The sequence below is a fragment of the Eleutherodactylus coqui genome, chromosome 13 (genome assembly GCF_035609145.1).
Source record: "Eleutherodactylus coqui strain aEleCoq1 chromosome 13, aEleCoq1.hap1, whole genome shotgun sequence".
Taxonomy (NCBI): Eukaryota; Metazoa; Chordata; class Amphibia; order Anura; family Eleutherodactylidae; genus Eleutherodactylus; species Eleutherodactylus coqui.
Window position 1 is genome coordinate 74,047,500 of NC_089849.1, and position 72,089 is coordinate 74,119,588.

At 44.5% G+C, this 72,089-nt stretch overlaps 3 protein-coding genes across 4 annotated transcripts in view; 2 read left to right on the top strand and 1 right to left on the bottom strand.

Annotated features, from left to right (window-relative positions):
• Window positions 1-11,764: 11,764 nt before the first annotated feature.
• On the top strand, window positions 11,765-29,294 carry LOC136588036 (interleukin-27 subunit beta-like). 2 transcript variants are annotated; one of them, XM_066586934.1, is made up of 6 exons: window positions 11,765-12,010; window positions 20,136-20,375; window positions 21,649-21,766; window positions 22,917-23,095; window positions 25,668-25,831; window positions 27,405-29,294. In XM_066586934.1, exons 1-6 carry the CDS (start codon window positions 11,944-11,946, stop codon window positions 27,597-27,599), a joined length of 963 nt encoding a protein of 320 aa, XP_066443031.1. In that variant the 5' UTR covers window positions 11,765-11,943; the 3' UTR covers window positions 27,600-29,294. The 2 variants fall into 2 exon arrangements, with proteins under 2 accessions (XP_066443031.1, XP_066443032.1); XM_066586935.1 differs by lacking the exon at window positions 11,765-12,010 and adding an exon at window positions 17,080-17,285.
• Window positions 29,295-30,685: 1,391 nt separating this feature from the next.
• On the bottom strand, window positions 30,686-50,057 carry DGKE (diacylglycerol kinase epsilon). Its single transcript, XM_066588206.1, has 11 exons — window positions 49,568-50,057; window positions 46,975-47,134; window positions 46,040-46,159; window positions 44,968-45,111; window positions 43,059-43,216; window positions 39,661-39,709; window positions 39,394-39,507; window positions 38,078-38,149; window positions 36,823-36,950; window positions 35,646-35,757; window positions 30,686-34,017 (listed from the first exon to the last, which is right to left on the bottom strand). The coding sequence occupies exons 1-11, from the start codon at window positions 49,975-49,977 to the stop codon at window positions 33,829-33,831; spliced, it is 1,656 nt and encodes a 551-aa protein (XP_066444303.1). The 5' UTR covers window positions 49,978-50,057; the 3' UTR covers window positions 30,686-33,828.
• A 9,646-nt stretch (window positions 50,058-59,703) lies between these two features.
• The window catches only part of C13H17orf67 (chromosome 13 C17orf67 homolog), a 22,861-nt gene continuing 10,475 nt past the window's right edge, over window positions 59,704-72,089 (top strand). The window contains exon 1 of the mRNA XM_066586027.1: window positions 59,704-59,929. Coding sequence (XP_066442124.1) covers window positions 59,875-59,929 — 55 coding nt within the window. The 5' untranslated portion in view covers window positions 59,704-59,874. The remainder of the gene's footprint in view (window positions 59,930-72,089) is intronic.

The following is a 72,089-nucleotide window of genomic DNA, read 5'->3' on the forward strand; positions in this document are numbered from 1 at the left end:
AACTACAGGCAGTTTGGCAGGTTCTACAGCAGTTGGGCAACTCGCTACAGAACCAACACATAAAAATACTGTCAGACAATGTCACCGCGGTCGCTCACATACGACACCAAGGGGGCACAAGATCTCCCCCACTGCAAAGCATCGCACAGAAAATCTTTCACTGGGCGGAGGGCCGGATCCTCTCGATCACGGCAACCCACTTGAAGGGGACACTAAACGAAAAAGCAGACTTCCTCAGCAGGAAGCAAATAGACCCAGGAGAGTGGTCCCTCTCCCCAGAGGCATTCAGAATCCTAACCAACCGGTGGGGGACCCCACAGTTGGACCTCTTCGCAACCAGGGAGAACACAAAAGTAGGCAACTTTTTCTCCCTCCGGCCAGGAGATCGCCCGATAGCGGTAGACGCCCTAGGCCAGGACTGGGGACAAGGACTGGCTTACGCCTTTCCTCCCATACCACTAATTCCCAGGGTCTTACAGCACTTCAGAACCCAGGGATGCACGCTAATCCTGGTGACCCCCTTCTGGCCGAAAAGAAGCTGGTTCGGTCTTCTGACAACACTGAGCGTCCAGGACCCAGTCACCTTCCCTACCTGGACAGATCTTCTATCGCAGGGGCCACTGAACCACCCCGGCCTAGACAAACTCCATTTAACGGCATGGCTCTTGAAGAATCCTCGCTAAGAAAGAAAGGATTCTCAGAGAAAGTAGTAGAAACCCTAATGTCCAGTAGGAAAAAGACGACCCACCTGATCTACCAGAAGGTCTGGAGAAGGTTTTCCTCATGGAGACAGGGAAGGGATCGCGGGGATTCTATCCCTGACACTCCGCTAATCTTAGAATTCCTGCAGGAGGGCTTAGAGATGGGCCTCTCCCCGAGCACCCTAAAAGTCCAAGTTTCAGCCCTTAGCGCCATCTGCGACACAAAATTCGCAGACGACAGATGGGTCCACAGGTTCCTAACAGCAGCAGCTAGACTACGCCCTAGGCCCATAAACCTGTTCCCAGACTGGAACCTTAATTGGGTTCTAGGGGCCATGACAGCGGTACCATTCGAACCGATCGAGGCGCTACCTATAAGAATGCTTACAATCAAGACCATCTTCCTAGTAGCCATCACCTCCGCAAGACGGGTTAGCGAACTACAGGCCTTGTCCATCCGCCACCCGTTCATGAAAATCGCAGACACCAAACTAATATTTAAAACAGACCCGGCCTTTATGCCAAAAGTAGTGTCAGATTTTCATAGGTCCCAGGATATAATAATCCCCTCATTCTTCAGTAACCCAAAAAACGAGGAGGAAAGAACCCTAAGCTGCCTGGACGTTAGGAGAGCAGTCCTAACCTACATAGATACAACGAGCCACTGAAGGCGAGACGACAACTTGTTCGTCCAGTTCAGTGGCCCAAATAAGGGTAACAAAGCAGCAAAAAGGTCCATAGCCAGGTGGATCCGTCTGGCCATCATAGAATCCTATAAGGCCCTCGGGAAGGAGATCCCTTTAGCTCTTAAAGCCCATTCCACAAGGGCAGTAGCGTCCTCATGGGCCGAACACAGTTCAGCCTCGGTCGAGCAAATTTGCAAGGCCGCAGTCTGGAAAAAACCCCACACGTTTACTAAACACTATAGGGTAAAAGTGCAGCAGGACGAGGACATGGCCTTCGGCCGTAAAGTCCTCTCGGCAGCGATCCCACCCTAATAAACTTTAGTTGATACGTCTCAGTTGGTGCTGTCGTGGAGACGACTGGGGGAAAAAGTGGATTATACCCACCTGATAATCAGGTTTCCAGTAGTCTCCACGACAGCACCCGTACCTTTCCTGCCCTATAAAAGTAAAATAATAAATTTAAAAATAAAAAAACCCCGGTTAGGGGAAGAAATTTAAGTTTAGCTCCTGCCCCGGCAATTCGTTAGAATCCACTGAGGAAAGTGGGGAAGGGGGGGAGCTTTTAACCTCTCAGTATGTTCCTGTCCTACCAGGAGGAGGCAATCTCAGTTGGTGCTGTCGTGGAGACTACTGGAAACCTGATTATCAGGTGGGTATAATCCACTTTTTCTTGCAATCATTTGATCTCTCCAGCAGTATAATGTCATTCCACATTATTACACCATACCACAATTTAACAAGGAGTCTATTAAGCCACAGGCATGGCTTGGTAGGTGTAAAAGTATTGAATTATATTTTATGCAGCATGTCATGTGCATAGCAAGACATACATGTACAAAAGACATGTATTGTAGTTTTACTATTAGGGTCTCAGATGTTAACCCCTTAGTGACAGCCCTATCGTAAAACTACGTCCTGCTCTTGCAGGACGTGTATGGAGGGAGGTAGCGGCGCGATCTCCCTCCATACAGCGCGGGCATCAGCTGTTTATTACAGCTGACACCCGCGGGCAATAGCTGCACTCGGCCGTTCGGCCGATCGCGGCTATTAACCCTTTAAATGCCGCTGTCAATTCTGACAGCGGCATTTAAATCCCCCGAAAGCTGTTCAAGGGTCCCGCACGCCCCCCCCCCCCCTGCGGTGAGATCGGGGGAGCCGTGCAGGTGTCTTGGCAGCCAGGGGCCTAATGAATGGCCCCAGGGCTGCCTTAGCAGACTGCCTATCAAGCCATCCACACAGGGTGGCTTGAAAGACTGCCTGTAAAAAACAGTATGACGTAATGCTATAGCATTACCTCATACTGGAGGAGCGATCAAAGCATCGCATGTTAAAGTCCCCCAGGGGGACTTCAAAGTAATGTAAAAAAAATAACCAATAAAGTTTTTCTAATTGTTAAAAAAAAAAAAGGTTATAAAAGTGTAAATCATCCCCCTTTTGCCATATCCATTATTAAAAAATCAAAATCATAAAATAAAAATATGTATTTGGTATCGCCGCGTCCGTAAAAGTCCGATCTATCAAAGTAGTGCATTATTTTTCCCGCACGGTGAACGTCGTCTGAAAAAAAGAAAATGAATGCCAGAAATACACTTTTTTAGTTACCCTGTCTCCCAGAAAAAACGCAATAAAAAGCGATCAAAAAGTCGTATGTATTCCAAACTGATACTATCGGAAACTACAGGACATCCCGCAAAAAATGAGCCCTTGCTCAACTACGTCGACAAAAAGTTATTGCGCGCACAAAATGACCGCAGAAAATAATTGAAAAAAATTAAATATCTTAAAAAAAAAAAAGAAAGTACTACAGCAAAAGAAATACTATACAAGTTTGGTATCATAGCAATTGTACTGACCCATAGAATAAAAATATCAGGTCGCTTTTGTTGCAATTTGTGTGCTGTAGAAACAGGACGCACCGAAAGATGGTGGAATGTCGGTTTTTTTCCATTTCTCTCCGCTAAGAATTTTTAAAAAGTTTTTCAGTAAATTATATGGTACAATAAATAGTGCCATTGAAAAATACAACTCATCCCGCAAAAAACAAGCCCTCATACAGCGACGTCGATGGATAAATTAAGGAACTACGATTTTTTAAAAGGGAGTAGGAAAAAACAAAAATGGAAAAAAGCAAAAAAGCTCCGTCACTAAGGGGTTAAGCATGCAGCTTTGTCATAATTAACCTTTGTAATGTTTTAGGCCCAATGTCCACGGGCGAATTTGAGTTGTGGAGTCCGTGCGGATGTTCCGCAGTTCAAGCCTCCCATGGGGAACCATAGGCGTTTGCACTTCAATTTACACATGCAGATTTGCTTTCCGGATTCTGCATGCAGAAAATAAATCACACCATGCTCCATTTTAGTGCAATTCCTGCATGGACGGCTTCCACTGAAGTCAATGGAAGCCTTCTGATCTGCGTCCCTAACTCTGTGCGCTGGCAGGCACTTCCGCACACATCTGCAGTTCAGAAAAAAGAAAAACGATAAGCAGGGTCCTTGGCCACAGCCAGGGTCGACTACCGCTGCAGGCTCCCACGCACGAAATCTGACCGGCCCGTGAACATGAGGGCTTACTAAGATAAAAGTATCACACATGCTGTAGACTTTGAATGGTTTAACCTTGTGGTGGATGTGGAAGGTGAGTTGTTATGCTATAAAGCCTCTTGCACTGCAGCAATAAAATAGAAAAGCATGGAAACATCATTTTAGTGTTTCTTATTGTCTCTTCCCTGAATAATAATTAGGCATACCTGATTGATAAGGCTATGATACTCCTTGATTAGAGATGAGCGAGCAGGCTCGGATAAGGCAGTTACTCGAGCGAGCATTGCTCTTCTCCAGTAACTGCATACTCGTTTGAGCAGGCTCGGGGGGCGGCAGGGGGGAAAAGTGAGAGAGATCTCTCTCTCTACTCCCTGCTCACCCACGCTGCCCCCCCCCTCCCCGAGCCTGCTCGGACAAGAATACAGTTACTCAAGAAGAGCGATGCTCGCACGAGTAACTGCCTTACCCGAGCCTGCTCGCTCATCTCTATCCTTGAGTATCACCTAAATTTAAGTGATCATTTTAACATATGCAACCCTGAGGGCTTTCAGAAGGACTTCGGTTGCCATGGCAACCGAACAGCACCCCGTGATCTCATTGGGTGATGCCATCCGGGACCCCTGAACTCCAATTAGCGAAAGGAAATGCCGCTGTCAGAATTGACTGTCAGATTTAAAGTGTCAACAGCCGCGATCAGTGATTGCATCGTTTGGAATGTTGAAAAATGTTATGGCTTTGCTTTCTTGGAAATGAATGTTGTCTCCCTCTATGACGGAGCATTACATAACAACTGAGCACCAGACTGGAAAGTTATGGAAATAACCTATTTGCACAGTATTGTATTTCCTATAAGTAAAGGGTGGTTTTGGGGGTAATTCTGTACACTGTTTGAAAAAGTTTGTAATAAAATGTCCTGCTTATGAACGATCTCTATCTTTTCCAGTGCCATTTAATTAACATAAAACTATATCTTCATAAACAGGTAAGTCATTTTGTAAATACACTGCTAAAAGGGGTTATGCCGAAACTTAGTTATTAGAGATGAGCGAACGTACTCGTCCGAGCTTGATATTCGTGCGAATATTAGGGTGTTCGGGATGCTCGTTACTCGTAACGAGTACCACGCGGTGTTCCGGTTACTTTCAGTTTCCTCTCTGAGACGTTAGCACGCTTTTCTGGCCAATTGAAAGACAGGGAAGGCATTACAACTTCCCCCTGTGACGTTCAAGCCCTATACCACCCCCCTGCTGTGAGTGGCTGGGAAGATCAGGTGTCACCCGAGTATATAAATCGGCCCCTCCCGCGGCTCGCCTCAGATGCCTTGTGAGTTAGCTGAGGGACAGTGGTATCGTGCTGGAGCTGCTGTAGGGAGAGCGTTAGGAGTTAGTGTAGGCTTCAAGAACCCCAACGGTCCTTCTCAGGGCCACATCTAATAGTGTGCAGTACTGTGTTAGCACTGTATTTTATTTTTTTTTTTCAAAATTGGATCTGCAGAGCATTGCGCCCTGCAATAGGGACAGAAGTGGTGGTTAGGCAGGGAGAGTGTTAGCAGTGAGTGTAGGCTTCAAGAACCCCAACGGTCCTTTCTAGGGCCACTTCTATCCGTGTGCAGTACTGTCCAGGCTGCTGTTAGCAGTGTTGCATATTTTTTTTTTTCTCAAAACCGGCTGTGCAGACCATTGCACCCGGCATTAATACTACAGGGATAGAATTGTGTAGGCAGGGCCAGAAGACATACATTATTCATTGAATAGACGCAGTGTGGCTTGTCCTTTGAAAAACAAGGGAAAAAATTCTATTTCGCCTGCCTCTGACAGTCCTCAGGGCTCTGGGTACGTGTGTGCTGCGTGCAGAACGTTAAAAAAATCAGACGCAGCCAGCTACGTTTTACTGCAGGCTTGCGCCAATTTTTTTCCTGCATGGGAAATCCCTGATCTGCTGGAGCGAATAACTTTGCATCACTGCACTTCTCTGACACATTTGCAGGGCCACAACACAGTTATTAAACTTAGTAGTATTCATTGAATACACGCAGTGTGGCTTGTCCTTTGAAAAACAAGGGAAAAAAATTCTATTTTGGCTGCAGGCTTGCGCCACTTTCTTTCCTGCCTGGGAAATCAAATCACTGGTAATACACCATGCTGAGGGGTAGGGGTAGGCCTATAGGACGTGGACACAGGCGAGGACGCGGAGGCCCAAGTCAGGGTGTGGGCACAGGCCGAGCCAGTGCGGTGGCCAGGGGTAGAGGCAGGGCCAGACCGAATAATCCACCAACTGTTTCCCAAAGCGCCCCCTCGCGCCATGCCACCCTGCACAGGTCAAGGTGCTCTACGGTGTGGCAGTTTTTCACAGAGACGCCTGACGACCGGCGAACAGTGGTGTGCAACCTTTGTCGCGCCAAGATCAGCTGGGGAGGCACCACCAACAGCATGCGCAGGCATATGATGGCCAAGCACCCCACAAGGTGGGACGATGCCCGTTCACCGCCTCCGGTTTGCACCACTGCCTCTCCCCCTGTGCCCCAACCTGCCACTGAGATCCAACCCCCCTCTGAGGACACAGGCACTACCGTCTCCTGGCCTGCACCCACACCCTCACCTCCGCTGTCCTCGGCCCCATCCAGCAATGTCTCTCAGTGTAGCGTCCAGACGTCGCTAGTGCCACAGTTTGAGCGCAAGCGCAAGTACGACGCCACGCACCCGCACGCTCAAGCGTTAAACGTGCACATTGCAAAATTGATCAGCCTAGAGATGCTGCCGTATAGGCTTGTGGAAACGGAGGCTTTCAAAAGCATGATGGCGGCGGCTGCCCCGCGCTACTCGGTTCCCAGTCGCCACTACTTTTCCGGATGTGCCGTCCCAGCCCTGCACAACCACGTCTCCTGCAACATTGTACGCGCCCTCACCAACGCGGTTACTGCCAAGGTCCACTTAACAACAGACACGTGGAGAAGCACAGGCGGGCAGGGCCACTATATCTTCCTGACGGCACATTGGGTGAATTTAGTGGAGGCTGGGACAGAGTCACAGCCTGGGACCGCTCACGTCCTACCCACCCCCAGAATTGCGGGCCACAGCTCGCTGGTGGTATCTGCGGCGGTGTATGCTTCCTCCACTAAAGCACCCTCCTCCTCCTCCTCCTCCTCCAACGCAACCTCTGTCTCGCAATCAAGATGTGTCAGCAGCACGTCGCCAGCAGTCGGTGTCACGCGGCGTGGCAGCACAGCGGTGGGCAAGCGTCAGCAGGCCGTTCTGAAACTACTCAGCTTAGGAGATAGGAGGCACACGGCCCACGAACTGCTGCAGGGTCTGACAGAGCAGACCGACCGCTGGCTTGCGCCGCTGAGCCTCCAATCGGGCATGGTCGTGTGTGACAACGGCCGTAACCTGGTGGCGGCTCTGCAGCTCGGCAGCCTCACGCACGTGCCATGCCTGGCCCATGTCTTTAATTTGGTGGTTCAGCGCTTTCTGAAAAGCTACCCCCACTTGTCATACCTGCTCGGAAAGGTGCGCCAGCTCTGCGCACATTTCCGCAAATCCCACACGCACGCTGCCACCCTGCGGACACTGCAACATCGGTTTAATCTGCCAGTGCACCGACTGCTGTGCGACGTGCCCACACAGTGGAACTCTGCGCTCCACATGTTGGCCAGACTCTATGAGCAGCGTAGAGCTATAGTGGAATACCAACTCCAACATGGGCGGCGCAGTGGGAGTCAGCCTCCTCAATTATTTACAGAAGAGTGGGCCTGGTTGGCAGACATCTGCCAGGTCCTTGGAAAATTTGAGGAGTCTACCCAGGTGGTGAGCGGCGATGCTACAATCATTAGCGTCACCATTCCTCTGCTATGCATCTTGAGAAGTTCCCTGCAAAGCATAAAGGCAGACGCTTTGCGCTCGGAAACAGAGCCGGGGGAAGACAGTATGTCGCTGGATAGTCAGAGCACCCCCAGACTTCTCTTCTGCACCAGCGGACAGCAGCGATACCTAAGCAATACGTAGGCTGCACCCGCGGATGGAAGCTACGTTCTCTCTCACCATCCAAAACGGGGACATTTCTGCTTCATCAATCTGTGTATAATATTCCTCCTCCTCCTCCTGCTCCTCCTCCTGAAACCTCACGTAATCACGCTGAACGGGCAATTTTTCTTAGGGCCACCAGGCTCACTCATCTAATTTTTCTAAACAATTTTTATATGTTTCAATGCTCTTAAAAGCGTTGAAACTTTAACTTGAACCAATTTTTAGTTAAACTGGGCTGCTTCCAGGCCTAGTTACCACTTAAGCCACATTAACCAAAGCGATTAATGGGTTTCACCTGCCCTCTTGGTTGGGCATGGCCAATTTTTACTGAGGTACATTAGTATTGTTGGTACACCAATGTTTTGGGGCCCTCACCTACAGTGTAATCATAGCAATTTCTATGTTCTTCGCCTGCACTCATGGTACAGAAGTGTGTGTGGGGTTGGCCTACACTTTAGCTACATAAATGTAACTTGGGCCTTGGCTATAATGCAGCTACTGAAATGGAACTAAGACTGCGCTCCCACTATACTGCTGCTTCGGAATTGTTCCTGGGGCCTGTGTAGGCTGCTACAATGACTTAAATGGAACTAAGACTATGCTCCTCCTATACTGCTGCTTCGGAATTGTTCCTGGGGCCTGTGTAGGCTGCTACTATTACTGAAATGGAACTAAGACTGTGCTCCCCCTATAATGCTGCTAGTGATATGTTAGTGGGGCCTGTCGCTAATGCTACGGCTGAAATGTTACTAATTCTGGGCTCTGCTAATGGTATGTCTCTGGGGTGTGGAAACAGAGGCTTCCCAAAGACATGATGGCGGCGAGGCCATTTCCCACCAACGCTGTTACTGTTAAGGTGCATATAACCACGGACACGTGGAGAGGACACGTAGTGCCTCCAAAACATCCCCCGCCACGGCCCACTTAATCCTGGCCACATTCCGAAAACCAACAAAATAAAACCGTGCTACTAGGTCCGCAGTCACCACCACATTACCACCAACGCGGTTACTGTTAAGGTACATATTACCAGTCTGACTGGGGCATGCAGTGTGGGCCGAAGCCCACCTGCATTAAGCACGACATTACTACCTCAGCTGTGTTGGGCAATGCAATGGGATATTTTTGTGTATCGCCGGTGGGTTCCCGGGAGCCACCCATGCTGTCGGTCGACAGGGACTTCACAATAGGGAGTTGTACCTGCCTATGTCTATGAATTAAAAAGCCCGGTCTGACTGAGGCATGCAGAGACACCTTGACAGAATGAATAGTGTGTGGCACATAGGTTCCCCATTGCTATGCCCATGTGTGCAGCTCCTGATGGCGGTGGCACAGGATTCTATTTCTCATTGCTTCTGTACAGCATTGTGGGCTATCGCCCCGCCCCTTTTAAAGAGGGTCGCTGCCTAGCCGTGCCAACCCTCTGCAGTGTGTGCCTGCGGTTCCTCCTTATGGCAGACGCACTTCTAAATAGACATGAGTGTGGCGTGGCATGAGGGCAGCTGAAGGCTGCGCAGGGACACTTTGGTGTGCGCTGTGGGGGGGAGGGGGGGCGGTTGGGCAGCATGTAACCCAGGAGAAGTGGCAGTGGAGTGTCATGCAGGCAGTGATTGTGCTTTGTTGGAGGTAGTGTGGTGCTTAGCAGAGGTATGCCATGCTAATGAGGGCTTTTCAGAAGTAAAAGTTTTTGGGAGGGGGGGGGGCCCACTCTTGACGCTATTGTGGCTTAATAGTGGGACCTGGGAACTTGAGATGCAGCCCAACATGTAGCCCCTCGCCTGCCCTATCCGTTGCTGTGTCGTTCCCATCACTTTCTTGAATTGCCCAGATTTTCACACAAGGAAACCTTAGCGAGCATCGGCGAAATACAAAAATGCTCGGGGCGCCCATTGACTTCAATGGGGTTCGTTACTCGAAACGAACCCTCGAGCATCGCGAAAAGTTCGTCCCGAGTAACGAGCACCCGAGCATTTTGGTGCTCGCTCATCTCTATTAGTTATACCATTTCCACAGTATAACTTTATGATCAGTGTTGTTCTCACCGCTGGGACCTTCACTGATCCTGAGATTGGGGGTCCTGTTCCTCCCCCCTTCGTCTCACTGCAGGATTACTTCACCATCTACAGTATGGAGTAGATTGAATGAAGTGATGGCAGCGCATGTGCGGTGCCACTCCTTAGGGCTCATGTCCACGGGAAAAAGAAGAATTAAAATCCGCAGTGGATTTTAACTCTTCTCCCGCGCGCGGATCCGCACCCCATAGGGATGCATTGACCACCCGCGGGTAGATAAATACCCGCGGATCGTCAATAAAAGTGATTTAAAAAAAAATGGAGCATGAAAAAATCTGGACCATGCTCCATTTTCATGCGGGTCTCCCGCGGGGACGGCTCCCGCGGGCTTCTATTGAAGCCTATGGAAGCCGTCCGGATCCGCGGGACACAAAAATCATATTTTACTCACCCGCTCCGGTTCTTCTCTTCTCCGCGGCGCCATCTTCTCTCAGCCGCGGCCGGATCATTTTGCTTCGGCCCGGCGCATGCGCGGGGCACGTCACCGACGTCATCGTGCACATCCGCCGAGCCGAAGAATGAAGATCCGGCCGCGACGAGAGAAGATGACGCCGCCGCGAAGAGAAGAAACGGAGCGGATCGGAGGTAAGTTTATTCTCATTTATTTGCATTTTCAGCCCTCATGTCCGCGGGGCAGGAGGGACCCGCTGCAGATTCTACATGTAGAATCTGCAGCGGATCTGATTTTCCCCGTGGACATGAGGCCTTACACTTTCCAAGGGATTGCTGGAGATAGCCGAGCTCAAGTGCTTAGCAATTTCCATCAGCCACATTGAAATGAATAGGGTGCATGTTTGGCCATCGCGCCATTCAATGTGACATCACTATGGGTGAGAGAAGCATTCCCGCAGCGATGAGAAGAGGGGGACATGGCAACCCCGTTCTCAGGATTGGTGTGCGTCTCAGTGGTGAGACCGCCACTGATCATAGGGTTATCCCCTATTCAGTGGATAGGGGATAATTTAATATTTTAGGATTATCCCTTTAACTGATTTGCCAATTCTTTTGTGTTACTAATTCTGCATTAGTCCAGGCCTGCATTCACAATTTTGCAAGTTTCAAACTTAAAACCTCTCAGCTCTCCTCCTGTATTTAGTACTTGCATTATAGTGAAATTTTACTAATAGGGTCTCAGACGTTGACTATGCAGCTTTGTCATAATTAACCTTTGTAATGTTTTACTAAGAGAGAAGTATTATACATGCTGTAGACTTTGTTGACTTGTTGATTTTTGTGGGGGATATAACACTCTATAAGGGTGGTTTTACATCTGTGCTCGGGGTTCTGCTTTCCTGCTTCATTCCAGGAGCAGGGCTGGGAGAATTGGTGCTTTTTTTTTTTTTTGGCCTTGCATGTGCAAAAAATACAGTAAAGTATGCTGATGTACGCACAAAAAAGGTTTGTTCCACAAAAACGCGGCGCTCGTGCATGAGCAAATACTCACACGCCCACGTGAAACCGGTCTTAATCAAATATTACAAGCCCTCCCCAAAATACATTTTAATTACAGATTGTAATGCAACAACACAGAAAAACCACTAAGGGCGGTGAATACTTTTGCAACACACTTGTAAATGCCACAGGCTTTCTAATGCTTTGGGATTTCCAATTGCTAAAGCACATGACTACAACTGGAAATCTTAGTATGAGGATGTTTCACTTTTGATTTCGTAATGCTAAAGGTTCTTCCCCATTTGCTCTTTCTTTCGGAATCCAAATAGTGTTTCTGACCAGAAGGAGGATCTCCTGTCGCAAACCTCCAGCTTCACATATACAACATCGCTCTCCAACAAGAATGCTCTAAATGAGGCAAGACGGACCTAAAAAAAAAAAACGACGTTCCATTTTTAGGCATTCTTCGGAATCTCATTTTCTGGGTATTTTCACTATCGTTGAATAGATTGTTGCTGTTTTCTTCAAGAATGGTTTGGACAATGACTCTTGCAGCAGTACTTCTGCTTCCTCCTTATCAATTCTTAGAGAGCAAAGGTAAGACAAAGGAACGAACGGGTATAAAATGTGTATATTGGGTTAAAGCAAAAGCATAACTATAGATCAGATTACAGACGGTGGGTCTTAAAAGCTTTTGTGCCAGAGACTTCAAACTTAATCCTATTTCCCCCCAGGTAACTTTATGGTGTTTGTTTGATGATATACAGTTTCACCATCATATCATTATATCATCAGGTCCCTGTTTAAGCTATACAGATGCAGAATAGAAAAAGGGGTGGCGCAAAACCCGTGTGGTACAAGTAGCGCCAAGAAGCAAGGGCCGTATGGATTAAGAGTGTACAAGATATTATGGAGGTGCCGCCGGCCTAAGTGGGCGTGGGTGAATGGAGAGATTAAGAAGACAACTGGTGGCTTGGCACAACGCTCAGGAGTAATCACAGAATTAGAGCATGCCGCGGTTTGTTTCCTGCACGTGATTTCTCACAGACAAACCGCGGCCGTCTGCATAGGATTGCGTGCTGTAATGCAATCCTATGCAGGTGTCCAGGGGCGGAAATTCCGTGGGAAATCCTGCCGCGGAATTTCCGCCCGTCTGCAGGCGGCCTTAGAAAGGAACTAGTGGTTTATGTTACCCTGACATATTTGTCCACCCTGAGTTGATGTGGTGCAAATATGGTAAAAGCTGACCAATATATTCCATTGTCATACAGTGTATTTGTGGATTTTTTCCAGTTACAAGGGAATTGGTGCATGGGTAGTCCATTGGGGAGTGTCAAACCCATCTACAAGACCCTCATCTACAAGACCCTCATCTACAATACCCTGGTCAAGAATCCATCTGCATAAATAGTATAGTGATTCTGTAAATATACTGTATTATCTAGACATTGAAGTATCCTTTTCCTTGGAAGCCAACTGTACAAGTATATTTTTATAGGTAGCTCAGTGGACCAATAGCTTATGCATCTGTTGACACAGTGGGTAAGAGTTTTGTTATGGTAAGTTAAAAGGGTCACAGAAAATAGGCTCAAAATTGCTTCAGATCACGAACATTCACATTCATAACCAGTGATATTGTACAGGGTCAAGTATTTTCAGTATTTTCTCCAAGGAACCCATTAGTAATTTGTCTTTGGAGACTTATTTGCAATATCAAAAGTTTTTGAGGTTAAATGACTAAGATCCGTGCAAAAGAAACATATTGTTATAAAATGCCAGCCATACAGCTCTAAGTTAACCCCTTAGTGACGAAGCCTGTTTGCGCCTAAGTGACGGAGCCAAATTTTGGAAATCTGACATGCGTCGTTCAACGTAGCATAACTCCATAAAGGCTTTACATATCCAAGTGATTCTGACATTGTTTTTTCGCCACATGTTGTACTTCATTTAGGTTGTAAAAAGAGACCGATATAATTTGTGTATATTTATTAAAAGTACCAATATTGGAAAAATTTTGAAAAAATTGTCATTTTTTCACATTTTCAACCGTAATCGCTCAAATATGTCCAAACATACTGTACAAATTTTTGATAAGATATATATTTCCATCTGTTTACTTTATTCTGAATGCACACTTGAAAAACTTTTGTGTTTTTTTTTAACCATTTAGAGGACATACAAATTTAACATTACTTTTCAGCATTTTGAGGAACACTTTGCTTTCCTGCACCAAACCAAGTTTGCAAAGGCTCATAAGTGCCAGAATAATAGATACCCCCTCAAATGACCCCATTTTAAAAACTACACCCCTTAATGTATTCACTGAGGGGTGTCATGAGTATTTTGACCCCACCAGTTTTTTTCAGGAATTAATTCAATTTAGAGGAGAAAAAATAAAATTTAATATTTTTGCAAATATGTCATTTTAAAGACATATTTTTTTCCTATAGAGCCCATGAAAATGAGGATTTACACACCAAAATGGATACCCCCGTTTCTCCCGTGTTCAGAAACATACCCATTGTGGCCCTAATCTTATGTCTGGATGCACAACAGGACCCAAAATGAAAGGAGTAGTCGGTGTCTTTCAGAACATAAATTTTGCTTGAAGGCGTTTTAGGCCCCATAGCACTTTTGTAGAGCTCTTGAGCGGCCAAAACCAAAGAGAGCCCCCACCAGTGACCCCATTTTGAAAACTAGACCCCTTAACGAATTTATGTAGGGGTGTACTGCCCATTTTGACCCCACAGTTTTTGAAAGAATTGAAGCAAAGCAAAAGGAAAAAATTGTGATTTTCGTTTTTTTGTCAATTCTGTCATTTTAAAAACAGCTTTTTTTGTACAGCACACACATAAATGAAGACTTGCACCCCAAAATAGATACCCCAGTTTGTCCCGTGTTCAGAAACATACCTATTGTGGCCCTAATCTTTTGTCTGGATGCACAACGGGGCCCAAAATGAAAGGAGTAATCGGTGGCTTTCAGAACAGAAATTTAGCATGAAGGTGATTTAGGCCCCATTGCCTACTTGTAGAGCCCTTGAGCGGCCAAAACGACAGAGAGCCCCCACAAATGACCCCATTTTGAAAACTAGACCCCCTAACGAATTTATCTAGGGGTGTACTGTGTATTTTTACACTACAATTTTTGAATAAATCTAAGCAAAGCAGTAGGAGAAAAATTACAATTTTCATTATTTCGGCAGTTGCATCAATTTAAAAACAGTTTTTTTTGTACAGCACACATAGGAATGAAGACTTTCACCCCAAAATGGATACCCCCGTTTGTCCCGTGTTCAGAACCATAACCCTTGTAACCCTAATCTACTTAAAGGACACATGGCTAGGCCTATAATGGATGGAGCACCCGTTGGATTTCAGGGTACAACGGTATAAATTCCAGGCCCCATTGCCCACTTATAGAGCCATTGAGCATCCAAAACGATAAAACCTCCCCACAAATGACCCCATTTTAAAAACTAGACCCCTTAATGAATTCATCTAGGGGTGTATTACGTATTTTGACCCCACAGTATTTGAATAAATCTAAGCAAAGCAGAAGGAAAAAATTACGATTTTCATTTTTTTGGCAATTTTGTCAATTTAAAAACAGTTTTTTTTGTACAGTGTACATAGGAATGAAGACGTTCACCCCAAAATGGATCCCCCCATTTATCTCGTGTTCAGAAACATACCCATTGTGGCCCTAATCTACTTACAGGAAACATGGCAAGGCCTATAATGGAGGGAACACCCGTTGGATTTCAGGGCACAACTGAATACATTCCAGGCCCTATTGCCCACTTGTACGGAATAAAAATTGACACCTTAAAAAAATTTCCCCCCCACGCCCCACACACACTCCGCACCCTTTTCGGCGTTCCCCAAATCTTAGATAAAAGTAATAATGTGAACTGTGTAATATTTCCAAAGACAAGGGTAATTACGGAGGCTGGTTGGGATGGGTACATGGGGCTATAAAACCGTGTATCCCCCCTCCTCTCATGCTTTTTGGGGGTATTTCTTGCCCTCAGTGGTGGGTATGGGGTGTAAAAAGTGGCGTTCCGTGAGTCTCCGTAAGCTTAATGAGATGCGGCGGTCTCACACAGAAGACGCTAAACAAGCTGCTCCTGGAACTGCAGGAAGGCGAGCGTTCCCGGGGCTTCTTGTAAAATACGTATCACAGGTAGCGGTCTGAATAACACCGGGGTCACGCAGCCATAGGTGGAATCTGCTTGCGGAGGTCCACAGCGGATCCCATCTGTGAGCCCGGCTGTGACCCTGCGTACGGCCGCGTAATGTACTGCGCATAACTGCGTACTTACACGGGCGGTCATACGCAGTATATATATATTTTTTTGTTTGTATTTTCCGCACCGTCGCTTAGCGATGACGCGGGTACCCGCAGCCCGTATACAAGGTAGTTGCGTATGGGCTGCGGCTATATCCGCGACCATGGAGCACAATGGGCTCTATGTTGCGGATATCCGCGGTAAAATAGAACCTGCTGCGTTCTCTTTTCTGTGAGTGGATTATACAATTCCGACCCACTAATGTGAGCGGAATTGGGTAATCCAATGCGATTGATCTGCGCATTAGCGCGGATCAGACGCATGCGGAATCCGTAATTCCTATCCGGTCATGTGAGACCAGGCTAAGGTAGATCGCTACCTTTTTAACACGTGACCGGGGACCGCTCAACGAGGCCACCCGTCACTGCTCCAGGCTCTCGGCGACCGTTGGTCGCTGGGAGCAAGGAGATTTTAAATTTCCTGGGCTCCCCGACTCCTGCGCATGTGTCCGATGTTTTGCAGGCGGTCGCATGCGCAGAATCCGGGAACGTTCACGGAAGAAGATTGTGTCGGGGCGCAAATACGGAGGCCTCCGGCAAAAAGTTTCATCTCCTCTCACCGATCGCATCAGTGAGGGGAGATGAACCTTCACCTTTTTTTTACTTTTACGTGACCGCCATTATCCATTGGATAACGGAGAACACGTGATCAGGAACCGCTCACCGCGGCCCCCCGTGAAATCTCCAGGCTCTCGGCTAAGTTTTGTAGCCAGGAGCAGGGAGATTTTAAATTACCACGGCTTTTGCGCATGCGCCTGCCATATTGGCGACGGGCGCGTGCGCAGAAGCTGGGGTAAGGTCCGCGGATAAATCCGCGGGCCTTAGGTACGTCATTTCATCCTCCCTCACGGATATGATCCGTGGGGGGAGATGAAACGCAAGTTTTTTAAACTTTTTTAATTTAACTTTTTGCACTTTTTTTTTTTACTTTTTACCCCTTTTTTATTTTTATTTTTTAACTTTTTGCACTTTTTTTTTTACTTTACATGATCACTGTCATCCATTGGATGACAGTGATCATGTCCCCAGTGACATCCCTCTGCTCTTGGCTACACATGGCAGCCAAGAGCAGAGGGATTTTGAATTTCCCGGGGCTCGAGCCCCTCTGTGCACGCGCCCGATGTCAATCATCGGGCGCGCATGCGCAGACCGGGATTTCGGGTCCCGGGACATCGGGACATCGCAGAGGACCGGGGGTGAGTATTTTCACCTTCCCTCATGGATCCGATCCATGAGGGGAGGTGAAACCTTACTTTTTTTTAACTTTTTCAACTTTTTCGCGATCGCCGCTATCTAATCGATAGCGGCGATCGTGGGCCCGGGGACCGCTCACAGCGGTCCCCGGTAACACCTCCTGGCTCCCGGCTACCTTCAGGAGCCGGGAGCCAGGAGATTTTAAATTTGCCGGGGGCTCCTGGGCTTCTGCGCATGCGCGTGACGTCATCGCCTGGCGCGCATGCGCAGAAGGCCGCCGGCGGGTCCGGGAGGACGAGATCTCCGTGGGACACCGCCGACAAGCCGGGTAAGTAATTTCAGCTGCCCTGGTGGAGCCGATCCAGCAGGGCAGCTGAAGAACTAACTTTTTTGACAGTTTTCTTTACTTTTTTGCGATCGGCGCTAGCCATTGGCTAGCGCCGATCGCAATGCCGGGGGGGACTGCCCGCATCCTGGGATGACAGCTCCATGCTGTCGGCTACCTGCGGGCACCGACACCATGGAGCTGTCACGTCCTCAGGCAAGTGGGCATCAATCCAAAGAGGATGCATAAAACTACGTCCTCTAGGATTAAGGCCCACTTTCTGAGGACGTAGTTTCCCGATGGGGCAGTCGTTAAGGGGTTAAAGGGACTGTCCAGGACTTGAGGGGTTTCTTTTATTCATGACCCATCTGTAGAATAGGTCATCATTAGATGATCGTCTGCGATCTGCCACTCAAGATCGCTGCTGATCTGCTGATTCCCAGTGACGCTGTCAGCATTTACAATGCAGGAAGCAGACGGCGTTGTCTGTAGTGTGGTGGCCTGGGTTGGTATTGCAGGCTCAACTTCCAATGAATTCAATGAGAGCTATGCCTGCAATGCCAAACCAGGCTGCTGCAATATTGCCAGTACTATCTGCTTCCTGAGCTGACCATACAGACAGCGGCGTCGGGAATCAGCTGATCAGCAGGGATCCCGATTGGCTGACCCCCTGCCTATCATCTGTTGATGACCTATCCTAAGTATAGGTCATCAATAAAAGAAATGCCCAAATTCCTGGACAACCATAACAGAAGTGTTGAGCCCCATTTACACTGATAGATGATCGCTTAAAAGTCGCTCAAATGATAGTTTGAGTGACAGTTTTGAGCGATCATCTTTGCATACATTATAGTAGCTAAGTAGCTACTATAGAATATGCAAGTGGAGCGGGACACAGCCGTGGCCGCTAATAGAAGAATACAGCTGCTTTACATAAACAAACAGCTGTATTCTTCTCTGCTCTGACTGCCAGGGTCCCCGCTGTGAGTTCACAGCAGGACACAGGAACAGAGAATCTTATCAGTGCAGCCGGCTGATAACAGCTGATCGCTCAATTCTAGCAAGCTAGAATTCAGCGGTCAGCGTCTCGTGCATGAAAACTGAAAACGGCATGATGTCCGTGCATTTAGACAGAACGAGAATCACTCAAAAGACGGCTTTGAGTGATTTTTGAGTGATTCGCGTTGTGTCTAAAAGAAAAATATCATGGTCTGCCTTTTCTATTCTGGAGCAGTACAACCTCATGCTAAAAAAATAATTTCATAAAGACACAAAGCATCTAAATAAAATAGTCTAATTCAGTATTTCTGAATCTGGGTTTTTGACTTTGGATTGCAACTGGACAGTAAGAGCTTCGTCATCTCAGGAATTAATGTAAAGTAAGGGCCATAACAGAGGCCTAGGGGCCATGGGTGGAGGCTCACATGACAGGGTTAACAGGGAGGGGAAGGAAAGGTTTAACAGGAGTTAGGAGAAAGGGATGGGAAGGAGGGGAAATAGGAGGAGTCAGAAAAGTGCAGTAATCCACAGTCTAGGAGAAGAACTCATGGAAAACTCACCCTCTGACACTTTAAAATTGTTTATTAAATGGGGAAAATGTTAAGTTTGAATGGTCGAGAAACAATGTGTGAGGGAGGGTGGTTGTTGGGAATTTATCAAAATGTCATGGCAGCGGTTGGCGGGTGGGGAAGTCCTTGGAGTTGGTTATAAAATTGGTTGGGGGGAGGCAGGGAGTGGATAGCCACCTTCCCCCTTTTTAGGGAGTGTAGGTGTTTGGTGCTTCTTGGCTTTGACAAGAGGGAGGCCTTGCATAGATGTTGGACTTTATATTTTTATAAAGCCATTGGGTCTCCAAGTCATTTGGAGCGCGGTTGGAGGCAATTGGGATATTTCCCTTTAAATGGTGAAGCATCAGATTTGTGGGCTCCAAGGATCTCCCCTCTCTGGTGGATGGTGAAATTAATTAATGAGCTTGGTTAAAGGATTAATTTATGTTAAATTGTTTGTACTAAAGTGGCGGAAAGTAATGTGTGTGTCGTTATTTTGAGAAGTTGGAGAGTTGGAAGGTTTTGAGGTCATGGGGCTACAGCAGATAACCACTCTGGCATACCCGAGTCATGTGTTACACCTTCAATTCGTGTTACATTTACACATTGAAATGTAATAGAACTTTTTTCTAAAGTCATTTGTTTTGTTCCATGTAATTTATTATTACGAGGATTAAAATAGTATCTAATCATTACTGCTCTTTGGTGAGGCTCCCAGCAGCAGCAGGATAAGCAGGTTTGGCCTTTTTGTTCCTCCAGCAATACCCTCCCATGGGAGATTCCAGGCATTTTTAAGCTGCATGGTTTCTAGATCTTCTCTGATGTCGCCTTTAATATGAGTTATGCAGAAAAAAAATTGAAATTGGAACCACCTAGTTATAATAACTGAAATAGCCGCTATTTGTTAGCCTTGGCTATCATGGCTAACCATGAAATAAAACCTACATATAGAAACCTTTTAGTTGAGTGCTGATTAGAGATGAGCGAGTATACTCGCTAAGGCACATTACTCGAGCGAGTAGTGCCTTAGCCGAGTATCTCCCCGCTCGTCTCTAAAGATTCGGGGGTCGGCGCGGATGACAGGTGAGTAGCGGAGGGTAGAGGGGGAGAGAGAGATCTCCCCTCCGTTCCTCCCTGATCTCCCCCGCCGCTCCCCGCCCCCTGCCTGCCCGCGAATCTTTAGAGACGAGCGGGGAGATACTCGGCTAAGACACTACTCGCTCGAGTAATGTGCCTTAGCGAGTATACTCGCTCATCTCTAGTGCTGATCAATAAAATAAATTCTATTTGCCTCCCTTATTTACAGTGTCTATTCCAATTACTCATCAGCTGGGACAACTAGGAAAAGAGATAGTACTGCACTGTGATACTTCTTTTCCTTATGTTGCATGGAAGTTTAATGGGAAGACGATTGGGAATGGTGAGGATATATTTTCGAATGGAAGCCGCTATCTCACTCTAACAAATGCCAAGAAACACCAGAGTGGTAATTACAGTTGTCATCACAGCAACAAGACTTTATCCCTAATAGAACTACAACTTGGACGTAAGTTTAATCCTATTTTTTCGAATGCTATTAAATACAGTTGAGGCCAAATGTAAAAAAAAATGTAAAAAAAATTACTTGACATCTGCAATATATAGAAATATTGTAATGAGTAGGACCATCACAGCTGAGGTTCTTCAAAAACAAGTAATCCACAATACGCTACCAAAGTCACAGTATCAAATGGGACATAAATAACTGCACTCACACCGCAGTTCCTTGTATGTCAATCCTACCGTAATATAGATTGTTGTTAGCCCCTTCTCTGTCCGAACACATCTGTTCTCACATAGACTGTTGTGTTTGACCTGGATGCATTTGTTGCGTCTTAAGAGAACAAGTAAATATACACACACAACATAGACACAGAGAACACAAAAATGTCAAAGGGAAACACAAAACGGGGAGGACGGAGGATTCGTGCCGAAACCCTAAGATATGGAAATACTCTACTTACTAACAGATCACTTACCCTGATGAGGGTGACCCCATATCAGGAACCTGGGGCAACCCTGACTTTCCCTAGACGATGACAGAGAACAGTGTAGAGATTAAGATGACAAATAAATCTTAAATAGAGATGAGCGAGTATACTCGCTAAGGCACATTACTCGACTGAGTAGTGCTTTAGCCGAGTATCTCCCCGCTCGTCTCTAAAGATTCGGGGACCAGCGGGGGGAGCGGTGGGGGAGAGCGGGGAGGAACGGAGGGGAGATCTCTCTCTCCCTCTCTCCCCCCGCTCCCCGCCGCAACTCACCTGTCACCAGCGCCGGCCCTTGAATCTTTAGAGACGAGCGGGAGATACTCGCTAAGGCACTACTCGCTCGAGTAATGTGCCTTAGGGAGTATACTCGCTCATCTCTAATCTTAAACCAAAACAATTCAGGGAGTAAGATGTTCAACATCCTAAATAAATCTCCAGCCCACTTACCTTAACAGGAAATACAGGTCAGGACAAGAAGTCGCCCACAAGACCAAAAGCACCTTCAGACTCAGAGTATACCTGTGGGGAGGAGCCAGAATGAATATACACAAATATAAGCTGATTGGCTGACTGGCATACATACCTCCCAGCCAACCAATCTATCCTCATACTAGCAAAGAAGTGTCCCCGTTGGTGCTATAAGGACAATGGGCATGTGCCAAGGCTGATGTTGTGATGTCGCCCCAGTCCTGATTCAGCATGACAACACAGCCAGTATCCTTATAATCCTATTTAGAATGTAAATAGTTTATTACACTGACTTTATGGATAATGTTATGGTCTACCTAGTTCCTCCAGAAAAGCTCCACATCCAATGTTGGTCCTCAAGTTACCCAGAGAAAATAAAATGTACCTGGGAACTCCAGCCCGATACCAACTTACCCACCACTTTCCTCACAACATACAGGTAATGTCTTCTTTTTGCCAAATTAATGAATTAGAAGTACCGTATTTTGTAACGCCAACTATTTATTGAACAGCAACTCAATTTTTCTACATAACAATGCATGTTTTTCAGTTTTCGCATCTCCACATCTCAGAAAGACCTCAGGGTCGAAACGTTGCTCATTTGAGTATGTGATGGGGCATAAAGATTGCTTTTGCTTAGCACCCATGCTAACCTCAGTATAGGTCATCAATAGTTGATCGGCTGGTGTCTGTCGCTTGGGACCCTGACCTATCAGAGGTCGGAGCGGAAGTCACGGCCATGTGAATACTACATAGACTTACATGAGTTCGCAAAATACGAACCGAATACAGAGCTAAAATACAGTCACCTAAAAGTGGCCTTAGTCTATCCTAACCTGCCTGGGATCCTTTCTTGGTATGTGACCACAGAGGCCACTGATTGATTGCAATGCTAACCTACTGCCTGCTTGTAAACAGAACAGAGGGTCTGCTGGAGCACAGGAGGGTTAATAGTTAGAGATGAGCGAACGTGCTCGGCCCCGCCCCTTTTTTGCCCGAGTACCGCGATTTTCGAGTACTTCACTACTCGGGCGAAAAAATTCGGGAGGCGCCGTGGCGGCGCGGGGGGTTGCAGCGGGGAGTGGAGGGGAGAGGTAGAGAGAGAGGGCTCCCCCCTGTTCCCCGCTGCTACCCCCCATGCCGCCACGCCTCTCCCCGCCCCCCGGCGCACCCGAGTACTTTTCACCCGAGTAGTGAAGTACTCGAAAATCGCGGTATTCGGGCGAAAAAGGGGCGGGGCCGAGCACGTTCGCTCATCTCTATTAATAGTATTTTTTTTTAGTATTTTGTAACATTTGCTGCATCTTTTATTTTTATTGTAGAAACCCGACTGCTTTTTTAACCCCTCAGATGCCACCATCAGTAGCTCTTTCCACCACCCTATCAGTGCACCACTGTGTCATCTATTGGTTTAGACAGATTCTAAAGCTACTTGTGCTTATACTAAAGCTTCAAACATGGAACCAAATTTCCAACTGAATCGTTTGAGATAAGATATTTGATTTTAATTGTATTTAGGATCAATTCACATTTGTATTAGGTCTGAGTAAAAATATTAATTCATCTAATACATGGGAATTTATTTCTAGGTTGGGCTTGATCGGTCCAGAGGCACCTCAAAAATGTACTCAGCTTGAAATGAATCCAAAGAGCTGCCTGATAAGTAACTTTAAGATGTTTGAGGAGTTTCCTTACGTTCTTAATGTAACCGCTCTCAACCAGCTAGGATCAATTACCCAGCTTGACTATTTCTTTGTGGAGAACATCAGTGAGTTTCATAGAATAACTGGGGGGATATAGTCATGTATATGTGATTGTATGTATACATTTTTCAGCATATCAAAATATCCACGCAGGACAGTAATGTGGGATTTTAGTTTTGTTTTTTTTTAAATTCAGATTGTGACTAAAAAATAAAATCACAAAAAAATTCTTAAAAAAATAAACTTAAAAGAAAAATGTTACTTTCTGATGACACGTTCCCTTTAAATTCATTTACTGTTCATTTTTTAACTACATCTGCTGGTATTTGTTTCAAGAATCCACTACTCTTTTATTAAAATAAAGGAACAGTATTAGAACTTATTGGTTAAACAGAAGATTTACCTTTCATTTTTTGAACATGACAGTAAGGGTGCATTCCCACGAACGTATATCGGCTCGGTTTTCACACCGAGCCGATATACGTTGTCCTCGTGTGCAGGGGGGGGGGGAGGATGGGAGAGCCAGGAGCAGGAACTGAGCTCCCGCCCCCTCTCTGCCTCCTCTCCGCCCCTCTGCACTATTTGCAATGGGGAGAGGTGGGGCGGGGCTAATTCACGGAACTTAGCCCCACCCCCGCCTCCTTTCATTGCAAATAGTGCAGAGGGGCGGAGAGGAGGCAGAGAGGGGGCGGGAGCTCAGTTCCTGGCCCTGGCTCTTCCATCCCCCCCCCCCCCCCCTGCACACGAGGACAACGTATATCGGCTCGGCGTAAAAACTGAGCCGATATACGTTCATGTGAATGCAGCCTAACACAAATACACTTGATGGTTGCAGGTCTCCTATAAGCCACATAATCTTAGTGGTTGCAGTGCACTCTAGGTGGTGCTAATACACTTGTCAGTTATCCTGATGTAGAATATTTGAAGGTTGAAGATAATTAGATTATAACTTCAAACAGGTCGATGCTGACTCCCTAGACCTGAAAACAGTGTCGTCCTCATATCATTCTCTGTCACTGTTAAATGTTAATTTGCAGTTTACGATTATATCACAGATTGTTTTGGACTCAAACAAGAGTAGGGTAACCGCTATGCCTGGCCCTTTTACTGAAAGCCCTTTTTCAACCGAACACACATAAACTCCTGTTCAGTCCACTACACCATAGGACCAAACCAACCAGGCCACACTGCAGGCCCCAGGAAAGCCAATCTCCCTCAACATGCTTGCCACTAATCCTTCCAGGACTGTCACCCTACATAGCTCCTTCTAAACCCAGCTGCAGCCTCCTCCAGGATTGAGTCTATCATACGGTATCTCCCAACCCACATTGGCTTCCATACAGGCTGACATCTTTCACAGCCCCAGTAGACTGCCCAAAACTGGCTCCTCCCAAGGTTGACAGCACACTTAGCCCATGTCACTTCAGAAGCAGTCTGCAGATAGCCTTGCAAGCTGTCCTTCCTGTAGCTAGACTTTAGCAACCAATTACTTTAAATTGGCTGTTGGATTACTGGACCGCCCCTTTTTAATAGGACCCCACGTGTGAAAATAATACACAGATATGCTTACTCCTCCACAGCTGCTGGGATCCAGTGCTGCAACCCAATGCAGTCCCAGGGTTTGTTGTGACAGATGATGTCACAGGAAATATCTTTACGTTCTTGAACTCTCATTGGCTGCGGCAATCACTTGATTTTCTGCAACTTCCTATTAGCTCCTCTCTGTCCACTGAGAAATCAGTAATTCTCACTTCCAGCTACCATGAAGGGGCATGGCAGCACAATCAAGTACCTCAGCTTACTAGTCTGGGCAACCCAGGACCTAAAGACGGTTAGTGCATGGCACCATACATGACAGCGTAATACAGTTCAACATAAAAAAACATATATACATTATAGCTGCATATCCAAGCAATAATAGGAAAAAATTGTCTCTTAAAGTGAAACATACTGTCTTTTCACTGTACCGTATAATTTTTAACTCCTCTTTAAGACCACGCTGTATATATGTTTATTAAGCCTCATTTAGACACAACGATTATCGCTCAAAATTCGTTCAAAAGCCGTCTTTTGAGGGATAATCTTTGTGTCTAAATGTGCCCATCTTTCAGTTTTCTGATGACTAGACAGTTTTCAGTTCTGCTTGAAAACTGTGGTCCAGCAGAACAGCTGATAAGCAGGACACATGCTGTGCTCTGCCAGCGAAGATCTGATAACATTGTTACAGCTGTTCTCAGTTCTCTCACCCTAGCTCACAAAACAGCTGATTAGCAGGACCACAGGCTGTGTCTGCTGTCCATGGTGCTGAATTCTCCAAGGGGAGCCCGCGGCTGAACAATGGAGCTAATTACAGAGCTCAGACCTCTTGCTGAGTTCTGTAACAACTCCCAGAAGCTCATTTGCATGCAAATGAAGCTGATAAGTACTAATAGCAATCAGTACTTACTTTTATGCAAAACGACCGCTTATCTTTCAATCTTTTGAAAGATATCTGTGTGTAAATGGACCTTTAGGCATATTATCTGTGGTCAGTAATATTGGTTGTTGTAGTAATTCCACTCATAGCACTAGTAATGGTATTAGTAGACTTATTAAAGGTTACAAACTATTGTATGATTAATATGTTTTATTTAATAGTACGCCCAGATCCTCCTGTGAATCTCAGCATATCTCCTATATGCCATGAAAGCAAGAAATTATATATACAGTGGCAGCCTCCACATTCTTGGCCATACCCAGATATCTTTCCACTGAAGTACCAGGTCCGTTACACAAAAACTGGTTCTACATCCTACAGAACGGTAAGAAGCAGAACCATTTTAGAATGTCTTCATATTATGCTGCATAATAATCTTTAGGTATTACTATCTCTGTAGCCCCATAAACAACAACAAAGTATAACAAAAATTACCAGCACTCCAGTGCTAGAATAGTGAGGATAAGATGATATAGGAGTATAGCAGGAGGGAAAAGTTGACCACTTACTTTACAGGGTTGCCTTGTAATCGGCACCCCTGAATCCTAGAAGGCAGGCAAAATCGTTAGGTAGAACAAGGAAATGATCTTTTATTAGGATGCAACGCGTTTCAGCTTGATCACAGGCCTTTCTCAAGCATAAAAAATATATAAAAAGCCATAGTATTTATGTAAAACACATACCTCCTATTGGTGTGTTCACTCAATTGCCCATCCGTCCATGGGATGCTATTTGGCCTTTTTTGATGAAGTCATCATCTTAGCATGGTCCGTGGAACGCAGCGCTGCGTTCCATGGGGCTGTCACATGACCGCACCCCCCCCTGTCAGTGGTGACGTGGTGTGGAAGAGCTGTTGGTTCTAGAGGAGGAGGGGTATAAGCGATTTCTACATTTCCAACACTGAAAGACAGTCTGGATGTAATAAAATGACTATTATAAGCAGACATTTAGCGCAAAGAGCTCATATAAAAACTAAACTAAACAGAACTTTCCTACTCTGCTCTACTTGAGTCTTGACTCGTTGCCTATATCTGGGGCTAGTATCCATAATAGCCCCTGATGAACTTACCAAAGTGAAATTCGAGACAAGCAGAATAGAGTTATAAGCTGCTGCTATTTTGCCTCCTATTTACTTTGTATTACTTTTCTTAGTATATTGGGTGCCCAAAATAAATGCAGTCTTGGCATTTTCGATTTCCTTTTTCTTATGATGCTCACCATGTGGTAGAACTAATGCAGTATTTTAATACTTTAGACTTTTTTTAGACACCGATTATGTTTATTTTTATATGAAAAATGTTACGATTTTATTCCTAACTTTTAATTTTTTTTTTTTTGCGGAAATTCTTTATTTATTTACCCCATTGGGTATGAACTTGCAATTACTTAATTGCCTGTACAAAATTCTGCATTATGTCAGTAGTGCAGTATATTGTATTTAGAATATTAGTCCATTAAACCCTAGGTGCTCTCCTTATGAAGAAATAAAACCCTTCCTGACCCACGTATATTAAACCCTGACACGGGCAGAGCTTAATAGAAGGTGAGACATGGCAGCCCTGGGAGCCTTCATTAGGCTTCAAGCTGCCTTGTAAACCCATCGGCTTTTTTCTCTCTCCCTACCTAACGTGTGGTTGGCCAAGTGAAACATGCATGCTTATGGAGAGTCAGGGGAGAAAGCGGTTAGCTCTCCACAATGTGTACATTCAGCCAACTTCTGTGAATGGCCATCTTTAATCTATAATGTAGCAGAAGGCTTTATGCGTCAACTGCTCCTTCTACTGTATAGCTGCATCCATGGCCCAGCCAAAATAGAAAACTACTAAGATTTATATATATATTTTTAGCACAAATATGTTATTTGTATTAATTTGCATTTTTATTCTACAACCTCGCAGGTTGGACCTTATGAGCAAAACTCTTTAGTTCTCACTGGAATTCGGCGGGGGTCCATTGTTTATGTTCAAGTGGCTGCCAAAGATATTACGGACTTGGGACACAACAGTGATTGGAGTGAAGTGGTCACTAGTCGGCCGTGGCAACCATATGATTTGAAATGTCTTCCACGTCATTTAAGCAAAGTTACACATTGATTGTTCCTGCTTTCAAACATTGTAAATAAGACTTACTGTATGCAACGTACAGAAGTTATTGACAGGGCAAGGGGACAGAGGAAACAGCTGTACAGACTCTACTGATGACCAAGCTCTACTTCACCATGACTTTCATTACTTTCCAAGCAAACCAGGAAACTTGCATTTCAGAGATTTATAGGAGCAGATCCCTTCATACTCTACATTTGTGTAACTTTTACAAAAAACTGGAAGAGATGCCCTATAAAATGGGCCACACCTAATAATATTACAAACCTTTTCATGTCAAACCTAAAAGCATCAAGCTTTTCATATATTAACGTTTTATTTATGCCTAATCACCTCTAGGATACAAAGCATGAAAGGTCCACAATTCTGGGCTACATAAATTATTATGGCCAATAACACTCATATTCTATATACTATGTAATGTTAAGTACCCCAAGCCAGTAGAACCCTGTTTCGGGTCAATCCTTGTTAAACGTTTGGTTCAGTATGAACCCAAACTGAGCTTTTAGCAAAGTTTTACACGAACCAGGGTTCTACTGGTTTGGTTCGTTCATCACCAGTCCTGAGCACTGGTGTATAACACTGTCTGAGGGTGCGTTCACACGAGCGCATAAACGGCGCGTTTTGTGCGCCCAATCGTATAAACGTGACCATCTGAGGAGTTGGTTTCCAATGTATTCGTTCGCACGGGCGATTTTACGGCGCGTAAAAACGGCAACCCGAAAAAAACCCGGAACATATGCGACCGAAATACACGCCAACGCATATTCGATGGCCGAAAAGACCGTTTGAAAAGTAGGACCAAACGAAAATACGCTTTCTAGCTCTGGTCGTGATCGTCGAAAAACGCTTTTTCTGGCGATTATACGCTGCACTCGTGCGAACGTAAATACGCCTACGCTCGTGTAAACGCACCCTAAGAGACATAAAAGCCCTGTATAACATTGGGTGTGTTATTCAGGGCTTTATGGGTCTTCGTGTTATATACCAGTTTTAGCGAACTTCTAGTTCTGCTCAAACTAATTTGTACCAAAAACTTTGTGCAAAGGTTCAGCAAACCGGCTGAAGCGTACTTTTCAACATTTTGCTCATTATTAATGCTCTGCTTATTTTTTTCCCTTTCGCTACAACAATTGCTATCTTAATCTATAGTGTATATGGTATGCCTTTTTTATGCCACTATGTTTGTTTCTCCTGCATGGAGTAGTAATTTAACCCTTTCCAATCCACTGTCTGACGTCTGACGACATTATGATTTAAGGCTGTACAGCTCTGATGTTGGAAGACGTCCGTCGGGGTTCTATTACTGTATATTTCCAGCCTCTCTGCTGTCGGAGTCTATCCAACGTGTCACCTCATGCAGTACTGGCTTTAGCCAGCAGATAGCGCCATTGTATAACGGCAGAAAAAGAGTAAGCCCCCTAGGAAAACCAGGATACAAATTGGATTGGAAAGGGTTAAGCGGTATGTTTTTTTTATTTCCATAGAGAAAGTTACAACTCGTAACTTACAATAATTAATAAGGTTACATACGCACCCTATATAATGTTGTTTGATTAAGTTTCTTCTATTTTTCCTTTATTTGTGTTTAGCCCTCCATTTGGGAACACGTATTTGCTATATATGAACAGAGATAGTTTTCATCTCTTGTATGTGTTAATTTTTCTTTTGCTTCAAATAAACCAATTTCTGATACATTCGGCATGATCTTTTACTTTCAGTCATCCAGTGTTGGAAATCTTGAAAACATCCAATATTCTGGCACCCATGATCATCTTTGAAAGGTTCAAACTTTGACACTTTGGCTATATCTATCTACAGAATTTGTATTATCTAAAATACCGATGGCTGGATCTGCAGGTATATCAATCTGATAGAGTGGTTTGAGAGGAGAGGCAACCCCTTGCCAGTATCTGTAAAGTTTTGAGAGTCGCTAGTATAGAACGATCAAATAGGCTCTGTCCTGAAGACGCTTGGAATTGTTCTTTATTTTCATCTAATTAATAAAGCAAGATGATAATGTAATCTATTAACAAGGAGCTAACGAGAGGTTTCATAGGAAGCATTAAACCCAACTTTGAGAATAAGCTGTCATGTGTGAACATGAGAAATAATACTATCTCTGACTTGTATCCTGTATGTATCTCCATTTACCCCCACCCCCTCTGCAAGCTGGATATCTGATTCTCAGTTGTCTTAGAGTTGGGGGAGGAATCTTAGCGGTTTTGTATAGAAGGTCGTATGAGCACAGAGAACTGCAGATTTTGCTGTCTGTCTGTAGCATCAGCATGTTAGACAATATATTGCAATACTGAGCAGTGGAGATGTAAACAAACAGCAAAGAATAACTCACCCTTAGATCTATCAGCACATCCAAGTTGCAAAGAAAAAACCTCACTGGGGTCTGTCGGGTCCCCTAACAGCAGTATAACTTAGTTTGTGTTACTGTGGGGATGTGACAGGTTCCCTTTAACCCTTTCCAATCCAATTTGTATCCTGCTTTTCCTAGGGGGCTTACTCTTTTTCTGCCATTATACAACACCTCTATCTGCTGGCTAAAGCCAGTACTGCAGGAGGTGACACGTTGGATAGTCTCCAACAGCAGATAGGCTGGCAATATACAGTAAGAGAACCCCGACGGACGTCTTCCAACATTGGAGCTGTGCAGCCTTAAATCATAATGTCTTCACAGGTCAGACAGTGGATTGGAAAGGGTTAATGTCATTAGTTTTTGCAGATTTTAAAAGTTCTTCTCAGGCCAGGCTTGGATGGCCATAATTCCCAGCGTGTTGCCCACAAGAAGCACGCGGCATATACGCAATGCCATTGCCTTCTTGCTGTGTGCTGCCCATGGCCATGTACTATCCTGGCATGTATGTGCGCAAAGACACAACATGCTGTGATTTTTCCTGTGCACGTTTTTCGTGCAATTCGTGCGAGTAGCAACATGGCCGCTTATGGGAGATCGGTACAGGGTATTCCGTGCACAATATACACTATAACAACACGGTCGTATGAGCCCGGCCTTACTTTGTTTGGAAGTACGAAAGCATGTGAAGACAAAAACCACAGAAGTCGTTGTGTTTCAGCTTTTATTTGCAGCACATCCGAATGATCTTAAATAAAACGTAATCGTTGCAATTACATGTTTATCATACTCTAATTCAGAATTAAAAATGGAAACCCTCGCTTCAGTCCTAAAACAGAAGTTCAGATTTTGTATTTAACTCGAGAGATCCATACTGTAAATGACTACAACAGCTTCTATATACAGTTGATGTTTACACCCCACCCCAAACATACATAGAAAAACTTGCATGTACTTGGGAATTTGCCTTTTCCCCTAACCTGAAAGTGATTTTACTTTTTGATAAGCTGCTTGAGCTAAACCGGAGACAAGGAGTTGTAGCAATTTTTGCAAGCAATGCAGAATGATCTTAGGTGACCCGGCCACAAAAACTCTATGCAGACACTTCTCTCCTCCTTTCCCTTCTCCTAATGATGTATGCTACACCCCAGTAACATTTCAGTGCCTTCTATGCAGACTTTCATTATACTGTATAACGCAAGGGGAAGTCACTCCTAAAAAATGATCATGCTAGGCCACATTCACTATAGGGGTTGGCCATCAAACCCAACTTTTAGGGGTTTTTCATTTATGTCAATGAGGGGGTCTTTGGCAGGCACAGCCTGGGAAATGGCAGATATAAAATATAATAAGACATGGAATGTTTGTATATAAAATATAGCTTTTATATAGTACACCCTGAGGGACAGCAATAGAAGGAAATCTCAACCAGCATCCACAGGTTGTACTAGGATTTGTTAAAATATTCGTCTTTTCTGCTAAAATGTGGAGACTGTAGATTAGGACGGCTGAGGAACAGCATGCGCTTCTGACTTAGAGTTCAACTATTCCTTTCCAGCTAACCCTACTCTTGCTAGATTTTGGAATATGGCTTTGGGCATTCTTCAAAATGATTTGTACAATCACATTTTTGGTCAGTAAGGGCCCTTTTACAGGGAACAGTTATCATTCAGTTCATTGCTGGATCGTGCAAAACTGAGTAATCGTTCAGTGTAAACGCTGCCAGCAACTGAATGACAGACGATAATTGGTTGATTTATCTTGTGGTTCAGTTCATGCAGGCATACAAATCATGTGAACAGGCAAACGTTCATCTATGAATGTTTTGACTCTTTAATCTGAATGGAGGTGGGTAGCCGGCAGTGCTCTCCGATGCACTCTGCCTCCATTCAGTCACTTCTGTATGAAAGTACAGGACCGATCAATGGGACAACTGTAGGATGCTTAAGCCTCATGTCCAGGGGCGGGTGGCATTCCACATGCGGGAGCCTGCAGCCAAGGACAGTGCTTACCTGTCCTGGTCTTTTTTTTGTACTGCGGAAGCGCCAACTGGGGCACATGCTCAGCAGAGATTTTTGTCTTGGCAGAATCATTGCCCCGAACGGCTTCCATTGACTTCACTGGAAGCCGTCCTAGTGACAACTGCAGCAAAATAGAGCATGCTCCGATTTTTTTTTTTTATCCGCAAACAGAAACCGCAATTGGTTTCCGCTCATGGATATGAGAGATCGTTTTACCATAGCATGCTATGGAGGCGTATTGCTGCAGAATCTGGCACAGAATGCCCGCTCCGGATTTCGCAGCAAAAATCTGCCCGTGGACGTTGGGCCTTAAGTGGACAAAAAACTGTCCCGCATAAAGGTTCGGTTTGTGAAGCAATCAACAGGGATGAAGGGAACTAGATGGGTTTCTCCACACCAAACTTTGCAGATCACTTTCTTATAGACATGGCTGAAAACCTGCTGACACCAATTTGGAAACTTTCATTTTTCTAGTATGTTGTAGAAGTTTCTTTCCTGGACCAACGCTCTCAGTCCATGCCACTACACCAACATACCCCAACCAAAGTTTACGCCTAAGTATTTGGGCACCTTTCAAGGCAGTTGCCAAAACTGGTCTGTCAGTGATCCATTAGTTCAGAGGAATCATCACTGGGTCAAGTTGCAGGCACTACAGAAAAACCGTGGCTTTACATGGTAGCATTTCAAATGGATGAGCTAGGTAAGCAAGAGAAACCGTTGCTGATACTTAGTAGCTTTTCGCTCTGAGGACCTCTTAAAGACATTCATATGTCCAAGTAGGGCATAAGGAAAGGGGGATGTCTTGGTCAGTCAACCCCGTATTGTTTGGAAAACCCCATCCACTTGTAGTGGAAAAAAATCTGCTATGATGTGGTTGTGGATCTTCACCACACAATATGCACCATGTTTGTCCTTCATCCTTACACTTAAGATATCGGGGTTAATACTTCTCCTGAAAGAAAAATATCTAATCTGTATCCAAAAATAATTTTGAATGTCTATTGCCTCACAAAAATGGCTTTCTTCATGGAATTCACAATTGATACCCATGTTTGTAAACCTAAGATGTAAAGAAATACTGAAATGCTTCTATCATGTAGATGGAAAAGTAAACATCAATAAGATACACTCTTGTACAAAATCCCGCCCCTAGAAGCAGTTGTCGTTTTGCTGCAAAACTCTGCATGCAGTTACATCTCAGGCAATTGATTAGAGCTGTGGTGCGATTAAATGAACGGTCTTACCACCTGGGAGATCCTAAAAAATTGGTTTCACCCTTGACCTACAAAAAGGCTCCCAAACGCTACTTCTGTGTAGTGGACCTCTTTTTCAGATTTGGCAGACCTTGTTGACAACTTCTTCTAGGTGCTTGATTTTTTTGTTTTGTTTTTTGACAAGGAGTGAAGAAAAATCTCAAAAAAAGTGAACCACACCGAAAGTACTTGAAATCCTGGTGCAAAATATGCACATTTAGCGACACAGTATAAACTCCAGTGATCTGCTACACAGGTTACAGTAATCTATCATCTACCTTTCCCACTTCAGTGTTGTCTCAGACCAGAAATAAGTGCAGTAATCTCACTGGAATGAACACTGACCTTCACATGGCCAACGTTTTCTACGACTATGACAACACAACAGTTAAACAGTAGGTGCAAACGTTTTCAATGACATTCAGCGGTGACGGAGATAAACTAGTTAACGGAAGGTCATACAGACTTACAACAAAATATTACAGGTAAAAAAATACATGGATAAACGTGAATAAATAGGAGGTTGGTCCTTGGAAGGACTTTTTGTATGTGAAATCTGTTAAAACTCTAGTGACGGCCTACATTTCCAAATCACGATTGACGGGATCTTGATCCGAGTCACTGGAAGGTTCGTCGTCATCAGTTTGTTCTCCTACATGGTACAGCATCAGTGCGTGTGTCTTGTGTGTAATAGTGACTGTACACGGCCCTTGGGCCCATGGCTCGCCATCCACTTGCATTGGCATTCTTGAACTCTTCAAAATCAGCTGCCAGATAGAAGAGAACAGCAGAGGACTTCAGAATCGGTCAGTAAAAACTAACTAAAATAAGGCGCCCTGATGCAAACTTGCATTTTTAAGCTTTATGAGGCCTTGTTATTAGTAGAGCAACTTGTTCTCTCCTTTAGGCACGGTTTTGGAGGCACTATAGGTCGGAATTTAATTAAAATTAAAGGAGTTATCCAGGATTTACTTTCCATAGCGCGACTATGAAACTTGGCACGTGGCCACCCAATATACATTATCTGATGCAATATTTTCTAGAGCGTCAGACCTTTTACTACAAGGGGTGCTGATATAAATCCTTGACTTTGTGATCATTTGTTTTCACATAACCTAGAGCAAACTGGATGACCTAAGCTTTGAGGTGGATCATCTCCTCATTCACCCGATTTGGCACTCTCGGACTATCATCTGTTTCCTAATTTGAAGAAACACCTCAAATGGGAACCAAATTTACCTCCATTTCTGACACCACTGCAGCAGCTGACACCTGGTTTGCCACTCAACCAACAGAAGTCTATGTGGATGGGTTAAAGAAGTTGCAATATTGCAATAAGAAATGCATTGATATCCAGAGAGACTATGTAGAATAACTGTGGAATTTCCTTCTTATTTGTGGTCAAGGACTTTATCAGCGCCCCCTTGTAATAGCAACCATTCAAAGAATGGAATTATTAAGAATAGAAATGTCAATGACATCTAAGCGCACTGCAGCGCACATCTCAACCACAAGGGCAAGACAGGGAAGGACTATTCACATTTGTTGCAAAGTGTCCCACAACCTGCTCAAAAATAACCCTGTCCTGAGCTTCTATAAAAACAATGACTAACCCTCTCCGCTTACCAACCGAACTTTTTTTTTTTTTTTTGCAAAAAGAGACCTCCTTTCCAATTGTTTTAGCTAAAGGCCCATTTAAACACAACGATTATCGCTCAAAATTCGCTCAAAAGACATCTTTTGAGCGATAATCGTTGTGTGTAATCATTCATTGTCGTCTTTCAGCATGCTGAAACAACGCTGAGCCTTATCCGGGATTCACAGCGGGATACAGCTGATACTATTGTTTCAGCTGTATCCCCCTCCCTGATGACAGGCTGGGTATGAAGAACAGAGTGTGCCAGCTCTGTTCTCCATACCCTGCTTGGAGCGCTCGGCTGTATAACAGCCGGGTGCTCAGTGCAGAAAACATCTAGATGCAGGAGACAAGCTGGGACACCCCGCTTGTCTTCTGCATCATCCGCTCAGAGTGCTCAGCTGTATAACAGCCGGGCACTCTGAGTGGGGAACAGCTGGATGCTGAAGACAAGTGGGGACACCCAGCTTGTCTTTTGCATCCTCCGCTTCGAGCATTTGGCTATATAACAGCCGGGCGCTCGGAGCGGAGAACAGCTGTATGCAGAAGACAAGCTGGGACACCCCGCTTGTCTTCTGCATCCTCCACTGGCAGCGCAGGGTGGTCGCTCATCTTGCACTGTAAATGACACAACAATGATTTCTCAAAAGTCGCTCAAAATACATCTTTTGAGCGATGATCGTTGTGTCTAAATGGGCCTTTAAACTCTACATAGTGGATAAAAAAAATGAGTACAGACAAAAGTAATCGCGTTCTTACCCTTACAGTGTGTGCCTGGCCAAGACGGACAGGATTTGCCAGTTTAACCTGAATTTGAGCACAGTGGAAAGATCCATAAACTCCAACTACTTCCAATAGGCCATCGTCATGCCTTTAGAGAACGAAAAAAAAGTGAAAAGAAAAATAAGGAGAAAGGGAAATGGAGTAAGAGAAAGCAAAAAGATGAAAAGATTAATGTAGAACGGGAGAAGTGAGAAAGAAAAAAGGTGAAAGAAATAAAGCGAAGCTGAGTAATAAAAAGGTTAATGCTCAACACCCATAAACAGCACAAAGCGCTCAGTGCAAATAACATTCACAGGCCTCCGTGTGGTACGGACATAGGAACAACGTATGTTGGGAGACTTGTAGGTACAAGCCGCTCTCTCCTTGATAAAGTCTTTATCATTTCCTTGGTCAGCAAGGTGTATTTTTCAAGTTTTAAAGTAATGCTCCTTGTACACTGAACGAGAATCGTCTGCACAAGTGATTGGGCGGCTGACATCATCACCAGCTCGTTGGCGCAGCCCGTTTAGACAGGCAGATTCATCATGGAGAATCGCTCACATTCCTAAGTAAAACACGTTTTAAACAAGTTGAGGGGTGAAAACCCTAAAACTATCCTTTATCAACCGAAAATAAAAATCATCAATTAGCTCAAAATAATGTGAGTTATTGCAGATTGTTAAAAAGATACAGTAGTGCAAGAGATACCGTCTGTGCAAGTAACTAGACATGAGCGAATCTACTTGGTTCGGGTGTTTTTGAACTCGAGTGCCGCTTTTTCTGAGTAACTCACTACTCGGACGAAAAGATTCGGGGGGTGCCGGGGGTTGCAGAGGGGAGTGGGGGGAAAGCGAGCACTCCCCCCTGTTCCCCACTGCTACCGCCCCCGCTCCACCACGCCGCCCCCCGAATCTTTTCGTCTGAGTAGTCAGTTACTCGGAAAAAGTGGTGCTCGAGTTCAAAAACACCCGAACCGAGTACGCTCGCTCATCTCTATAAGTAACTTTACAGACAAAACACTAGGCGATTCGAAGCGTACAGATGTACATTTTATGACAGTAGAAATGTGACAGAACAACATTGTAGGTTTTGAAAAAGTGACTGCAGATGATGCAAGAGTCATTAATACATTGGAGAGTCATGCAGAAGTAACGGGCATGCCGCAGACACGTACCTAGATAAAGGATAAGGCTCGTCTCCCATTCCTTCCCACAGACGGCAGCCACCACCCCAGTAACCAATGTTCAAGACCACAATTCCTTCAAGATTCGGCAAAGATATCTTCTCTCCATCCAATTCAAGCTGTAGTTACCGAGTTCATAAATAAAAACAAATTGTATGAATTTATTTACTGCTCGCTACTTTGACGTGTTTGTATAGTTCATTTTGTACAGTTATTGTTTTTATCAAATTTTTGACTAAATGGGCAAAAATGTCTCATATATGACCGGTTTTAGACCGCTCCACTACTCTGTCTAGCAGCTACACACATCAGCAATTCAAAAAGTTAGGTGACACCAGTCAATTGCCACGATAGAAAAGAATATGCAAATGTTAATGTAAACCCTTAACGACCACCCATATAATGACGGCGGCTGTTAAGGGGCTTTATTCTTCACTCCTCTCCATCTTTTGATGGAGGCTGCCTGAGAAGCCTGCCACCAGTTGGGTGACAGCGTAGCACTTGCTCTAGCAGCAGGGACCGAAGTAACCACAGATCCCCATTGTTTAACCCTTTAAATTTCTTCTTTTTTTTTTTTTTTTTAAAGGTGTGAAAAAAACGATATAATTTGGTATTGGTGTCATCTTTCTGGCCTACAGAATCAATTTAACATATTTATACTGCACAGTGAAAGTCGTTAAAAATAAAAATCATGCCAGAATTGCAGATTTCGTTAATCCTGCCTCTAGAAAAAAATGGAATGGAAAGCAAACAAAATGTTATCTGTTCCCAAAAATTGGTCAAATGAACACTAGAGTTGGACTAAAAACAAGCCCTTGTAGAGCTCTGTTGATAGATAAATAAAAATGTCACAGTTCTTGAAATGCGGTGACACAAAAGCAAATTTTTTAGAGTTTTTTTATGTAAAAAAATAGCAAAACATGAAAAAAAAAATATTATATATATATATATATAACTTGATATTGCCGGAATCGTGCGGACCCAGAAAATAATGTTACACTATTATGCAACTGAACGCCCTGAATGCGTGTCCCAACGCTCATCAACAAGGCAGAGGTATTAAATTGGAAACATGAGCGCAGTTTTTTATTTTCATGCATTATATACACCCAAATCAAGCCTGAAACATCCCTTAAATGTAAAAGTCCCATTTGCTTGGCTGCATTTGTATTTTATGTTCTAACATGCCTGAACAGGAAATCGGGGAAGAGGTTGTCTTTACCAAGACCTCTCCTTTAATTCTTACATCAACTTTCTTGTCGAGATCTTTACATTCCTGGATCAGGCAATCCTTGGTTCCATAAAAGAAGTATACTGCCTGAAACACAAAATATAGGACAGCGTTACCATCAGAGTGCAAGCTACACAATTACAAAGAGCATTTAAAAGTTACTGCGAAGCGTCAACACAACTGCAAGGAATACTCCAAGGACAAACGAGCCCAGTTCTGCTATATGAGGCCAGCGAGCTCAGCTCTACGCATACTCCCATAGACTTAGATTGGGTCCCAGTTCAGATTCGGAGTTTGACTCAACTTATCAGACATTACTAGAATATCCTGTGGTGTCGCTCTCGGCTCAGCCAAAAACTCCCCTTACACCCTTCCCCGAGGCCATAAAGAAGCTTGTGCTAGGACGGAAGACGTGCGCTGAAAAACGATGCCATTGCAAGCTTTCAATCTTTATTGAAATAAAGTTTACAGGTCATGCACAAGGAGGAGTCAAAACTATACAGCAGTGCGCTACAAGCTAATATTCACACGCGCCCCTTAGGCCCTGTAAGAAATTTACTTGGAGACTCAATACAAACTTCCTTTTAGATGACGCTTGCCTAGAAGCCAGCAGGCGATCCAGAAATTCATCAACGATCATACGGATTACTATACACATCCCTAATAAAGGCAGTACTTCAAAGGTCTCAGCGTGGGAATGTTCACTTCAATGGGAGAGAGCTGCAATACCAAACAGGGGCGATACCGAATGGAAAGCGTTTTCAGCATTCCAGCCATAAAAGCAACTTCTCATCAGCAGGGGTCCTGAACGGCAGCCCCCCGCCTATGCTCAGGGCAGGTCATCACCAGTTTTAATCAGAGAGTCAAATACACCCTAAAATGGTACTAAATGAAAAACTACAACTCATCCTGCAAAATAAAAAACAAGCCATAATACAGCTGAACCAAGGGGGGAAAAAAAAAGTTATGGCCCTCGGAGTGCAGCGACACAAAAGTAAAAAAAAAAAACAAGAAAAACTTCAGAACCTGTATGCTAAAATAAGTTTTTTTACTTGAAGGGTTAATACTACCTCAGAAGCACACAGTAAAACATGGTTCGTTACGTAACGCCCATCTGAATTAGGTTTCTAGAAATAAAGTATTGTACAGAGAGTGAGGAGTAACATTGGAAGAGTCTGTGAGCTGGGCCCAACGCCAGGACATCGCAGCGCTCTGCATGACCACAACCCTTTAGGCTCCAGATTGTCTAGAGCCATTTAAAATACTCTGATCATAAAAAAAATGGAGCCCGCTTTAATATGTACCTTTCACGTGTCACTCTGGAAACTTACTTTATTGACAAGCCTGCTTGAGAACAGTGAAGGGGTCTTCTCTCGATGTGTATGGAAGTTTAAAGCCATTAAGGCATCGGGGCCCACCGAGAAGTAGTTATTCATTGACAAAACCTAAAGGGAGGCGAAAAACATGTGACGCTGTTACAACAACGCTCTGACGTCATGTCTGTGCGAAGACATCTGGAAGGAGGAGGATGAATGCACACTTGAGGCTGGTCTGTAATACGCTGACGTATGTTACACTCAATGAAGGGATCTTTTTACCTTTGGTTTCCTCAGACTGTAGCCCTTGTTAGTAACCTGCACTTTCCACCTGAAAAACAGAAATTATGCCTTTGTATACTAGGGATGTGGATTATGTACTGACCAATGAATGGAATCTAAAAACGGAACTCATGGAATCCAACATTGGCGCAATAATGTTAAAGGGGTATTCCCATCAGATACTACTGTGGCGATATATTACTGGGATAGGCCATTACAGCACGATTGTGGGGAGACCATCGGCAAACTGCGGATTTGAAGGACTTGTTCGCACAAACGGAAACACGCTCCGTATTAAGTGTGTATTTATTTATTTTTTTCGCGCAATGAAAAAAGTTTGGTACGGTGTTAGCCAGTAGAGCAAAATGTGATTGTTCCCAGCAAGAGAAACCAAGTAATCATGTAGATATGATACCTTTACTGGCTAACAAAAATACATGATGTTAATGCGAGCTTTCAGCCCTCACAGGGTCCTTCATCAAGGCATAATGAAATGGATCTGAAGAGGCATGCATAGTTATACACAAATACACGGATGTGAGTCATTTGCACTTAAAAGAATAGTCACAGTGACTATTCTTTTAAGTGTAAACTATTCCCATCCAGGTCTGCGCCTTGTCATAAATAAATTATATTATACACACCTCTTCAGATCCATTTCATTTTGCGTTGATGAAGGGCAAGTCAAAAAGCTTGCAGTGACATCATGTATTTTTGTGAGCCATTAAAAGCTATTATATCTACAAGATTACTTGGTTTCTCTTGCTGGGAACAATCATTTTATGCGCATAATACACAGTGAATAGAATCTATTGATTTTAAAGGGTTCATTCACAGCTGCGTATTTTTCAAGCATATTACGGTCAAATTAAAAAAATATGTAAAAATATGTAAAAAAAAAAATAAAATAAAATGTCACAACGGTGTGTATTACCTACCGAAAAAGCCCAAAGAAATCAACGGGCTTAGGTAAATACGCAGGAAACCTGCACATTCGCTGCGTGCATATGCAAGAAATCAATGGGATTTCTTGCATTATTTTTTACATGTGTAAAAAGATAAAACACACAGCAGATGGAAATATGGAGGGAACAGGCGGTTTTCAGTCTATAAATACACAGCCTATTTATGCAACTGAAAACCGCTTACGCCCGTGTGTATGGGCCCGTAGAACTAATAAACAGCGGTTCCATGGGCTTCTCGCTTGCTCAGAGGCTCTCCTGACCACCCGCAGGGAAGGACAAAACAGCCCAATTCCAGTGAGGGCTGTGCAACATCTGGCCAGGAGAGTCTCTGTGCTGAGAAACACTGAAGAAGCCTTAACACCATGGCCCCTTTAGTCTAAGAATCCTTGGGGTCTGCAGTCAGAACTTCACGGGCCAGGAAGTGATGGCATATTGTAGCAGTTCAATCACTTCAATAGCGCTTTAAGGCCTCATGTCCACAGGCAAAATAGGATTTAAAATTCGCAGCGGATCACCCGCACGCGGATCCGCATCCCATAGGGATGCATTGACCACCCGCGGGTAGATAAATAAAAGGGAATTTAAAAAAAAAAAAAAAATGGAGCATCAAAAAAATCCGGACCATGCTCCATTTTCGTGCAGGTCTCCCGCGGGGACGGCTCCCGCGGGCTTCTATTGAAGCCTATGGAAGCTGTCCAGATCCGCGGGAGACCTAAAATAAGAATAACTTCCCCGCAGCGGACCGGGCAATTCTTCTCTTCTTCATGGCCGGATCTTCTTTCTTCGGCCGGGCGGATGTGCCCGACGCATGCGCGGGGCACGCAGCCGGCGTGCCGAGCACATACGCCGGCCGAAGAAAGAAGATCCGGCCGTGAGGAGAAGATCTGCCCGCTCCGCTGCGGGTGAGTTAATTGTTATTTTAAGCGCTCATGTCCGCGGGGCAGGAGGGACCCGCTATGGATTCTCCATGCAGAATCCGTAGCAGGCCTGATTTTCCCTGTGGACATGAGGCCTTAGGGTATGTTCACGACAGATTTGCAGCAGATTTTCCGCATCTGAAAAATCTGCAAATGGTGTGGATCGTGCTGTGGATGTACTAAAGAGTTCACTTCCCTCAACTGAAATTCATAGCAAATCCACACCAGATTTGCAACGGCAGATATGTCATGTGTGAGCGGACCTCTGTGTAAGGTCTCTATTATACCTTAATATTTTAAAGGGGGTTCCAGAAAAATATAACAGGGGTCAGGAATGGTGTAAAATAAAGAAATAAGCAATGCTCACCTACTCAAGAACCCCCTTGTCACAGTGCACAAGACTGCTTAGCCAATCACAGGCGGCGCATGGCAATATCTACCCAGAAGCTTATGATTGGATAAGTGGCCTCGTGCATAATAAACGACTTATGACTATTATACAGCTTCTTCCTGGAATGTAGTGCTGGGAAGAGTATGCCTTATTTCTTTGGTACGGTGTTGGGCAGTAGTGCAAAATGTGATTGTTCCCAGTAAGAAAGACCAAGTAATCTGGTAGCTTAAAAGGTATCATATCTACAAGATTACTTGGTTCTCTTACTGGGAACAATCACATTTTAATTCTTAAATTTACACCATTTTCTACTCCTTACATTTGTTTTATTGGGGGCCTGTAAACCATCCTTAATATTGGGATTGATCTATGTAGCATAATGAAGGAAATGGAATTCTGCCCACGAAAAAAAACTTTAGCTATTCCCTAAAAAAAAATAGGAAAAATGGCTCTAAACTGCTTCTTGTCCTTTAAATGTGGTTTTGTCAGGTCTCCTATGCTGTTCTGGGGGTAACACATAATAGACAGGGTTATGCAGAGCTTCACTAGGATATCTCTCGCATATACATTGCATTCTGTATTTTCTGGTTAAAAGGTTTATGTTTGTAGCAACTATGTATTTAATTACAATATGCAATCACTTCAAAACTGAGAGGGGGTCAAAACTACCGAGACCTCCGAACCTCTAAATGAAAGGGATGCAGTTCCGTCCCAGGTCTTAACTACAGAACAGTATTGTTACCGCTGGCGGCATGGCGGGGGAAAAGGAGTGCCACAACGCCAGAAGTAAGCTGCAACTACTTAAACTTTTTCACTCGTGGCATTTTAGTGGTGTACAAGAATATTCTAAGGAGGAAATACCTCTTTAAATACGGCCAGCATCTTAACAGCTTTTTACATGGCAATACCGAGTTATAGAAAATTATGTATCCGCTAGCTCAGAGGTCTCCCAATCTATCCTTTGCCTCTGATAGGATAGTGGAGGAGACCTGACAGATCAGCTTTAACACCTGCACATTTCAGGGACTGCTGAAGCAACTATGCTGCTACTACTACATGCTGGAAAGTTTCCTGCCTACATGAAGCACTAGATGAAATTACTCAAGGCAATGGTTTCCTTCTCACCTGTCAAGCCCAACGCTGTCCGCTTCCATTACATTTCGAAGTATTTGCTCCAAAGGAACATCCCCGGCATAGCCTGAGCCCCATCCTAGTGTATTAGCTAGGTCATTGCCCGTTCCAAGGGGCAGCACTGCTACTTGTGGGATACAGTTTTCTTGGCCCTGGAAAGAGAGTTACATTCTTATTAGAAGTGTCTTATTAGTATGTGCAAAAGTTCTAGCAGTGCTGTATTACCAGTATATATATATATATTGTATTGTTCTCACTGCCGCACTTATGGTCAATGCAGGCACATATCATGGTGGATAAACTGCTCATTGCTCCACTACCTGTCTGTAGCTGAACTGGAGATGAAGTCAAAGTATATTGTGGTGCGGCTGACAATGGGTCAACACCCTCCAAAATCACTGGATTTTCAAGCATCTTTGAAGATCCCCATAGGCATATACAGAGCAGGTAACCCGCATCGTTGGGGTATGTGCCCTGTGACTGTTAGTAGCCCAAAACCCAAAAGGTATAAAAAGCTCCCGTAGTCATACGAGCTCACAGGACAAGGAAGGGTTACATACTTTATCCTTTTAGATGCACTAAGCATGACACCGCACTGCCCTGTATACCTGCCTGAAACCAGAGACAAAAGCCTCAAATAAATGTTTAATCCGGAATCGCCAGTGAGGAATCACATTACAGATAAGCAGGGAGACTGTGAGCGACAAGAGAGGAGAATGCACAGAAGTCACACCGACTCTACTGCAAACCGCACGACCGCAAATGGAAAAAACGTCAAAGCAATGTAAAGTTTATATTTATTTGGAATTTGCCCCAAGTATGTACATCCTGCAGTAAAAGGTGGGACTCTGCTTTTCATACTTTTCACCTATATGTTTTTAATATTTTTTTTTTACTACCGTGTTTCTCCGATAAGACCTCCACCGGGGGTTGGAGGGGATCTTGCAATATAAGCCCTCCCCCCAAAATAAGCCCTAGCTAGGCTAGATGTAAAAAAAAACAAAACAAAAAAACAATACTCACCTATAGTCGACATTCCGGTCCTCACACTGGTCTTCGTCGCTGCCGCGTCCTCCCTCAAGCCGACAGAGCAGTTCTTCCTGGAAGCGGGAGGATATCCTTGAATGGCTGTGATTGGTTCATTCAGCGCCGGATCTCATTGGCTGACACAGCGCTCGATTAGCCAATAAGAGCATTAGCTTACTGGAGGCGGGGTATTCGAGCCCCGCTTCTAGGAAGAACTGCTCTGTCGGCTTGAGGGAGGACGCAGCAGCCTGCAGCAGCAACAGAGACCAGCACGAGAACAGGAACACCGGGGTAGGCGAGTATTATTAGACACCCCCCAAAAATAAGACACTGTGCCTCTTCTTAGGGAAAAAAAAATTAATATAAGACAGTGTCTTATTTTCGCCGGAAACACTGTATTTGAAAGTAGATTCTGATGTATTTTCCATTTTTCTAATCCGTTTGAATTTTCTGATTGTAGATTTCTATATCCTGTACAGGATTACCAGGTTTATGTTGCCTGAACCAGGAGCAGGGAAATACACTGCAGGCATGTGGGCTTTCTTCTGAAACACTGAGGCATTTCACAAGCCTAGACCAACAGATCCCTCCCTATATACAAACAGGGAAAGGCATGTCAGTCTAGGTGACCCAGATGGGGACAAGCTCCGCCCCCCTGACACCAAGCAAATTTGTAAAGTATGCCTAAAGTGCCTTAGTGCTCCAGAATAAAACATACATGCTGTAGTGTATGGGCAGCACGAACCCGGCGACAGCTTCTCTCTAAGTTATTGCCCCTCAATGAAATAATAACCGAGTCATGTACCGTTATTGATGTAGAATACAGCGATTACAATTCTGGATCACCTGGAAATACAGTTTGTACAAACACTTTTACCTTTATTTTCATTTCGTCTACAGCATCAAGGACCCATCCGACAGTGCCGTCCCCTCCACACACAAGCACTTTGGCAGAATTAGCAGGTAACAGAGTACATAGTTGCAGCGCTTTGTATGGGGAGGTTTTGCTCAAATCAAACACCTACAAAAAAAAAAGTTGGCAAAACTTTGAAAATGAAACACTATTCACATTCTAAAAACAAAAATAAAGTAATGCTGACACATTTTATGTGCCTTTATAGGTCCTAATCTATATACCTAAACCTCTTTAGGACCGAGTACGGTAAATATACAGCTCTTGGTCCTGGACTTTAATCCCCACCAATAGCAGATGTACGGGGCGGGATTAAAGCCTCTGCTGTTGCAATCAAGAAGGAGCAGGTTGGTTCCTCAACTGTCAGACACAGCAGAGGACCCGGAGGAGAAAGGAGAAATGTTTTTTCCGCATTCTCAATTAGCGCTATGTACTAAAAAGTGAAAGTGGAGCTTTCACTATGCGACCCAGCGATCACGTGACCGCCGTGAGCCCGTTACAGCAGAGTTGCAGGGTCCTATTAGACCATGATCAGCTCTACCAGTGACTATTGTCACTACATGGGGGTGTTTTTACCTGGAGTGGAGCTCCTATGGATTTCCCAGCTACAGCGGGAAAAAAAAAAAAAAAAGATAATGTGAATGTCCCCCAGAGGTTTTATAAAACATCTTGGGGGGACTTAGATGGTAAAATATATATTTTGGCCTTGCTTGGCAAGTTTAGAGGAGCAGGTGGAGCTTTGTGGGCTCAACAGATTTACTATAATTTACACCGAAAACTTATATTTCAGCCTGGTGCACAGACATATGCTAAGTTTATTAAGAGGTGTACGCCCCTCAATCTTGGTGCACTTCACTCCGAGGCAGTCTTTACTTAGGCCATTGCATACAGTAGTGGTCTAAATACATCTCCCATAAAGTGTCTAACAGGTTTAGAGAGTTGCAGTAAATTATAGTGCATGCGCCATTGTGATGCATTCTGCTTCATATACTCGATGCAGCTTTTTACTCAGGTATCCCAACTCTAATAGACCTACCTGCAAGGGATTTAGAAGACCTTTAAATTCACTCGCTAGAACCTCGCCCATATTGTTTCCACTGCGTGTGTTAGCCAGAACTATTAGAGGGGTCCAGTTGCCTCCCATAGAAGATATTAACTAGAAAATAATAATATTAAACATCATAAGCAATTATGTACGTCACTATAAAATGCACTGAGATTAGATGTGAGACGGAACTGTTCAACCTAGAAACTCCTAAAATCTAAGCCAATTCGTCTACCACTGTCCTAAAAGTTTAAAAAAACTTCTCCAAGACTTTTACTATTGCCTCAGGATAGGTCATCAATAGTTGATCAGCAGGGGTCTGCGCTCAGGATACCCACCGATCAGCTGATCGCCGGGCCTAAAAGAGCATGTTAGGGAGGTAGAGTCTCTCAGAAGCAAAGATGGTCAGAGGTTCACCAACCTGTGAAAAACTGTGTCTAAATTGTGAAATAATTTCAGAAAAAATGTTCCCTAATGTAAAATTGTGAACACTTGATAATCTCACCATCCAGAGTACATAATATCATCAAAAGATTGAGAGAATCTGAAAAAAATCACGTGCACAGCGAACAAGGCGAAGGTCAATACTGGATGCTTGAGATCTATGGGTCGTCATGTGTCACTGCATTAAACACAGGCATGATTCTGTAATGTAAATCACTGTATGGACTTTCAGAAACCATTGTCTGTGAATACAGTTCCCCATGCACTCCACAAATACACGTTAAAGCTGTATCATGCAGAGAAGAAACCATATAGCAACAATCCAGAAACGCCGGCATCTTCTCTGGGCCAAAGCTCATTTAAAATGGACTGGGGCAAGAAGGAAAGTTTTGAGTGTTTGAAACTTTGCAATGGAAACTTAATATCATTTGCATAATAAATTATGGAAACTGGATGAATTGCGAAAAAAAAAGTATTTTTACCTTCATGTAATCAACACTTTTGCTCCGTTTCAATTGTTTAACGGCCCACAGATAATATGAAGGAACGATGAGATTTCTAAACTCTCCAAGATCACAGTTCTCAGTCTTTAGAGGACCTTCCATGCAGTCATCATGGATGGTGCGCTGACACCAGATGCATCTATAGAAAGGAAAGAGAGAAGACAAGGAAGTGACATTGGGCATTGGCTACTACAGGGGTCAAGAAATGCATCACACTGTTGCTTCAGGTGCCGCTAGTTGTAATATACAGCGATTCTGTAGCTACAGCAGGAATTTATTTGCAGGCACTACTTGTTTAGCTGGGAATTCCTAACAGAACACTAAGACTGGTCTCACACTGGCGGATATCTATTGCGGAATCGGCGGTCGGCGTCCGCACGGAGGATCCACAGCAAATGGCATGCATTCAATGGCATGTAAAAAAAAACAAAAAAAAAAATCTTTTGTCCTTCACACTCGCGGAAATGAATTGCATATTCCGCGAGTGAAGGGGAAAAAAAAAATCACAGCATGCTCTATTTGCTGCAGACTCTATGTGGACGGCCTCCTTTGAGGTCAATGGAGGCCGTCTGACCCACAGCACACTGCCTGCAGTTTCAGACGCCTTTTCAGCATAAGCTGCCATGTGTAGATGAGGACTAGCACTAGTTCTGACCATTATATGACTAGTATTCTGTATGTTTTCCTCTCTTCAGGTTGTATCTCTAATTCTTTGTTTCCCCTGAGCTGGTGGGTGTAGACTAGCTATTACCATGTCTCCCATACACTGCATATATAGAGAAGAGGAGATCATGCTCCCCAATATCTCTCGTAAACAGAGCAACAGTAGCATGGAGTACCTTATACAGCAGTACTGAGCAGTGTAGATGTGATTTCAGTAGCTGTGAGACAGTACAATATTCATCATTAGCTGTAGCAGCATCACTGTGTGTATCTATGTTCCTCTCTCACTCGGCCTCTCCATAGACTTCTATAGGGAGCAAGCAGCCTGATCTGTCAGTGAGTTGTTAAAGGGGTTGTCCAACTGTTCACTATCGATAACCTATCCTCGGGATAAGTCAGCAATAGCCAATCAGCTGATCCCTGAGGTCGGTCACTTTCAGTACAGAGCTGTCATTGTTGTTGCAAGCAGTCAGCTCCATACAGTGTGCAGTGACCCCAGCTGGTGTTACATGTCAAGTCCCAATGAAGTGAAAGCATGCAGTACCAGCTGGGGCCACTGTGCACTGTATGGAGCTGTCTGCTTCTGGCAATAAAGTCACCTCGGCTCCCATTCACTTCAATGGGACCGCTGGAAACAGACGAGTCAACTATGTCAAGTGATCCCATAGATGTGAATAGGAGCGGAGGTGCATATGTTCAGTCACTGCCGTCATACTTTGGGACGAGCTGCAGCTGGACTCCCTGGCTGACCTGTACAACCTTTCCGGATAGAACCCCTTTAGGGCTCATGTCCACGGGCAAAATATGATTTAAGATCCGCAGCGGATCTCCCGCATGCGGATCCGCATCCCATAGGGATGCATTGACCACCCGCGGGTAGATAAATACCCGCGGATCGTCAATAAAAGGGATTTTAAAAAAAATGGAGCATGGAAAAATCCGGACCATGCTCCATTTTCGTGCGGGTCTCCCGCGGGGACGGCTCCCGCGGGCTTCTATTGAAGCCTATGGAAGCCGTCCGGATCCGCGGGAGACCTAAAATAGGAATTTAAAGTATTTACCATCCGGCGCGGGCGGGGAAGGTCAGCTGTTCCTCACGGCCGCATCTTCCTTGCTTCGGCTCGGCGGATGTGCCCGGCGCATGCGCGCGGCACGTCGGCGACGTGCCGGCGACGTGCCGCCGGCGTCAGGAATTCATCCGCCGGCCGAAAATGAAGATCCGGCCGTGAGGAACAGCTGATCTTCTCCGCCCGCGCCGGATGGTAAATACTTTTAAATTCTTATTTTCGGCGCTCATGTCCGCGGGGCAGGAGGGACCCGCTGCAGATTCTACATGTAGAATCTGCAGCGGATCTGATTTTCCCCGTGGACATGAGGCCTTAGGGTACGTTCACACCTGGCAGAAATTAGTGTGGGTTTTCAACACTGGAAGGTAAAGTCCCCCGCTGCAAGCACCGAGTCATGATCGACTCCAAGACTGTTTTTGCGGGGTGGTTTGCCATTGCCTTCCCCAGTCACCTTTTCTAGCTACCAGCAACGAAGTGGTTAAGGCCAGGCTCAGACGGCCGTAATTCACAGCGTGCCCCCTGCACTACGTTGGCATGAATGCGCCAAGATAGAACATGCTGCGGTTTTTCTTGCACGCGTGAAACGGCAACACGGTTGGTACAGCGTATTGTACACGCAAAGCTGCGCCGCTCCAGGAATCACCGCCGGCCTCAGCTGGGATGAAGGCGGACGCTCAGCAGCGGGCACGGGCAGCGGACCGACCGGCATTGGGTTTCTCGTGAAATCAGCTGCGGCTCTGCACCAGATTTTCCGCCCCGTTTCCGCTACATGTGAACGTACCCTTAAAGCGGTTGAACTAGCGATGACCTGCAATGCCTGCTGGGAGTTGTAGTCCCCTCACCTGGAGTCGCACAGCTTGGGCTGGCTCCCGCACTGCTGGCCGCACACCATGCACTGGCTGCAGAGGGGCAGGTTGCCGCGCACCCAGTGGTGGCTCTGCCCCACGCCGCTCTTCCCCATCACCTCCTTGCACTGGAAGCGCCGGCCGGCTTCCCTCAGGCACGGCTCGTCGGCGCACAGGCCGCAGCACAGGCAGTACGCCCCCCGCAGGATGTGCAGCTCGCACACCGAGCAGTACGTGGGTTTCCCGAACAGGTCGCTGTCCTGCCAGCAGTGCTTCCCGTCCCGGGCCAGGCTCCTCCGGCGGGAGCGGCGCACACTGCACCACAGCGTGATAAGCACCGGGATGATCACCGCGCACACCGTCCACAGCGCCAGGCTCAGCCCGCGCTCATCCCCCTCGTCCTCCATGTCCGCCGACACCGCGGCCGCTACATCTGGGAGAGCGGAAACAGAGCGTGCGACCTGCGGAGCCGCCGGAGGATGCGTAACCAAGGCGACGGCGGGCGAGGACTGATGACGTCACGGGCCCGGCGGCCGATGAGCTGCTGCTGTTGCTAGGTGACGGCGGAGGGGATGGAGAGGCTCTAGAGCTGCAGCTCTTCTTCCTTTTCTTTTCTTTTTTTCTCCCAATTTTTAAAAATGATCCTATTTCTTTTATTTTCCCGGTTACACAAGGGCTTGTTTATTTGTGGGGGTTGTTTACATGCCATGGAATGTGTCGGAAAACCTGGGGAGAAAAAAATGCAATTCTACTAAATATATTTTGCGCAGTGATCTGTAGTTTTTATTGGCGTGCATATGATTTTTTTTTTTCATTTTTATTCCGTTTTCGCCTGGAGAAAATCTTGCGAGATTCGTGTTTTGAGACGCATCAATCTGCCCTGAATATGAACCCCATTTTGAATTGGGTCATATATACAAGAGCGATATATATATTTTTTTTCTTTCCTGCATTGAATGTCTGTGATTGGTTCATCGAGCGCTGACTCTGATTGGCTGAGCTGCGACGCTCGATAACCAATCACAGTCAGCGCTTCCTGGATGCGGGGATTTTCCTACCGTAACACACGAGGACTTCCTACCGTAACACACAGCACACACTACAGATTGTGTGAACGAGCAAATTATGCGTGAATGTAGATCGCGCATTCTGCTTCGTTCACACGATTTCTCCACACGCCAGCAGCCATCTTTTTGCGCGTCTATTTGTGGGCAAAAAAAAGAAAAAACGCTTGTCTAAATGAGACCTTAGTAGAAAATTGAGCCTCCAGCTGTTTTTCATTAGTAGCACTTACTTTTCCGGCCTTTCGCTAACCCTGTTCGAACTTTTGTGAGATGTGTTGCTGCCATCAGCTTCTAAATGAGTTCATTTTTTTAAATATATCTCCCTTTCCCCATCTGATATGTCCTATGTTATATAGTGAGTAACATATGGTTGGATGAGATTCACAAATCAGGGCATTTATCTTTTCTTTAAATGTATTTACATTTTACACACATCCCAACTTTTTTGCAATTGGGGTTGTAGTTATACTCTTGTTCACTGGGCGTTCATGCAAATCGATTATGACAGCGCCAAATTTATAAAGGTTTTATTATGTTTCACCACATATTCCAATATGCCTATTCCGACATGCGTATATCGGCTGGGTTTTCACGTTAGCTCGCCTTTAGAACAAACAATTATCGTTCAGTCGTTAGCTCGCCTTTAGAACGAACGATTATCGTTCAGTCGTTAGCTCGCCTTTAGAACGAACGATTATCGTTCAGTCGTTAGCTCGCCTTTAGAACGAACAATTATCGTTCAGTCGTTAGCTCGCCTTTAGAACGAACAATTATCGTTCAGTCGTTAGCTCGCCTTTAGAACGAACAATTATCGTTCAGTCGTTAGCTCGCCTTTAGAACGAACAATTATCGTTCAGTCGTTAGCTCGCCTTTAGAATGAACAATTATCGTTCAGTCGTTAGCTCGCCTTTAGAATGAACAATTATCGTTCAGTCGTTAGCTCGCCTTTAGAATGAACGATTATCGTTTCACTCATTTGGACGATTTTTGGAACCACAATCGTTCCCTCTAAAAGCTCCGTTACGCACGTAGAACAGACCCTGCTGACATTCTCCAGTCTCTAAATGTCTGGCTGTTGTCCAGTATTCGGCTGTACCCGATGATGATGCGTCATGACAAACTAAACGTTGCAACAAAATTCCTTTTTGTATTTCATATGGTACTTAAAGGGGTTGTCCCGCGGCAGCAAGTGGGATAAAGCACTTCTGTATGGCCATATTAATGCACTTTGTAATATACATCGTGCATTAAATATTGGCCATACAGAAGTTATACACTTACCCCCTCCGGTGTTGGCGTCCCCGTCTCCATGCGCAGAAGACCTGTGCGGCGCGAGCACGCCGGAGCGGCCCCATTCAACAGAACAGAAGAGCGGACTGCGCAAGCGCGTCTAATGGAAAGAGAAAAAGGCTTCGGTCGGCGCCATGGATCCGAAGAGGCATGCATATTTATACACACTTATAACATACATACTTATGACACGGCACAGATATGGATGGGATTGGTTTGCACTTAAAGGAATACTGCAACAGAAACACAAACATTTTTAACTAGGCACTGATAACAGAGTAAAAGTTTTATGGTCCCTGAATTACTGTTGGGGGGTCACCAGGCCAGAAGTGTTATCTGTGCTATGCAATTCTCATACCTCTCATTCACGCATAAATCCTCGTTAATAATTTAACCCTCTATTGAACGTGTCAAAAGTTGCTATAAATTTATATTCTCACATTCTTCTATGGCTTTGGGACTTGAAACCACCCTTCAATATCATAACTCTCCTATCTCCTAGGTCTAATCTCAACACTATATACGCACCTACTTTCGGCAAGGATAGGCCCCGATCCACTCCCTGTCTTTGACAGGTGGAAACTTTCTATTCCATCCCTACCACTCGAGGAATGGTTGGACGTCACAGAGTCCCACCTTTTAGTCTCCCATGCTATAAACAACAAACTAATTCAGCTTTATATAATACATCAGGCATACCTTACTCCTAGTCGCCTATTCAAAATGGGTAATATTTCCTCCAACTCTTGCCATAGGTGTCGTCAACCAAAAGCAAATTTTTGGCACTTGATATGGGACTGCTGTGTTGTTAACAACCTTTGGTCTAACATTGTCACTTTTATAAACTCACTTCTGTCACCACCTTTCAATATAAATTTGGATCCCAAGACAATCCTGTTTGGTCTACTAGAGGAAGAATTATGGCCAAAATGTGTTCGCATATTTCTGAGAGAAGTCCTGTTCTTAGCACGTAAGGTGATAGCCCCAGAACCACCTTCGGTGTCGCAATGGATCCGGATGGTAAACACCATAATCCCTTATGAAAAGGTTATTTACTATAATAGAGGTTGCTCGGACAAGTTCCAAGGGATATGGAGTTGCTGGCTGGATAATCATTCCACCTTATCCATAGATTAAATCTACTGAGTCACGATCCTTAGGCCGGCTGCACATGTGACGGGCTCCGCCGTGGAATTCTGCAGTGGAGCCCGTCACGGTGCCCCCCAGAGACCCCACACTTACCTGTGGATCTGGCGTCTTCTGTCCCGCATGACGCTTCGGCGTGCATGGCCGCGTCATATGACACGCCCACAGCGGTGGACGGGGAAGCTGTTTCACACTATCTTCCGCTGTGCTACAGCGGAAGATAGCGTGACGGACGGGCTTCCATTGACTGCAATGGAAGCCGTCCGCGCATACACCTGCGGCAAATAGGGCATGCCGCGGGTGAGGTCGGGTGAATTCACGGTGCAGAATTCCGTACCGTGAGCATTGTGCTATTAGGTTCAATAGAATCTAATAGCTGCGGGCAACGCGGCGGAAATCCGTCCGTGGGAAGGAGCCCTTATACTTCCTTTTTTCTTCTCCCTGTCCTTTAATTCTCACCAACTGAAACATACACATGACCGGCATAGACTGGATATTGTTGTTAAAAAGTTTATTATTACAACTGCTAATTTAATTTCAGAAAATGTTTTTTTCCATTTGTATTTTATACTAAAGTACAGGTTACAACTTCTGCTGAACATGCCATGCATCTAACAATAATTTCTTTATTCTGTACTGTATACCTTTTTGATTGAAAATAAAGCAAAGTTAAAAAAAATCCTCTCATATCTTCTATGTCGTGCCCATGACTAGAAAAGTGCTCGGCTGCAGGTAATTCTGTCTTGCTCTGTACAATCATGTGGCGATGAGATCTCACCCTCACGTTCAGTTTCTGTCCTGTTTCTCCAACATAAATCCCCCCCAACAGGACATTTACTGCACGTGATCAGGTACACAACATTGGACGAGGAACTTGTGAATGTCCACGGGATCTTATAGTCCCGCTGTGTGTTCGGGATTTGTATCCTGTTCGCGGTCCGTACATGTGAGCAGGTCTTGCAGCTCCTTACATTACAGGGATAAGTTCCTTTTTGTGTGTCAGAGGGCAATGTACTCCTGATTATAAGGTTCCTCAAATTTGGAGGTTGTCTGTAACACAAAGTGGAGGGTCCGGGAATATGGTTTTCAGATGGTCATCCTTGTGTAGGGTATGGTGGAGTTTCTTTGCGGTTTTCCTTGGTATCTCTAGCTGCAGATTGTAGAGGAGGAGACGTCCATGCAGGGCTGAATACATTACGGTTCCTTAAAGGGGGGGATCATGTTTACAGGAAACGTATATATCGTATATATTTACTACCCGTGGGGTCTCCATCATCTGTCACAGTTATCCTCACCTGACTTATCATTCCAGTTGACTCTCCAAGACATCCATGTCCATGATACGGGTACATGTATATAACCAGGAGGAAGTGGTTGACGTCATTCATCTATTGCAAGCTGTTATATCCAGCAGTGAAGGGGTTAAGTAGCAGCATTGGGGGTATTTATCACACTGACCATGACGGTTTACTGCTCAAGTTTTAATCAATACCCTCATCCTCTGCATGGACACCTTGCAAGCTGGTCTTATATCAGGTATCGATCCTCTGTACTTGGCAGATGGCAGCAGTGACATTAGAGAAGGAAATCTGTGCCCATAACGTGACACAGAATGGAGAGCGAAGAACCCATAAATGCATTGGATTTATGAACCTTTGCAGGTATAGCAGAGCTGAGTTTGTCTGGGATGACAGGGATTAGTGGCTAAAAGCTTGATAGTGTGATCACTGCGATTGCCATGACTTTTACACTACATACTAGTGGTAGTATGGAGGAAGCTGTAGTCAGAAGCTAAGCTGATGCCTCTAATTGGAGGTCAGCATGGTGTAAGGGAACGGAGACGATGGGCACTGCTGGTGACCTCATGCAATAAGTTGGAGGCAAGTGAGTGGAGTCGGGGGGTACAAAGGCTATGTAAATATTAAGGGGGCCCAGAATGATTGGGATTTGCACCACATCCTCATATGTGATGTTGGGATTGAACTAAACAAAAAATTGCTATTAGTCACCTTTTGAATGTCCCACTGCTCAGGACCTGAAATCTCCTGCGGCAGTCACGTGTCGTTCATCATTTACATGACCCTTGCAGCCAATAACTGGCCTTATTGTTACGTATGCATACATGGCACATGGCCACGGAGACCAATGATTGATTGTTGCAGTCATGTGAAGGATGAACATCATGTGACTGCTGCAGGAGCTTCTAGGACTGGAGTGGACCAGGGGGATATTCAAAAGGCGCGTAATCATTTTTTTCCTTACACTTATCCGCTTGCCCATAAACTTTCAAAAATCTCAAGAAACCTTTTAATGGTGCAGCCACATGGGGTGCCATTGATGCAGCCATCATATGGCCAATGAACGGAAGCAGCTGAAATTTTTAAATTAAATGGCTGCATGATTTTGCCAGAAAATGGGTGTTTCATCTACAAAATCACATCGCCATTACAATTGGCAATGCAGTTTTGTGAGTAAAATCACCCAAAGTAAATCACAGATGACTTGGGTTTTGGCCACATTATAACCACATTAATTCTGTCTTGTGGGCCTCCCTATACTACACATTATTATTTCTTCCTTTGAACCATGAACTTGTTCTTTACAGGAAATGACACCCTAGCAGATCGTGACTCACCTGGACTCCATCAGGAAAGACATAGTGATTTTGAAGAACAGTGAATTTGGAACCCCGAGGGCAGAAACTGAGATACAGAAGATGTACACCGGTTACTAATATAATATATAGGGTGATTCAAAAGTCAGGGCTAATATCTTCTGATATAAGTAGGAAACTTTGTAGAACATTGTTGAGTGGGGGAAAACGTTTTACTTTTTGGCTCTATGTTAGTGCTTTTCGGCCATCTTGGTGGCAACCATCTCAGATTCAGCCCAAGAAACTGCTAATCTGCCAATTTCTGCTTTCATATGCAGATGACATCCCCTTTGGCGCTTTGCCAACATCATCCACAGCATACATTTATGGTACTGTATATCCCACCAGCACATTCCATTCATATACAGCACAAAAAATTCTAGACATGCTGTTGATTTTTTTGTGGCTTTTGGTGTGGATTTCTAAGATGGATTTACTTAACTCTTCTTTGCTGTGTTTGCTTATACCTTTTTTGGGTGGCATAAACACAGTTGACAGATTATTTATTCCAAAGTGTATCTAACTTTTCTGATGGCTGTTTAAAATAGGTTCCCATGTGTACACACGGAATAACACTATTTATGGCTATTATATGACTAATATTTATCACCATTTTCTCCCTCTCCCTTCTCCATTTCTAATTCTCAGTTCTCTATGATCCACTGTGAGGAGTCTTCTGTTATGCTGCCTTCTATAGACTGTACACAGAGAACTTAAGATTCTGCTCTCTAACTGTCTGTAACACACAGAGAGTCAAATCATTATCAAGTGCAGCAGTACTGAGCAGTGAATAAATAGCAGTAAATAACACTCTACTAGCTCTACCATCATGACTGTGTGAGTCTCTGCTTTTTCTCCCCCCTCTCCTCTGTTCTTGTAGATTTCAATGAGCAGGATGACATTCTTCTCCCACACTTCCAGTTCTCTGTTTTGCCAACTCATATCACAGAGATAGCTGTCGATAGCATGCAGTCAACAACAAGTTAGGATGAAGGGAAAGCCCTATTGGCCAGTACTTGATTTGCCAGCACAAAAACATCATTTTCTATGAAGAAAGTGATTTATACTTTTGCTGGTTATCACGCTGGCTATCATGTAAACACAAGTTGTTATTTAAAAAATCAGTGACCGTTTTAAGTGGAATATGATAATTCACTTCAATAGTAGAGAACTACACCACAAACCAGGCTGCTGTGTTACAGATGCCATTTTGACATTATTGGCAGTCCACAGCTCATTCTATTCGGTTAATCGGTAGGGGTCCTGTGCAGCAGAAACCTTCCAATCTGCTATTAGTGACCTGTCTTTATGATAGCTCACCAACAAATTTCTTCTGAAAATGGTTTAATATTGTTCTTTAAATACTATACTTTAGTTAGAAGGTATATAAGGGTAGAGCCGCATGCAGCACCCACTATATGGTCACGTAGATGCTGCAAGTCATGCTGACAAGGGTGTTACTGTAAATCAGAGCAGTTTTCAAATGACTGTTAAGTGTCTATATGGTTTTGCAGGTAACATTGTGTTTGGCAGCCAAAACCACATGGACACTTTTACAATAATTTGAAAACTACACTGATTTACAGTAAGGCTACAATCACTAGCGTCTTTAGTTTCCGTTTAGCTGTTCCATTGTGGGAGCAGCAAACCAGAAAGAAAATGCTTTAGCTTTTGTGCCCATAGATATGCATTGAAACTGAAGACCTTAAGGCCGCCTGCAGACGGCCGGGTCGGATCCCGCTGTGAGAATTTTCACAGTGGGATGCGGACCCGTGCCCCTGCAGAGGCCTGCGGCTCACCCGCTCCCAGCGTCATCCGTTCCCTGCTATGTGCTGGCTGCCGGCCAGCCAGCGCATGCACAGAGCAGAGCCGGCCCGTCACCACTGACATTTCTGTGCGGACCTCTGCAAGACCCGCACAGAAATAGAACATGCCACGATTTGTTTCCGCGTGTGTTTTCATGCTGACAAATCGTGGCTTTGTGCATAGGATTGCATTTTGCAATGCAATTCTATGCAGGTGGGCACAGGCGGAAATTCTACAGGAAATCCCGCTGCAGAATTTCCGCCCGTGCGCAGGGGGGCTAAAGGGGTTGACTGGTTACTGGACATCTCTTCAATTTTGCTGACTGTAGTTAAACAACAAACTTACCCCTCTGCTGCCACTAGGATGCAGCCCTGCTGTGGTATGGCATTTGTTGTGACCGCTGACATCACCATTAGGTGAATGCTACAGTCAATCAGAAGCTGCAGTGTAACGTTACTGAACTCCTGGCATCATGGCACTCAGGATGTGAACACTGACGCCAGGAGAACAAGCAGTCACACTGCAGCCTCTGAGTGGTGGCAACAGTCACTTGACTTCCGGTGACATCAGCTGCCATAACAAACGCCGGGACCAAAGCGGGGTTGCCGCACTGAATCCTGGCAGTAGTGAAGGGGTAAGTACTAGAGATGAGTGAGTATACTCGCTGAGGCACATTACTCGAGCGAGTAGTGCCTTAGCCGAGTATCTCCCCACCTGTCCCTAAAGATTTGGGGGCCGGCGGCGGGTGGGGAGCGGCAGGAGAGAGCGGGGAGGAACAGAGGGGAGATCTCTCTCTCTCCCCCCCGTTCCCCCCCGCGCCCCACCGCAACTCACCTGTCATCCGCGCCGACCCCCGAATCTTTAGAGACGAGCAGGGAGATACTCGGCTAAGGCACTACTCGCTCGAGTAATGTGTCTTAGCGAGTATACTCGCTCATCTCTAGTAAGTACAGCCCGGTTTGTTATTTTACTACAGTCCATCCTATTGAAAGGATGTTGGCTGGTAACCAGGCAAACCCTTTAAATTTAAATCCTTTTATCAATTTTCGATCAACTGAAACTAAAGTGCAGACTTAAAAAAACTGAACCAAAATGGACGGCAGCATTTCTGTTTTTCCATTGACAGCAATGTTAAAAAAACAGAAGCAAACAACCAGTATCCATTTGTTTCCATTTTTCATTTCCGTTTTCTTACTGTTTTGCTGCTCACACAGCGGACCAGCTAGACGGGAACAAAAACCACTAGAGTGAACCTACCCTAATACCGCATTTCAGCTTGTTTTCGGTCTGCATCACAGCCATACTTCCTCTGGATATTGGCTGTTACATGTATCTCTCCTCTTAGGCCGCCTGCAGACGGGTGGAAATTCCACGGCAGGATTTCCCGCGGGATTTCCGCTGCTGGAAGCCTGCATAGGATTGCGTTAACAAACGCAATCCTATGCAGATGGCCGTGGTTTGGCTGTGCGAAATATCGCACAGCAAACAAACCGCGGCATGTTCTATGCACAGAAACGCCACTCACCCGACGCCTACTCCGGTCCGCGCATGCGCCGGCAGCCGGCACATGAAAGATCCGGAGCTGCGGGGCGAGGGTGAGTACGCGCTGCTCTCTGCAGGCGCTCGGGTCGGGTCCCGCGGCGAGAATTCTCACTGCCGGATCCGACCCGGCCATCTGCAGGCGGCCTTACTGAGTATACGGAGAAAGGGAAAGAAAGCAGCACAATGAATCAATTTGTCATTACACTACGTAGTTTAGGTATTCCTGCTAGGAAAGAAGCAAGCTACTCGTTGAAATAACCCACACTGATGTCGCGTATTTTCCTATATAATCTAGAAATAACGTTAAAGTGCAGACAGCATTTCCAATATGGGGTTACAGATGCTCTTTCTCTCCTAGTAATGTATACACCTCCAGCAGAATAGACAAGACTTGTCGCTTGTGTGACTGCGATTCCTGGTGGGTCCTGTTGGTGCCATAGGAACATTTTCTCATCTGAGTTTGTTTTCACAAGACAAGCGACTTGATACATTTATGTATTTATGTTTCAAAACACACCTGTACCCTCCCCAGTGTTAACCATTTATTACTTGTGACACTCCAGTAATTCCTGCATCAAGTCCCAGAAGATTGGAGCAGTGATCTTTGCTTCTGGAATTGACTAGGAAGGTAACACATGCTGTAGAAATTCTTGGAAGCTTTGCGCATATTCCCAAACTCCTGCAGACCAGAGAAAAGCTCCGTCCAGGAGGGGGAGATTTCAGCTGACGTTGAGTTTTTAAGAGGTCTAATTTTTCCTAAGTTGTATTCATTTTGAAAACCGTGCCCACCGAGAAGAACCAAAATGAAGCTTTTTGTTGCACTTATCACTTTCGTGGTACTTGTGGCTATTTTCACAGGTAAGGAGATTCTGATGAAGAAGGTCTACAAATGTACATTATGTTGGATGAAGTTTTAATTTAGGTGTATGGGGTTTGGGGCAGTAACAAAATCATCATTTTAAATTGACGTGTGTGGACATCAGCTCTATATAGTATTAGATTCCAATTGTAATTGTATATAATCTGAATTTATTACAGGGGCGTTTTGTTTTTTCCTCTTGTACCGTATATATACGGTAAGTACTCAAAAAAACAATTGCATGCAGAGAATAAAAAGGGTTTGTCCCACCACAGACATTGGTGGCATAATATGGTTAGGATATGCCACCATTGCCTCCTCTGCAGGAGGGTATAGTGGTTTTTAGAATGAAATGACAGCAGCGTTAGGAACGTATCCTTCAATGTTGTCCCCTGACAGCTCTTCAAACTTTTCCTGATCCCTCTACCACTTTGCTTTAGCAATCAGTGGATGTCATAGTAGTTCATCAGCCATTTGCTGCATATGCTTTAATAGGCTTGTTTTCTTGATTGCAGTATATCGGATTCTCAGTTCCTATGACTAGCTGTCATGCTTTCATGAGTTTCAATTTTGAATAATGTTTTCCCTCTTAAGTATACCTGGCAGATCAAGCACAAATGCAGGACAGCTTACAGCGTTTTGTAGTAAAATAGCCCATGTTGTTCTATTGCACAAATTATAAGTAGCTCCATCACACTGAGCAGATTGAAAATTCTATTCATGTCATGTGGAATCTGATTTCTCAAGGGGAAGAAACTCTTCTCAAAGAAGACTTTTGTCCATTGATTTTTCTTCTTCAGCACACTTAAGTCAACATACTGTAGAAACAAACCTTGCCCTGTTGCAAAGTTTTTCAAAACTTACAGCAGGGGCCATCATTCTCAAAGTGTTAAAACTTGAACTGGAGTTATTATCAAACAGGTTTTCATTGACAAGGTGGTAGTGAACAATGCATAGATCCTAAATTGGTTGGCAGAAATTACATAATGCCATTATTTTATTGTATTTTTATTCTCTGAGCATTTTTGAAGTGCTTTCATTAAAGTTTTTAATTTGCTGTTCCTTTTTAGGGTAGGGCTGCAGACATAACCGTGTAGATGTAATAATGGTGGAGTCGCTCAGACTAATTTTTTTTTCTTTGATCTAGAAACATTGAGGCATATCTGCCAATAGTGGTGCACCGCCATGTGGTGCACCGTATTCAGTTTTTATGCAGGGTGCACCATGCTTACTTAGTTCTGACAGGTTTCCCTCTCCTATGAGAGGCTCCTACCTTTTGTAGCTCACCATTACTTTTCCATGTAGAAAAGTGTCCAATTTGTTTTTCCCGCTGAAAAAGCCCCACAACAGGGAAGGCGCACTCAATTTTTGCAACACTTAGCAAGTGTCAATAGGTCTTTGTAAATATGGTGTTCAGCTTGAACACCATTCTTTTCAATGCGGTTGAAATCTGGTGCCATTAAATTGCTAAATATACTGCACTGTCAGCTTACTTGCATCAGTAGTTGGACTTATCGTAGATTTTGGTCATTCTGTCAATAGTAATGCTGTGCTGACAGTCACCCTTGTAGATAAAATTAACATAATCTACAGATATCATCTGTATTTCATATGCGGATTATGAGTATTTTGTGGGCCCAATCTGAAAAAATGGTTTTATATTTTTTAATGCTCTGCCTGCTCACCTATGTAGGTGCCCATGTTCTGCTGCCAGCCTCTGCTGTCCTGCAATGCACTTCTCTGGCCATTCGGTCACACACATGCACCAACTCCCGGGCTCGTAAAGCACCATTACATGCTAAATTCCCTCTGACTTTAGTCAATTCCAAAGTGCCATTGGCTTTTTAAGGACCCTTGCCACAATACTCTACGCCTGAGCAATAAAGTCTATTTGGTTCCTGTGTGCCTTGATGTATGTTTGTTCCTGCTGTTTTAGGTAAAGACTTGGTTTCTTCTCATGACTATATTCCACTGTCTGTTGCCTGTCCTGACCTTGGCCTGTTCTCCACTTACGACTTAACTATACCAGCCTTGACTGACTACATCTCCTGTCTGCTGCCTTGGCATCATGAACTGGGATCACTTCCCCACCTATGTATCAGCCATCACTAACCGAGACCGTTCTTGGGGTAGAGATATGGGGAATCCCTGTGGGGAAAATCCAAATGCCATTTGAGAGATTAAAAATCGCACAGTTCCTAAGACTCTGTTCCTTGGTTCAGCCCTGCACCTAAGCCGTTGAGTGAATAAGTGGCTCTATGTCTTCAGTTGCCATTGTTACACATTTCTGCTTGTAAAAAAAAAGGCAGAAAACCCAGCGCTCCAAAGGACTTCAGTAAAAAATGGCTTTATTAAGACAACAGAGTAAAAGCATCTAGTAAAAAAACTGCTTACGCGTTTCCAACAAGTTTCTTAGTCATAGACATTTCTCTTTATTTTTGTACTTCTGCAAAACCAAAAAAACACTTTGGACCAAAATGTATATCAATATAATATATTTCAAGCAGTTATGTTATCCTGTTTGTTTTAGGTTTACGTTCTGAAATATGGGGGTGTATTCGAGGAAATAACAGTGTAATTAATAATAATAATCTTTATAATAATCTTTATTTGTATAGCGCCAACATATTCCGCAGCGCTTACATAGACAGGGGGATACAGAAAGACAAAAGTACAGACATTACAGAACCACGGTTACATAGTAATCAGTTGGTGGAAACAATAGGGGTGAGGGTCCTGCTCCAACGAGCTTACATACTACGAGTAATGGGGTGATACAGAAGGTAAAGGGCTGGAGGTGTGCACAGTATCGCGCGGTGGAGAGTGAGGGATGCTATACACAGACAATGGTCAGACATTTAGCTATGCGACGGCAGGATCAGTATGACTACAGGAGCGGTTTATGATGGCTAGCAGGGATTGCAGTCAGTAGGTCAGGGAGCATGTTATCAGGCAGCATATAGAGGAGTTTGTTTAGGGAATGCGGTATGCCTCCCTAAACAGGTGCGTTTTTAGAGCACGCATGAAGTTTTTCGAGTCCTGGATTGCCCGGGTAGCCTTTGGTAGTGCATTCCAGAGGACTGGTGCTGCTCTGGGGAAGTCTTGGAGGCGGGAGTGAGAAGTTCGAATTAGAGGGGTGTGCAGTCTAGTTTCGTTTGCCGAGCGGAGAGCCGGGGCTGGGTGATGGATTGAGATGAGGGAGGCGATATAGGGGGGGCGCTGTGCTGTGGAGGGCTTTATGGATAAACAACATTTAAGGAGAAGACTCTAAATAAAGTCTGATAGCTATTTGGCACAGCGTCAACAAACACCAAATTGTATTTCCTTTCATGTAAAATATAATTGCCCAAATAATTAGTGAATATTAATTTATTAAAGTGGGATAAGAAATTTGTTATGTTACATCTTAATGTATGATTTTATATTTTCCCTGCTTCAATACAACTTCTAGGTTTATTACCCACTATGGGTAAATTCACTTACCTGCAGTGCATTGTTGGCATCTACATCAGCATAATCTCCCATATTATACATAAACGTTCCAATAAACTTTAATAGCCACATGCACAGCTGCAATCAATTGTCTATTCTTTCCACAGTTGCAATCAAAATTATTTAACCTTCATCGCAAATTCGATTTATTTGCCCAATTTTCAAACTTTCAGCTGCTTGCAAAAAATAATCAAAGAATAGCAATTTAAATAGCTCAACACAACTAATATATCAAGCATTTTCTCCAAATGTATCACATAATGTCAATTTTAAGGACTATGGCAATTTCAGAATACTTCAACCCCTTCGTGACAAGCGCCTTTAGCGGTTAGTTCAGCACCTTTCTGTTGTTATGACCTGCTGCAAACATGATGTATAGCCAGACACCAGCTTCTGACAGCGATCTTGTGGAATCTTCGACCATTCCTCATGGGCAGTGGCCCTAAGTTCACTAGTATTCTTGGCTTTGCATGCTTTCATCAATTCCCATTAAAGATTTTCTATGGAGTTCAAGTCAGGCAATTTTGACGGCCACTCCAGAATCTTCCAGGACTTATGAAACCAAGCCTTGGTGGACTTTGAGGTATATTTGGAAGGTCCAATGATGTCTAAGATTCAGCTTCCTTGTAGAAGACATGGCATTTTTTCTTGCCCTACTTAGGTTTTTTTAGTGCAAGAGGAAGCAAAGCAGCCGCAGGGCAACCCAAAGCCAACGCTGTGTTTTACTGAAGGCAACTTCATTCTTCTTCCTCCAGATATACTGCTGATTAGAGATGAGCGAGCATGCTCGGTAAGGTGAGTTACTGGAGCGAGCCTCGCTCATCTCGAGTAACTTCCTTCTCTTCTGAGCGTGCTTGGGAGGGCAGCAGGGAGCGGGGGGGGGGGGGGTGAGAGAGATCTCTCTCCCCCCTGCCGCCCCTCCCCGAGCACGCTCGGAGGAGAAGGCAGTTACTCGAGATGAGCGAGGCTCGCTCGAGTGACTCACCTTACCGAGCATGCTCGCTCATCTCTACCGCTGATCTATAGACCCAAAAAGTTCCAGTTTTGTTTCATCGCTTGACAAAACTTCTGTGGCTTATTTCTATGAGTTCAAGCATACTGGAGTTGACTTTTCTTGTGCATCTGGATCAGTAGAGGTATACGCATTGGAGTTCCAGCATAAAAACCTTTGTGAGTGCTGCAGGTCTTTTGCAGTCACTTGAGAGTTTTTGACCACCTACCTCCTCAGGATTCTGGTGACAGCTGGTGATAGCCTCCTCCTACTGCCATGGCTAGGAAGTGTAGGGAGCGTTCCTTTAACTTTGAACTTGCAAACTCTGCTTTCAACTGTATCTCTAGGAACATTTAGTGCATTTATCTAGTTTTGTATCCTTTTTATTGTTTGTGCTAGACAATGATCTTTTCTCTTAACTTTTTGGACCACTCTCTTTACTTAGCCATATCCTAACTTAAAATCAAATGTCATAGTCAACAAAGCCCTAGCCTGTCTAGATATTTAATTTGTTTTATCTCAAGAAAACCTGATGCAACTAATGAAGCCCTTGAGTAGTTGCATCAGGTATGGTTGAGGCAACACCTGATTTGCAAATGTGTGCTCTTATGAAGGAATCTATTTGAGGCTGCAGTAATTATTAAAATGGCATTCTGTGTTGGAGAAACCATTTGTTATATTAGTTGTATTAAGCTATTTAAAGAGAATCTGTCACATACTTTTAGCCCTGCAAGCTAAGCTTATGGTCTAAAAGTCGGTGGCCTGTAGAGTGTGGGGTAAGTGTTATACTTACCTCCCCTATCATTCCTCTGGCGTGAGCGCTGAAAGTTGAAGCTGCAGTGCATTGAACGGCACTGCTAAGTAGTCTGCCCATTATAAAATTAGAACAAACGGACTACTTAGCAATCCGCTCAATGCACTGAGCAGCGTCTTTCAGCGCTCCTACCGGACATCCCCGGACTTAGTGAGTCACCTACTTTCAGTCCACAAGCTTAGCTTATATGGCTAGACGTTGGTGATAGATTTCCTTTAAATTGTTTCTGTTTGATTGATTTTTTTTGCAAACAACTGAAAGTTTGCAAATAAACCTAATTTGCAATGGGGTTGAATCATTTTGACTGCATACTGAAATAGCATTCTTTTGGCATACATTTGGCTGGATGATATCAGGATTCCAATTCCACACCTGTATTGAGAAGTAGATACATTAATAAATACCTTGATCAGTAGAATGCACCTGTCATGGCACTGACAGCATTGTGACTTCTGGATTTCGGCTGCTGGTCCAGGGTGACATCAAAATGTCATCCCTGGACCACATGACATGCGGGGTGATGCATGCCCAGTGCCATTTGGCACTGGGCACCAAAGGAGTAACATCTCCCTTCATTTCCAGAGCTGATATGCTGGCTGGGCGGTCTTTCAGTGAGGGTATTTAAATTGGTTCCATTGTGTAAAGGATGTCGATCATACCGCTTGTGTTCTGGACAGCATTTTGTGCTTTGGTTTCATGTCCAGTAATTCAGTAAATATATGTTCTGTTTATTTTTCTCGGTAGTGCGTACTAAGTACACCTATTCCCTGTGGTTTGGCATTCCGTGATCCATGCTGCTTGATTGTCTCCAACCAAAATACAGCTTCTCTCCTATAGTGGGGTTGCCCTTCTTGGGGTGAGTGCTCCAGTTGAGTGGCTGGTCTGGTCTAGGTGGTTCAAGCAATACCAACTTGCCCTTATCCTAGTTCCTGGCTGAAGCCCATTTAAGTCACCTACGTGAGACCATAGAATCCTGTTAGCCATCCCCTAGTCTTACCCAGTGCTTAGCTCTGGATTTAGTCATCACCAATTGTACCAACAAGTTATATCATATGTGATAGTACCTAGCTCAAATTGTTTCCAGCATCCTAATTGGTGAAGTGTTAAGAGCCTGGACACATAATATCAACAATGTGGTCTCCTTTGCTTTGACTAGTAGACTGTGGATAACACTGAGCTCCCATGCTTTTCATTATGAAACCACAAGATGCCTGTCGTTTAAAAAGCAGCAGAGGTCATAGCTGTTTGTGAATTGCACTAGGCTATGTTCACATTAGCGTTCCATCAGAGGAGCAGCTAAACGGAAAGAAAATGCTTCAGTTTTTGTGCCCACAGACATCTAGTGAAGCCTTATCTCTACCAAAGGATGGCAGTAATTATAGAAATTACACTATACAATTATACTGCCATATATATTATCCTCTTACATCATTTATTACTATTCTTGATTAAAATGTGTCGCTTAGATTAAAGGTAAAGCTGTTCCAAATATTTGGTGAAGAGGAAATGTTTCTTAGGGTAATTTTACAGTGCATTCAGGAATTGGCTTTGGTCAGATTGTCTCAAATGATCCAGCTTCACATATACCCAGAATCTTGGTATTACTTACTATGTCTGCCACTCAAAGAAAAGCTGACTATGCTTTTTAGTACAGTTGGGGTGGTTAGATCCTAGCATAAACTTTCCAAACACATGCCAAAAGTATATCCTGCCTGTATAGTCATGGTGTCATCTATTGAGCACTCGGGTCAGAAACGCTATCTTTTCTTCTTAGGGAGAGCAACTATGCTATAAACTAAGTGAGGAGACTCAAATAGCCATGCACACTCCTCTGGGTAATATGCAAATAAGGGAGATGGAATATATCTTCCACAGTGCCACCTATTGAAAAGCAGCATTCCTTCAAGCCAAAGTCAGACTTTTTATACAAGCCTTGTGAGGCCTCGGTCAGACGGGCATTTTTTGCCGCGATTTGCAGATCACATGACGGATGCGCATCCGCAAATCGCGTGACCGGGGCCGAAAAATCACCGGAAAAATCTGCTCCTAGCCACGTTTTCGTTGAAACGGGCCGATCACAGGAGTGCTGTCCAACCCATTGCAATTCAATGGAGACGGCAATACAGCCGGCTCCATTGAAAGCAATGGGCTGCCGGCGAGCGCGGGATGAATTTTCGGGAAGGGATTAAAAATATAAGCCCTTCACTGAAAATCATCCAAAAATGTGTAAAAATAAAAAAAAAATCTATACTCACCTTGTCCCTGCAGACGGAGTTCAGCTGCGGCCGGCCGGCAGTTCTCCTGAACTGCTCTGAGTAGTATTCAGCAGGCGGGGATTTAAAATCCCCGCCTGCTGAATGGGCTGCCTCTGATTGGTCACAGCCCTCACCAATCAGAGGCAGCTCTCACTCACCCATTCATGAATGGGTGAGTGAGTGCTGCCTCTGATTGGCTCAGCGCAGGGACCAATCAGGGGCAGCTCTCAGCTATTGAATGTTACAGCTGTGGCAGAGGAGAATGATTTGTGTAGTATATGTTCTCAATGGGGTCGGCGCTGCTGCCGCCGGCCCCATTGAGCACATATAGAGAACACAAGGAATCGCAGATCGGCACGATCAGCGATTTCTTGTGTCCTATAATTTATCGGACAAGCGCATAAAAAGCGCTCATGTGTCCAATACCATTGCAAAGCAATGGTTCTAAAAGATCGCAGATCGCATGCGCAAATCGCGGGAAAAATCGCCCGTGTGACCGAGGCCTTTCAATGACCTGGAATTAAAAGCAAAGCCAGACTCCATGCACAGACAGCTGTTTCAGGGTTTTTGCCCTTCATCAGTGTACAGTAGGAGTCTGGCTTTGCTAGTGAGAGGCCTGGGACAGAGTGGGGGGTCAGAAACGCTATCTTTTCTCCTTTGGGAGAGCAACTATAAACTAAGTGAGGAGACTCAAATGGCTATGCACGCTCCTCTGGGTAATATGCAAATAAGGGAGATGGAATAAATCCTATTGAGCACTGTGCTCTTCTTTGGAACACAGTATGGATACATTTATTTAGATTGGCGTTATCACAGTCTCAATAAACAGTGCCCTCGGGAAAGATGCGCCTAATTTATTAACAGGCGTTACTCTATTAATAAATTAGGTACCTCTGGCTCGCCATGTGCCTCAATTTAAATCTATTGAAAGTGGGTTCTGGTATAAGTTATAGTAAATGTGACAGGCCAGGGAGTAATAAGGCTGCGTTCCCATCTGTGCTTGAAACTCCATTCATGGGTTCCATTGCAGTTCCGGCACAAAATACCGAAAGAAAAACAGCTGCATGTAATACTTTTTCTTCCGGTACAATACTGAGCAGCTGAACGGAAACCAAACAGACCGTATTATAGTCAATGGGGTCTGTTTGGCGCTGTTCGGTTCCGTCATAGTGGATTTAGGTCAGAGGATTCCCTTTTCCTGCTCCACAAAAGGAGCAAGAAAATGGAATACCCGCCACAGATGTGAAGGCAGCCTAAGTCTGAGAAGCCATGTCCTGTCCCGCTAAGCCACACCCCTTTTCAGAATTATTGAGAAAATTTAAAGGTCTCAAATTTTAGCGCACAAAATGGTATACGCCCAAATGTACTACATTTATATTTAAGAAACCTGGTGTAAGCAATTAAATAAATGTGCCCCACTGAGTGTTGTTGATGTGGTTTGGACTGCAGACGGGTGAGTGGATCATGACTTAGTGTTCCATATATTGGAACCTTTAAATTTTACTTATGCTAAATTTTTGGTGGTCCGTAGAAGTTCTGCTCATCCCCTCCTGTTAGTCCAGTCTTCCATCTAGTTATGGTCTGAGAGAAAAGTAAAACCATATACAGTATATAACTTACACATGCGCATGTGTGTTTAACTTGTTTTAGCTTGTGTGGATATTTCATGATAATTTGTAATAGAAATACATTCTTAAAGGGATGTTCGCATCTCAGGAATCCTATATCAGTGTGCTCGAAATTGCAAAGCAATGCAGTCACCCATAAGATGTTCCAAAATGCTCCGTTCTCCTGATCTTGCAGCTGTTGATTCCTCTGTCCTCTGGTTGTTTACTGCTCGTTGCCAGGGCAACAGACCACCTCTTCTATGGAAAGAAATAACAGAACACATCAGTAGCTGGTGGCTGGGCTGAAACTAGTGCACATTCCCTCCTGAGATCTTGGCCATCAGATTTAGGGCTTTTTACATGAGCGTATATCGGCTACTGTTTTCACGGCCGGCCGATATACGCTACCATCTGAGCTGTCTTCCCCTTTTCCTCCCCCTCACCGACTCTCTGCCTCTCTCCTCCGCTTTGGCTGTTTGCAATTGGAGGGGATGGGACGGGGACAGCTCCACCCCGTTCCTTCCATTGCTGACTGCGGACAAGAGGAGGGGGCGGAAGCTTAGCTCCGTCCCCTCCCATTGAAAACAGCTGGAGGGGAGGAGAGAGGCAGCAAGGGGCATGGAAGGGGGAAGACAGCTCAGATGGTGGCGTATATCGGCCGCCCTTAAAACCAGCACCCCATATACGCTCCTGTGAATAAGCCCTTAGCTGAAAGAAGTGTGCAGGCGCCGGCTGCCTTTGTTCCTCTGCTATTACTTTCCATAGAAGAAGTGGTCTGTTACAATCAAAACAAGCAGTAAACAACCAGAGGAATCGATATTTGCAATATCAGGAGAAAGGAGCATTTTGGAAATAAACATCTTAAGGGTGAGCGCATTCTTTGGCGATGTCAAACACATTGGAATAGCATGCCTGAGATGGGAATACCCTTTTTAAACATTTCTTTAGAATGCAATCAGAATAGCTGGTGATACAGGTAATTGCTGTAAAGATACAGAGAAAGAAGGGAGCTGCACTCTCTGATAGAATAGCCTGTCCTTAAGAAAGTTTGTTAGTAGCAGCAACTTGCTAAAATAGGCTGAAAGAATTTCATGTTCTCTGCAGTCTGATTTCCCATGAGGAAGATGCTTCTCTGAAAGAAGACTTTTGTCCATTCATTATCAATGTAGGCAGTGGAAAAACAAGCCGTCTTCTGTTTATATATGTATATCGGACAACTTCTCAAAGGTCTGAAAATCTTTCAGTAGCTTAGACTTCATTCACACAGATTGAGATCCAGGAGTATCTGTACCTTACTTATATAGCGTGCATATTTCCTTGCATGGATTTAAAATGGTCATTGCAGAAAAAACATGTTAATACACTTTGCAGTATGGCATAGTGTATACAGAAAACACAAGCTGACATGTAGTATTTTTAGATTTACTGAAATGGATTTAAAGGGGTTGTCCCATGATAAATATTTTTTTTGTAGTTAGATCCAGCCCATAATTATGAACATTTTTTTGTATTTACACTTATTACTAAAAATGTTTCTATCCCCAGATATTCCAGGGTTGATGTTAGAATAGTGCTTCCTGCTGTTTCTGTTCCATATCCACCTCAGTAAGTGTCCCACTTGCTCCGTGATGCTTCCTTCCCTGCTCCACTGGGTACGTGCAGGGATCCCTGTGTGCTGAGCGGCCGCTTCTGAAGTTGTTGCGCCTTCTCTGATGTCAGAAGAGATGCTGAGTGATAAGAGAGGAGATGGAGTTACTGCAGAGAAGCAAGAACAAGAAGGTGTGACCACCCTGGAACATTTACCGAGGTGGACCGGGCGCAGAAAGGCTCTTCAATAGAAACAGCCGGCACCAACATTCTAACATTGGAAATATCTTTAAATTAAAGGAACACAATTAATTACAAAACTAACACATTTTAAACTGCTACAACTAGCGGTACATAGCTGCTGCTAAGGCAAATAAGAATATGGAGTGTAGCAATGCAAACCTAAATACAGTTGGTGGGGACATGGAGCCTCATTTATATAAAATGTGTAAGATAAGACAGGTAAGCTTTGCTACCAGGGGTGCCTCTACCATTAGGCAAGATGAGCCTCCAGTCTCTGGCGGCGGCATCTATCAGGAATAGAAGTGGGGGTGTAACTGTACGTCCTGGCAGAGGGGTACTTAGCTCGACAGGACATATAGTTACACCTTGGAGATAGTGCAAGATCAAAAGAGATCCCGCACTATCCGACAGCAGGAGCCAGCTGTCACTCATAGCCGGCCTCCCGCTGCAACAGCGGGGGCACATTGGAGCAGCGACCCCCGCTGTTAATCCCTTTTCCTGCCGCGATCTATGTAGATCACAGTAAAGGGTTCACAGAGGGAGTGCGCTCCCTCTGTAACGTCATCAGACTCTCGAGATATAATTGCGGAGAGCCCGACTGGTTGCCATGGCAAAAGGACACTAGATACAGGCATCCTGCATTGCCAGTGCCTGTGATTGCTAATACAAAAACTGAGGCAAAATGCTTTTTTTTTTTACATTTTGCCACCCAAAAAACGCAATAAAAGTGATCAAAATGGTACCAATAAAAGCTACAGCTCGTCTCACAAAAAACAAGCCCTCACAAAGCTCCGTCCATGAAAAATAAAAGAGTTATAGGACTTTGAATGCAGCAATTTAGAAAATAAAAATTCCAAAAAAAGGGTTCTTATTGCGGAAAAGTGGAAAAACCTAAAAAAAGCAGTTGCAGAATCGATGTGTTTTCTCTCCCTGCTATCATAAAAAAATAATAAAAGTTTTATGTGTAGTTCATGTACCCAAAAATGGCACCAAAAAAAACTACAGTTCGCTACGTAAAAAACAAGCCCTCATACAGCCGTGTCGGCAGAAAAATAAAAAAAAATATGTCTTTAAAAGAATGGAGATGTCCTTAAGGGGTCAAAAGGCAAGGTGAAATCTTCACGTTACATGTGTATTTTGTTGCGTGCAAAAGGGCCTTTAGCTTGTCCA

Bases quoted from the DNA above. Each gene is read 5' to 3' on its own strand.
- LOC136588036 (XM_066586935.1), top strand. From the start codon at position 17,192: ATGCGCGTGACGTCATCGCCTGGCGCGCATGCGCAGAAGGCCGCCGGC. The intron at 20,376-21,648 runs GTAAGTTTAATC...TGGTCTACCTAG, and splicing joins AATAGAACTACAACTTGGAC to TTCCTCCAGAAAAGCTCCAC. The intron at 21,767-22,916 runs GTAATGTCTTCT...ATTTATTTCTAG, and splicing joins ACTTTCCTCACAACATACAG to GTTGGGCTTGATCGGTCCAG.
- DGKE (XM_066588206.1), bottom strand. From the start codon at position 49,977: ATGGAGGACGAGGGGGATGAGCGCGGGCTGAGCCTGGCGCTGTGGACG. The intron at 47,135-49,567 runs GTGAGGGGACTA...TCCTTTCTATAG, and splicing joins CCCAAGCTGTGCGACTCCAG to ATGCATCTGGTGTCAGCGCA. The intron at 45,112-46,039 runs GTAGGTCTATTA...TTTTTTTTGTAG, and splicing joins GTCTTCTAAATCCCTTGCAG to GTGTTTGATTTGAGCAAAAC.